At 41.1% G+C, this 72,089-nt stretch overlaps 1 protein-coding gene and 2 pseudogenes across 1 annotated transcript; 1 reads left to right on the top strand and 2 right to left on the bottom strand.

The window, feature by feature from the left end:
• Positions 1-30,710: 30,710 nt before the first annotated feature.
• On the bottom strand, positions 30,711-67,440 carry LOC130590785 (SKP1-like protein 21; annotated as a pseudogene).
• LOC125494060 (small nucleolar RNA R71) lies at positions 36,396-36,494 on the bottom strand (annotated as a pseudogene).
• A 3,729-nt stretch (positions 67,441-71,169) lies between the features above and the next one.
• On the top strand, positions 71,170-71,535 carry LOC125494038 (uncharacterized). The gene has a single exon (XM_048637533.1). It carries the CDS (start codon positions 71,170-71,172, stop codon positions 71,533-71,535), a length of 366 nt encoding a protein of 121 aa, XP_048493490.1.
• The last annotated feature ends 554 nt before the right edge of the window (positions 71,536-72,089 follow it).

Below are 72,089 nucleotides of genomic sequence, written 5' to 3'. Positions count from 1 at the left end.
TTCTTCAATTTCTTATCTCTGACTTTTGTAGTAGTGAAATTGTGAAAATTGTCTTTTATGAAAATTCAGTTTATCAGTTCTCAATTTTCTGTTCTCATAAACAATTATTTTCAACTCAATTTAGTTCAATTCAATTTAATTGATCAGTTCAGATATTTTAATCTGAAACCAATCTGATTCAACTTGATATAATTCGAATAGTACCTACACCCGACATCTGATATAATCCGAATTCGCCACAATCCGATATTGAAAGATCCGAAATCTGAGTTGCCAGAAAAAGACTATCCGAAATCAAAATAATATCAACCCGTAACAATCGTCTATACAATAAGATCCGTCAATGTAAATGGGTGAATTTAACATGTTTTTTTTAACCTTACATTGTTAAATTTTTAATAACAAAAATAGTAGATTATTATTGGAATTTTAATATCTAGAATAATCTATTGTTTATTTGTGGACCTTGTGAGTGTGTCGCTATGAAATATTATATGACAATAAATACATGGCTTTAGAGACAACTAACTAAATTTGATGCTAAAAAAATTGGCTTTAGAGACAACTAAATTCATGTGACGTTAAATATATCGCTTTAGAGACAACTAACTACAGTTGATGCTGAAAAAATGGCTTTAGAGACAACTAAATTAATGTGACGCTAAATACATGGCTTTAGAGACAACTAACTACAGTTGATGCCGAAAAAAATGGCTTTAGAGACAACTAAAGTCATGTGACGCTAAATACATAGCTTTACAGACAACTAACTATAGTTGATGCTAAAAAAATGGTTTTAGAGAGAATTAAATTCATGTGATGCTAAAAATATGAATTTAGAGACAACCAATATTCATGTGATGCTAAAAACATGGTTTCAGAGGCAACCAACATTCGTTTGATGCTGAAATGTATCTTTAGAGGCGCCAGAATATACTTGACACTAAAAACCATATAATTAGAGGCAACTATGTTTATGTGATGGTAAAAGGGGGTTTTAGAGGCAAGTTTGATCATTGTCCCTTGGTGATAAGATCTTTTATGAATGAATCAAAAAGAAAAACTTTTAGATTCTTCAGGATGTGGTGCAGAGCTGATCAGTTTCATGACATAGTCACCCATAGTTGGTAACACTCCACTTAAGACACCAAGATGTATCAAATTGTGGGGAAAATGATGATTCTGAAACAAGAGCTTAAGAGGTTAAATGCTTCCCAATTTGGGGATGTTTCTGTGCAGAATGTGACTAAATACAACAAGATAATCTCAATGTAACAAGCTTTGCATAATAGGAAGGGATTTGATACTTAGAGCACAGAAAAAGGAAGCTAGGGAGGAGTATATTCTGGCTCACAAGAACTACACTCTTTTTTTGAGTAAAAAAGCTAAAATTAGGTGGCTTAATGAAGGAGATGACAAGAGCAAGCTTTTTCATCAGAGTGTGAAGCTTTTATGAATTTATAACATGATTAATGTAATAAGAAAAGAGGATGGTACTTGGGCTAGTAATTCTACTAAAGTGGCAAGTGCTTTCTTGGATTTTTACCATGGGATGTTGTGAAGTGAAGGTTCATTGAGGAAGGTGGAGATTGCAATTATAGCTAAAGGTATAATTCTTGATGAGATGCAAAAACAGGCTTTGTCTCTTGAGTTTAGTGCACATGAAATAAAAGATGCTGTATTTTCTATACATGATGACAAGTCTCCAGGGATGGATGGGTACTCAAGTTATTTTGTTATAAAAAACCTTGGGACATAATAGGAAGGGAGGTTGTGGTTGCAGTGCAGGATTTCTTTAGGAGTGGAAAAATTCTTAAGGAAATCAATGTTACAGCCATAACTTCTATTCTTAAAATTAAATCTTCTGCTTCAGTGGGTGACTTTAGACCCATAGCCTGCTATCCAATTTTGTGTAAAATCATTACAAAGCTGACATATACTAGGCTGAGTAGTGTTTTACTTGGTGTTTTTTCTCAAACACAAGGGGCCTTCATTACACGTAGAAATATTATAAGCAATATATTACTCTACCAGGACTTAGTGAAGCAGTTTCGGAGGAAAAATAATCAAGTCAAAGGACTATTAATGAAAGTAGACTTAAAAAAGCCCATGACTCGGGTGAATGAAGCTTTCTGCATAATTAGTTGGAGGCTTTGCATTTCCCTAAACATTTTATAAAGTGTGGAGTGTATCACAACCCCTAAGTTTACACTTTCTATAAATTAGAGTACATAAGGTTTCTTTTGCTACAAATTAAGAGGGGGCTGAGACAGGGAGATCTCCAGCCACCATTGCTTTTTGTTCTTTTCATAGTGAAAAAAGCCCATATGATGCGGTCAAAATCGGGCTTGCTAATGCGATTTTGGTCCGCATCCGATGGGCTCGCAGCAGATCCCGATTATTTACTAATCGGTCCAAAACCGGAATAGTAAATTATTTACTGATGCAGTTTTAGCTTAAAACTGCATCAGATTATGCAAACAATTATGTGAAAAAAAGTGCAGACCTGCAGATGCAGGTCTGCACTCTTGTGCCGAACGTAAATATGCAGATGCAAAATTTTTTGAAGTTTGTGTACCACAAAGGTACACATATATATATAAAAAAACAAAAAAGTATATATGCATATATATACAGTAACAATACATACGAAAATTACATAAACTAAAAAATAACTAAATAACAATACATTTGAAAATGAACGAAATTTTTTTTAAAAAATATAACTAAAAAACATAAATTACATAAACTGAACGAAAATTATAAAAAAACGAACTTGATCTAACTAAAGATATAAATTACAGAAAATGAACGAAAATTACAAAAAAAAAAAATAAACAAAAGAAAAAATTATAAATTACAGAAAATGAAAGAAAATTACGAAAAAAAGCTAAAGAAAAAAAAAAAAATAACAAAACTAAGATCTTAGAAACGAAAAACAAAAAAAAAAACCTTTATGGATTCGACTTTCGTTTCGTCCTCGATTCATCTTCGTCTTCAATGACGTTCGTCTTCGATCCATGAAGACAATGTCGTTCGTCTTCGATCCATGAAGACAACGACGAGGATTCGTGAAGATAATGACGTTCGTCTTCGATTCGATGATGAAGGCGGTGTTCGTTGAGGGTGTCGTGGGTTTGAGAGGGAGGAGGGAAGAGGAGATAGAGGGGGAGAGGATTAGATCTGACTGTTGAGTGAGGAGAGAGAGGGGACGCCGTGGGTGGAGTGAGGAGAGAGGATTAGGGTTGAGTTGAGTGAGGAGAGAGGATTATGGTTGAGCTAAGTGACGTTGGTTGGGGTTATGATGAAAGTAAATGGGCCACATGAGGTTTCGATTTTTTTTTGAAAAAATAAGAAAATTTGATGCGGTCCTAAGATCCGGATCAGATTTTAAAAAAACCACATCAAATTTTCTTCCCAGCTTTCTTCCCTATTTTTTTAATTGATTTTCTGATGCGGTTTTGTAAAATTCGCATATGTTACTAAGTGATAGATGTGGTTTTTTACACTAGTGTTTGCATGGAGTACTTAACTAGGATCCTAGCATATATTGGAGATTTGGATGAGTTTAAGTACTTCACTGGATGTAGTAGGTTGAAGGTGAACCATTTGAGCTTTGCAGATGATCTACTTTTGTTCAGTAAAGGAGAAGCTCAATCAGCCTATCTCCTTTTGCAAGGGCTCAAGCAGTTTTCTGAATCCTCTGGATTGCAAGCCAACAAGCACAAGTTTTCCATCTACTCTACCGCTATGGAAGAGAATGAAGCTGCAAGAGTTGAGCAATTTTCTTCATTAGAGATCATCTTCCCTTCAGGTTTCTTGGGGTACCTATAATTCAAAACACTTAAAGGTTGCTAATTGTGATATGATTACACTAGTGGAAAAATGAAGAAGGGCTGCGCTAAAAAAGGCATGTAGGGCTGCGCTTTTTGACAGCAGCCCTTTCAGTAGCAGCCCTTCACTTTTTAAGTAGGGCTGCGCTAGAAAAGCGCAGCCCTTAAGCTAGAAGGGCTGCGCTAGTTAGGAAAAAGCGCAGCCCTTCTAGCCCAGAAGGGCTGCGCTAGTTAAGAAAAAGCGCAGCCCTTCTGGGCTAAAGGGCTGCGCTTTTTCCTAACTAGCGCAGCCCTTCCTACCAAAAAAAAAATAAAAAAAAAAATTTTTTTTTGTCATTTTTTTACTCATAATCTCACATTTTCTGAAATTAAACAGAAGAGAAGAGAACGAAACGAAAATACTAAACCCAAAACAATAAAAAGAATGAAACGAAAATGAAAAAAAGGAACAAAAACTAATATACAAAGAGAAGTATACAATAAGTATACAAGAACATTAATCAAACAAAGATGAAAATACAAGAAATTATATAGAAAGAGAAGTATACAAGAACATTAATCAAAATAAACAAAGAGAAGCATACAAGAATAACATTAATCAAAATAAACAAAGAGAAGTATACAAGAACATTAATCAAAACAAAGAGAAGTATACAAGAACATTAATACATATAAACAAAGAGAAGTATACAAGAACATTAATCAAAACATATAAACAAAGAGAAGTATACAAGAACATTATAGATCTGAAAATACAAGAACTACAACCTAATAATGTTTAAATACATAAAACAAAACCCAAATACATAATTTAAGGAAAAAAAAATTTCGGAAAAACTTAAAATGGCTATTTGGAGGCTTAAACGAACTCGGATGGCTTAAAAAGCCTAAATCACGCATAGCGGTGAGTTTGACTCGTTGGCTCGTTCCGCTTCCGAAAAGGTATCACAATAGGCAATCGGACTCCGTCGCCATGTTTAGTGCAAATCATTTCAAGGTTTTTGTCGCAAATGTTTATGGGAGATTTTGAGAGAGAAGAGAGATGAGAGAGAAGAGAGTAGAGAAGGAGGAAAGGAATAATGAGGGACGTAGAGAGGAGAGAGAATGAGGGATAATATATTTGACGAATCCCCGCTCAATATTTCAAAGCCCGCGATTCCGAAATTTCAAATTTTTTCAGGAAGGGCTGCGCTTTTTTAAAAAAGCGCAGCCCTACTAAGCAGAAGGGCTGCGCTTTTTAAAAAAGCGCAGCCCTTCACTTAGTAGGGCTGCGCTTTTTTAAAAGCGCACCCTTCTTACCTACAGAAGGGCTGCGCTTATTTAAAAAAGCGCAGCCCTACTAGTGAAGGGCTGCGCTTTTTTAAATAAGCGCAGCCCTTCTGCTTAGTAGGGCTGCGCTTTTTTAAATAAGCGCAGCCCTTCACTAGTAGGGCTGCGCTTTTACGAAAAGCGCAGCCCTTCCTGCGCAGCCCTTTATGTTTTTTCCCCTAGTGTTATTGATAAGATGACTACAAAATTAGATCATGGAGTACTAGGAATGTGGCTTATCCTGGAAGAGCTTAGTTAATAAACTCAGTTTTACTTAGTGTCCATAGTTATTGGGCACAAATCTTCCTTCTTCCTGGTGTTGTAATGAGAAAGATTAATTCCATTTGCAGAAATTACCTATGATCTAGTACAACTACTGGAGATAAAAGTGGGAATGGTAAGAGGGATAACATGTGTAGAAATAAGAAAGAAGGTGTTTGGGGTACAGAAACATTATTACATGGAATATTAATTGAACTAAATAAGCATGTATGAAAAATACGAGAATCAAGCAAGTAATTTATTTGGCGTATTTTTCATATTTTATTACAACTTTATTACTTAAGTAATTTAACTCTTAAAACGTTAAAATATAAGAATAGAACCTATTATAAGTCTCAGAACTTATACCAAAGAGTAATATAACGGGCTAAAATCATGTATAAAATAGAGAATATCAATGGAATAAAGATGTTGTTGGGAAGTTTATTTGGCATATAGGCTGTCAGAAGGATGATTTGTGGGTTAAGAAGGTTCATGCTGTCTATGAGAAGCACAGATCTTGGTAGGATTATCAAGGCACACCAGGAACTAGTTGGGTAATAAAATAACTTTGCAAGATAAAAAAATGAGCTCATTGAGGTTGGTATGTCCAATTGGAGTATGAATCATAAGTACTCTATCAAAAATGTGTATAATCTTGTAATGGAGGATAGAATAACTGTAAATTGGACATAAGGGGTTTGGAATAGAATGAATATCCCCAAACATAAATTTATCATATGGCTAAGGGTTTTAGAATAGACTGAGAACTAAGGACAAACTGTTCTTATGTAATGTTAGTCTAGACAACTTGTGTTGTTTATGTGGAAGTGCAGAGGAGACACATGAGCACCTTTTCTTTGAATGTGAGTTCATCAAACAACTAAGAACTAAGTTCCTTGAATGGATTGGTGTGTATTTCTGGCAAACAATCTTCTTTAGTGGATAAATTGGGCCAGGAGAACATATATAGGGACAGAAATCGATGAGAAAGCAAGTTATGTATGCTGTACTTTTTGCAGCAGTGTACCAAATCTGGCTGATAAGAAATAAAGCTTTATGGCAGTCCAAAGTCAGTAAAATAGGAATTGTGTAATAAATAATACAAAATGTATAGTAAAGCATAGAATTCAATTTTTTTCTTCTTATAGAATGAAAGAGATTGTGAATGGATAGAAAGATTATAAAGTATTGTATAAGGGTCCTGGCCTATTGTGGCCTGTTGTGTTTTTCTGTCCTTCAATTAAGGGTGTAGGATGTTTGTTGTTTTTTTGGAGAAGAAATATACTTACTTACTTACCAAAAAAAAGTTTTGTAAATAATAAAATAAATACGCAGTACTCACATAAAAAAAATACTTAATTGAAAAAGAACAGAAAATATATATTGTCGTACATAATAACATATACTCCCTCTGTTTTTTTAATCTTTCTTACTTTCATGTGCACATCTCCCAATGCACATTTTTAAACTTAAATTTCTTTCATTGTATATTAGTAAAAATTATAATGATTGAATATTAATAATGTACTAATTGAGACGAATCAAACACGACCCCACATGACTATATTTTTTCTTATAAATTGAAAAAAATTGAGAAGATTCTATCTAAATATGAATAGTGTCAAGATTCTAACTGAGAATGATAAAAAAAACAGAGGGAGTACTATCAAGCAACTAGCAAATAAAATAAATGCAATGCAACACACATGACTATATTAAAACTAAGATATAATTTTTTTTTAAATTGAAAAACACGAAACAAATTAAACACATAACTAAACTGAGAAGGCTATAAATTATTTCGCTTTCGCTGGGCACTCCGATAAAAGAGAAAAGTAAATTACATGTAAGAGGCCCTGCAAATAAGATTATTAAACGTGGTAGACTAATTCCACCAATAATACAAGTAACTATACATATAACATATCCTTAAGCGTACGTGTGTGCTCGCCCTCAAGATCCCGATCCTCGGGATCACTTTTATTCTGTTCCTTTCTCTCATTATATAACTCATCCTCGGTAGTGTGTTCTCTACCTGTGCTCTCATCTGTATGCACATCCGCCATCTATCTGAAATTATAGAAATATACGCATTAATATATGAAGCTCCATAAAAAAATGGAGTGTGGAATTCATCGAGGTGCCCCACTGCCGTCACGCTCAACCTTTTCACCTTCGTCTTCGAACTGGAGTAGAGCAGAGTGGGGGGATTCAACGGGGTGAGGAGGAGGGGGATTCAACGAGGGGTGGGGGAGGGATGTGGAATTCGTTAGGGGTGGGGGAAGGGAGTGTAGAATTCATCGAGGGAGGGGGTGCAGAATTTGATGGGGTTGGGCGAGGGGGAGGGGTGGCGACGGGGTAGGGGTAGGGGTGGGAATTCGACGGGGGTGCGACGGGGTAGGGGAAGGGGCTGCCACGGGGTGGTGTGGGGTGGGGAGCTGTTGGGGTACCGGCTGTCAGGGGTGGTGGGCGGGTGGGGGAGGGGGGTTTGAGTTAGGGTTAGAAGTTAGAGGTTCGGGGTTTAATTAGGGGTTATTTTAGGGTTTAGGGTTAAAACTAACGGTTAATTAGGGTTAATAGTAACTGCGGTTAATGCCGTTAGTCATTAGGGGTATCTGAGTGTATTAGTTTGTGACTTAGAGATACCCCGTGTATTTTGAAAACTTGGGGAGTACCAGGTGAATTTTCTGAAAACTCGGGGGTACTTGGTGAATAAACCGAAAAAAAAAATTAACATTGGCACTAAGAGGGGCCTCTTCACTAGGAAGGGCAGCAGAGGGGCAGGGGGAATGCATCAAGGGGGGCGGGGATTGTGCAGGGGAGGGGTGTGTAGGGGAGGGGTGTGCACGGGGTTGGGGGTTTGTGTAGGGTAGGGGATGGTTGGGTATGAGAGGGGTGTGCAGGGGATTGGGCGAGGTAGGTAGGTAGAGAATACCTAGGGGAGCAAGACAACTCTCTCTAAGGAACTCGGCAAAATAACCCCGTAACTTCGGGAGACGGGGTGCCCCCTCACAAAGGGGTCTGTGCAGGGTAGGGGAAGGCTAGGTAGGGGAAGGGTGGGGTGTGCAAGGGAGGGGAGGCATGTGTAGGGGAGGGGTGTGCAGGGGCTTAGGGGGGGCCTATGTGTAGGACAGAGGAGGGCTGACAGGGGCTTGGGGGTGTTGGCAGGGGATGACAGGGGTTCATCTAACTCCCTTTTCTTTAAGTCTTTTTTGTTTCAACAATTTCATTTACATGAAAATTTATGCACAAAAACGTAATATGTAGTTTTGTTCTCCTGATATTGGCATATGCAACAAAATGTTAGAGTTAGATCAACGAAAATATAGAAAATGCCGTGAATCGGCTAAAATCAGCCTAAAATCACATTTCATTCCCGAAATTCAACCAACAACAAATGCAAGCCTAAAAATCTAAATAATAGTTACAATATACCTCAAATTATCAGGTTCATAAAGAATTGGGGGTTAAATAACTCGAGAAATACGAATTGGATGCGAATCGGCCAAAATAGGCCTAAAATCACATTTACGATTCCGAAATTCAACCAAAAACAAAAGGAAGCTTCAATATCTGCACACTAGTTGCAATATACCTCATATTATCATGTTCCAAAAGAATTTGGGGTTAAGTTACTCGAGAAGTACGGATTGGACACGAATCTACTAAAATAGACGTAAAATCACATTTCGGTTCCCGAAATTCAACCAACAAAATGCAAGTCTAAATATCTACACAGAAGTGACATTATACCTCATATCACTAGTGAAAAAAGCCTATCCGATCCAGTCAAAACCGCACTTACCGATCTTGTTTTGGTCCTAAACCGGATCAGTTAATCATCTATTGATCCTGTTTTGGGTGAAAATCGGAGTAGTTAAGCAAGTTGACCACTCTAAAAACCATTTTGTTTTTCATTTTTTCATTTTTAATCGATATAAAAACAATAGTATATATAAATACTCATTTTATTACACTTAATTGAGCATCAATAATTAGATACATAAAAAAAATTAATTATAATTCCAACATCATAATCAACCATTATAATTGCACTTGATGAAGATGTTGCTGCAGCCTGCATCCAGACTCAAATAACCCAGTAGAATCAGGTTGATCCTAGGCTCAAATTGCTCAAAGTAAGCGGGGATGGACAACCCAAGAAACAAAGAAACACCAACTAATCCTATGTTCCGGAAACTAAATGTTTTGAGTATACTACAATAACTGCATAATTAAGAGACCGAGAGCTACAACGAGGGCCCAAATGAAGCATAACGCAAAAACAGCAAGTGCTTGTGGAATGGAAGCAAGAGTACCGCCCACTTCTCAATCTATCCTCCCATCGCCTTATAAGTCAGCTTCAGTGAGAGTCTGTAGCAATGATGTACCCAATATCTGAATATGTGAACCACCAAAGAAGAACAAGTGCACGTAATTATTGTTTCGGTATTTGAAACAGTTACTGACCCAAGGGGTGTCCGACAAAAATAGGGGATATCCGGGAGTGATGATCTGCAAAAACACAAACGTGAGCTACCATCGAGGTGGTTGTGAGGAAACCCCCTCCGACACTTAAGTCAGCTAGTGTCCGATAGGAATGTAGAGAAAGAAAGCTTTAGAGAGAGATAAAAGCTATTTTTAGTATGAGAGAGAATGTACCTGCAGGAATAATACTGTTTGGCTATTTATAGGCGTACTATTCATCTGATAGGGTAAGTAATCCTTTGACACATGTGTGGCTGTAATGAATCTGTCAGAGGGAAGATTCTCTTTGTTTTGTCCTCTTTGGTGGCCGCAACGGCAGTCCCGGTCTTTAAGTGTAGGATACTTGTTTTTCTTCTTGTGAGTTCGCATCTCAGACTTGTGCTATCGACCATTATATATGCCGGCTAGAAAACTTGGGTAGTACCCATACAGCTAGCCCCCATCATCTCTGGCGGTCGTGACCGTCATGGATGTTTATTCTGATGACGTGGACCAATTTTGCATGTCCTTTAATCAAGCCTTTGATGTTGCCACGTGTTGACATGGGGTGAATTGTTGATTTCAAAAAGTGTAATCATTGCCAATTCTGGAATCCAGTTCGTTTCTTTCTTTATTTTTATTAGGGTATGTTGTGTAGTTGACACTTGTCACTAATCTGCAGAAGCAGTTGATGCGTTTTTCAATCTTTACCGCTTGTTGTGGTATTTAAAAGCGAAATTCTTTTTCTTTTCATTTTTTTCCAACTTCTTCTCCTTCCTTCATACTTTTTCTCTGGTTTTCTTGTTTTCTTGTGAACTTCAAACTCGTTACTTTGTGGTTAAAGAACACTTCTTTCACCCCAATCTTTTTAAAAAACGTTGCTTTCCTACCTTTCCTTCCTTTTCATCGGAGGAATTATTGCAATTTTTGGTTTTTCTTCTGGTTTTACTTTGGGGTTTCTTCGACCCTGCTTCGACATTTTCTCTGGTGAAGTTCTTGTTTGTGGAGCACTTTGGGTACTTTTCGAGACTTAACTTCACATTTTCCGGCGAACTCTCTCTCAGGTACCCCTTTTTTATAAGTCTTTAGTTTCTTGTTACTGTTTCCTTCCTTAGGATCATGTCGGACCAGTCAGATAGTCAAAATTCCTTGGGTAATAATTTTATGACGGAGAGTGAGCTCTCCTCCCCTTCCCTTGATGGCGGATAAAGTTCGTCAGTTTCTAGCCCTAGGGATGAGAAAACTCGTCTTTTGGCTGACCTCCCCCTTACGGCCGACATGGCCAAAGAACTTAGGTAGAAGTTTCTTAACGACCACTCTACTCCTGAACAAGAAAATTTAACTTCCCAATATCTGTCCGCTAGAATGATCGGTGATAATCAAACCCTTAGAGAGTTGAGGCATAAAATTTTGGCCCGTAGGACCCTTAGAAATCCTCCTCCTGATGATGTTCTCGGCCTATTTCAGCCTTTGAGGGAACATGCCTGGTTAGATAGTTTAGCCGATGCCGGGGTTGTAACGGACGCTAGTATTTATGACCGTCTTACCCACGACTCAGCCCCTTCTCATCCTCCTCCTATTGTTGATTTAGGTTCTGATAACGACTCTATGGCCAGCATGGATGAGATTGATGCCACCCCCTCTACCTCTGACCGGGATTCGGCTTCCCGTCCAAATGAGATTGCTATAGGCGAAAGTTCCAGTATGGCTTAGAGCCCATTCCGGACCGTGATGATGTTCTCCATTCCGGGATATGGCTACCCATATACTATAGCTCTGGTCCTAAGAACACCGTCATCTGCAAAGGCTGGCAGGCGGCCGCTCTGGAGCTGAAGTACTGCGAGGTAGCGAAGAAATTTTATGGATTTCCACCTGAGTATAATCTGGTAATCCCGACTGAGGGATCAAAAGTAGTCGACTGTCCGGCAGGGCACATAGCTGTGTATGCCCACCATTTCGAGTTTGGGTTGCTTCCCACTGGACTTGGTTCTGGTGAAGATTTTGCAGGCTTTCAATGTCTGCCTTGCCCAACTCACTCCCCTTGCCGTGAGGAATATAATCGCGTATGTCTGGGTTTGCCGCTACTTGGGCTTTCCCGAGACTTTCAATCTTTTCCGCCGCCTCCACTGGCTGAGACGGAATGATTCCGCCGAAAAGGCTGGTGGTCTCTAATGACGGGCAAGGACAAAATGACCGTTTACCCCAAGATGAGTGGGCTGAAGGGTTGGTAGGAAGCTTTCTACTGGCTCAGGGTCCTAGACAACTTCCCTCTCAGCCGGCATTTCACCAAGCCACCCTAGGATGGAAGACGTGCCTTCTTATGGTTTGTCCGAGGCCGAGCAAGAAGCCTTTGACTACTTTGAGTCAGAAGAAGCGGCCGTTGAGGATGACAAGACTGAGACACGAGTTCCTTGCACCTGGCTTCCCCATGTCAAATACATTCTCGGCAATGAGCCTTTGTCCGCTCTTTTCCTAGGTCATACTCACCCAGAATGTGTGTAACATGTCTCCTAGTCCGACATAGTCCTTTGGAATTGTGCAATTGTTTTGTTTGTTTTTTTTCATTGGTATTCATCTGTTTTGATTTGCTTCTTTTTTCATGTGACGTCAGCTTGGATCTTGAGGAGCTTGGTTTAGACGACCGTTTGCGGCCAATGTCAAAGACTCCTGATGAGCCCATCTTTGATTATGATATTGTTCACAGGATGACAGGTGGTCCGCGAGGCGCTGACAGGAATTTCGGTCGCGGTGGACGCATGGCTGGCAGAACAGTTCGCCGTGCCGGGCGAACACAAGGACGGGCTCCCGACCGAGGGGAGCAACTCCGTCTCATCCCGATTAACAGGGGCGGTGGCAGTACAAGCCGCAGACGTCCCCGGGAGCCTGAAGCCGAGGGCCCTCAGAAGCGTCAATCTGTAGAGGTTAACTCTACATAGGTGGCCGCCACTTATATCCAGGTCTCAACGACCTCGCCCATCCGGGAGGCTACTCCTGCTATTTCTGAGTCGTCTCCTCCACATGCCAATAGTTTGGGGACCACACCGGGGCTGGCTCTTCCATGCGCCAGAGGATCTATGATATTTTCAGTGTTCCGAGTTTCCTCTCGGACCTTGTTCCGAGTTTCCTCTCGGACCTTGGTCCGAGAATTTATTCCCATGTCCAAGAGTGGATAGAGACAAAGGATGTCCCTTTTGTGCCGCTGTGAAGGCCACTCTTGCTCACCCTCCAACAAATCCCGGCAATCAGTTCCGGCCATCTTTGGACGTGAGGGAGGATGAGTCTCTCTTTGCGGACATTCCCGCAAACGGCGGCACTTAAGGGTACCGCCTGCTCAAAGGGCTCCAGCTGCCGATCAACCATCCTGCAGACAAGCTGGTGGCGCCTGCTGCTCAGCTAGCTCATGACTTAGCTGTGGTACGCATCAATACATTATTTCAACCTTTTTTTTGTCTTCTTTTGCAGGCGGGCAACTCTGTTGTGGAGCTGATTACTCAATACATTGAGTATTAGTGTGCGACTGAGAGTGCCCAGGTGACCGTCAAGGACATGGAGGCTTACCGCGACGATGCTCTGTCTCAAGTCAATTAGCTGCAGGCTGATCTGAAAGCTGAGAAAATGGCTAGATCAGAGGCAGACAAGGAGCTGGCGGACCTACGCCTAAAAGGCCAGGAGCTGATGGAGGTCAGGGCCAAGAACGGGGCCTTGGAGCTTGCCTTGAAGATGGCCAAGGATGAGACAGCTGCTGCTGTGGAGGTTGCCAAGGCTGCGGCAGGCCGTGTTGCTTTGGCCGGTTTCAAGAAGTGCGAGGAGTTTATCGGGCTGCTGGGAGAGCAGTACGACGGCGGATGGGTGGCCGCTAAGAGATGTGTCTGCCATTCCCATCCAAATTTTGACTGGGAGCAAATGGAGGCCGCTTTTAGCGAGGGTGTTCATCTGCGTCCTCTAGCGGATGAACCTTTCATCCGCTCTGAAGAGGTCATTGCTAACATCCTCCCTGTTACTGAAAATGGAGTGCCTCCCTCCTGAAGAGTTTGGTGGTCATCTTCAACATCCTCTATAGCTTCAAACAGTCTGTAACAGCTGTTTTAGTTCCCAGCCTATTGATGGCATGTAAACATTTTTACTCAAATTTCGCTACTAAATTTATAAGTGCCTTGTTTTAAGTGGCTGCCTATTTTTGTTTGTAGTTGGCCACCATGCCAGTAATTTATGATTTATCTTCTTTTGCTTGCGAGTTATGCCGAGTCTGTCAACAATTACTGTATTATTGCAATTTTTATTATCAAAGGCCTATTATATGGCGCTAGCTGTATTTGCCTGTTATATGGCTGTTAGCTTTATTTGCCTATTATATGGCAGCTAGCTTTATTTGCCTGTTATATGGCTGCTATCTTTATTTGCCTATTATATGGCTGCTAGCTTTATTTGCCTGTCATATGGCCACTAGCTTTATTTGCCTGTTATATGGTTGTAATTGCTTTGGGCCTATTATATGGCCTGACTTGTTTTAGGCCTGTTATATGGCCGTTGCCTTTCTGAGCCTGTTATATGGTTGTTATCGCGTTTATGGCCTGTCATTTGGCCTTGCTTGTTCTAGGCCTGTTATATGGCCGTGAGTGTGCTTTGAGCCTGTTTTCTTGGTAAGGCCTGTTATATGGCCGCTGTCATTCTTTTGAGCCTGTCCTTTGGCTAAGGCTTGTTATATGGCCATTATTAAGCGAGTAACATCTAAAGAAAAACTTTTTACGAAATGCTAGCAGAAGTTATATTATTCATGTAATTCTAAAAGAGGCTCTCGGCCCATTTCATTCTGCTAATTAAACATAGTATTTCTTCAAAACATCGGCATTCCAGCAGTTTCTAAGTTCTTTTCCATCCATCCCCTTAAGGATAAAGGAAACGGGACCAATCCTCTTAGCAATGACATATGGACCTTCCCAATTAGCGGTTAACTTTCCCTCAGCACGCGCTTTACCAGTGGCGGCCGTTCTCCGCAAGACTAGGTCGCCTTCTCCCAACGGCCTTTATGGGACCTTTTTGTTATAAGCCTTGTTGATCATGTCCTTGTATACTGCTTCCTTCAACTCTGCCCTCAGTCTTATCTTGGGCAAGAAGTCCAGGTTTTCCCTTAATGGCTTATCATTCTTCTCTAAGATTTGATGTTTAATCCGGTAGGAGGGTAGCTTTACTTCCACTGGCAATAGTGCTTCTAAGCCAAAGGCTAAATTGAAGGGACTTTCCCGTGTTGCCTCTTTTTCTGTTGTTCTGTTTACCCATAGGATAGTTGGCACCATCTCGGCCTATTTTCCCTTAAACTCATCCAATTTCTTCTTCAGAGCGTTCAAAATCTTCTTGTTAGCGGCCTTTGCTTGGCCGTTACTCTTTGGATGACATACCGTTGAATAGGCAAATTTGACCCGGAAGTCCACGAGGAAAGCTTATATTGGTCGACTATCAAATTGAACCCCATGATCGAACACGATTGCTGCTAGGATGCCAAATCTAGTCATGATGTTCTGCCAGATGAACTTCTTTATCTAATTTGCTTTTATCTTTGCTGTCGGCTCTACTTCTATCCATATTGTAAAATAGTCAATTCCCACAATAAGGAAGCACCTGCCTCCCGTTGTAGTGGTGAATGGACCCAAGATGTCCATTTCCATTGAGCAAATGGTATCGGGCAGAGAATTGGCTGCAGGTCATTTGCAGGTCTGTTTATGACAGGAGCAAATTTCTGGCATTTATCACATTTTTTTACATAGGCTTGTGCGTCCCCTAGCATGCGGGGCCAATAGAATCCAGCTCTCAGCGCCTTCAATGCCAATGCCTTTCCCCCAATGTGATTTCCGCAGATTCTTTCATGTATCTGTTCCATTATTTTCAAGGCCTCCGTAGCCGTTGCACATTTTAATAACGGCAAGCTAAAGGATTTCTTGTATAGCTCATTCTGGTATATCACGTACCAATTTGCTTGCTTTCGCAGCTTCCTAGCGGACATCGGATCGGTCGGGAGCACTCCCGTCAGCTTGTACTCCACTAGCTCCGTGAACCATTCTCCTTGCTGATTTATGCTGTTTACCGCGACTACTTTCGAGCGACGCTTTTTTCTCTCAGGACGTCATTAACTATCATCCCTTCGACACTGAAAGAGTCTGAACTGGCGAGTTTTGATTGTGCGTCCGCTTTTGTATTCTCGACCCTTAGGATAGCCTCTACCTCCAATTGCTCCATCTGAGCTATTATTTCTCTGGCTTTTTCTACGTATTTTATCATATTGGCCTCCCTAGCCTCAAATTCTCCTCTTAATTGGCCGCTGACCAACCGTGAGTCTATTTTCAAGCGAACATCTTTAGCCTCGACCGCTATGCACATTCTCAGTTCGGCAATGGTTGCTTCGTATTCTGACTCACTATTTGATGTCGGGAATGCAAATTTAGTCGCATATTCAAATATGTTTCCTTGTGGGCTTGTTATTACGATCTCGACACCTGCTGCACTTGCCGCCGAAGATCCATCAACTTCGAGCAACCATGATTCTTTCTTCTCCGTCCTTTCTGCTTCATATTCATACGCTTTTGTTATGAAGTCCGCTAGCGCCTGGGCCTTAATGGCCGCTCGCGGCCTATACTATATATATCATATTATGACAGCTCAACAGCCCATTTCAGCAAACGTCCCGAGGTGTCCATCTTTTGCAAGGCCTTTTCCAGCGGTTGATTTATTAATACATGGATCGGGTGACAGTCAAAATAGGGCCTAAGCTTTCTGGCCGCTATGACGACTACCAAGGCCATTTTCTCGATCATCTGGTAACGGCCTTCAGGGCCGTTAAGGATGTGACTAATTAACAAAGTAAATGTGGTGTTGCGACTTTTCTTTTTCTACTAACAATACAACCGCTATGGTTTTAGGTGAGGCCGAGATGTATAATTGTAGTGTATCTCCGGTCTCGGGTTTTGATATTGTCGGCAGCCTCGTTAGATGTTCTTTGACGGCTAGGAAGGCTTTACTATGCTCTTCTCCCCATTCTAACTTCTTGTTACCCCTGAATAGCGTAAAGAATGGCAAAGCCTTGTCGGCTGATTTTGAGATGAACCTTGTGAAAGCGGCCATTCTTCCAGTCAACCGCTGGATGTCTTTGACCCCTTTTGGTTCTGGCAGATCCATGATTACCTGGACCTTGTCCGGGTTCGCATCAATGCCCCTTTTGCTAACCATGAACCCTAAGAATTTTCCCGCTCTCACCCCAAAGACACACTTCTTTGGGTTTAACTTCATTTTGTATTTTCTCAGCGTGTTGAATGTCTCCTCTAAGTCGGTCAAGGGCTTGCGGTCAGTTTTACTTTTCACTACGGAGTCGTCCACATACACTTCTATATTGCGCCCCTTCTGATCCACGAAGACCTTGTCGACCAACTTTTGATAAGTTGCGCCAGCATTTCTCAGGCCGAAAGGCATTGCTTTGTAATTGTATACTCCTCCATCCGTAATGAATGTTGTTTTCTTCCAGTCCTCTTTCAGCAGTCTAATCTGATGATATCCTGAGAATGCCTCCATAAAACTCAGTAAGGCGTGCCCGCTAGTAGAGTGTACTAGTTGGTCTTTCCTTTGCAAAGGGTAGCAGTCTTTTGGGCATGCTCTATTCAAATTTGTGAAATCAATGCACATTGGCCATTCTAAGTTGGCCTTTTTCACCATCACCACGTTAGCCAGCCATTCCGGGTAATCGCATGGCTCAATGAAATCAGCCGCCATCAATTTATCCACCACTTCCTTGATTGCTTTATTCTTCTTGGCCGAAAAAGCTCCCCACTTCAGATTTACAGGGTGGACTGCACTATCGACGTTTAGACGATGGACCATCAGGGCCGGGTCTATTCCCGGCATCTCATCCGCCGAGAATGCAAAGACGTCAGCATTTTCTTGAAGGAGAGATACTAGGTTGACCCTGACCTCTAGGTCCATGTCCATCCTGACAGCGATCGCTCTAGCAGGATCACTGGCTAGCATTTCTTGCTTGGTTTCACCACCTGGCTTTGGTCTCGGCTCATGATCTGGTCGGGACCCTAGCTCTTCCATTGGGACCGCCTTAGCTTTCTGGACTGTTTCCACTTCATCTGTTTCATCATTTTCTCTTTCTCCAGCTTGGGCTTGTCTCTGAGCTCTTCTTTGCTTTCTTGATGGTCGGTCAAGATTTTCTACTGGAAATCTCCTGGCTGGTTGTTTTAGCGCCGTCAAATAGCATGACCTCGCCATCTCCTGGTTACCCTTCAACCTTGACGTAATCCCACCATTGGAAACATACAGCATTGTCAACTGATAAGTTGAAATGACTCCCTGGACGTCATGAATAAAAGGTCATCCTATAATGGCGTTGTACGCCCCCGGGACGTCCACCACTAGGAATTCCACCATGACGTCTCTGGCTGCCTCATTCTCTCCAATTCTTACTGGGAGAAAAATTAACCCTTCCGGTACTACCAATGATCCAGCGAACCCAATGATAAGGTATCTAACTGGCTTAGATACTCCCGGCCAATCATAAGTTTTGCAAATGTTGATAGATATAGGATGTTTGTAGATCTTCAGAGTGACTACTAACGGATCGTCGTGAGGATAAGCGATATGTTTAGCGTCCTCCAAGGTGAATGACATTGCTAGCGGCTTCTTCCATGGCAGACTTTCGTTGAAGTTAACATGATGCCTGAATTCTTCTAGGTTGGCCTTTGCTCCACTCACGTTTCCTCCATGAATGGGACCGCCACTAATAACATGGATTTCGCTGATCTGAGACTAGACATTCCGGTTTGCTGGTTTCACTAGTTCTCCTTCTTTGGTCTGAGCCTTATCCTAGCTGAAATAACCACTTCTTACCAAATCCTCTAGATTATCCTTAAGATGCCGGCAGACCTCGGTCAGATGGTCGTGATCCACATGGAAATCACACCATTTACTCTTGTCCTTATTCTTGTGGAACATCTGCTTCGGACGCTGTCATTTATCATTGCCCTTGTTCATCAAATAGATATGGCTTCTAGAGGTGGTGAGTTGAATGTACGCGTCGAATTTCTCTTTGTGTTCACCCATTTCCCGACCACTTTTCTCGCGGTCTCTCCTGTCACGGTCATATCTTTCGTTCTCCCTTTCGCAGTCGCTTCCTCTTTTGACCACATTTGATTCTTGTCTTCTTTCATCTCGGCCACGGTCATTCTCGCGACCCTTCTCTTTTCTCTGCTTATCCTCCTTTTCTTCTCTGGCTCGCAATTGCTCACTGCCCTATCAAATTCTTCTCCCCTGATACAGTCATTGGCCTTGCCAAGGACTTGCCACAGGGATGTGTAAGACTTCCGGCCTAGGTAGTTCCGGAATGGCGACCCTTCCTTGAGTCCAGTCATCAAGGCCAACACGGCCACATCTTGCTGCAATCTTGGTATTGAGACCGCTTCGACATTGAAACGGCCAATATAGTCTCTCAAGCTTTCATTTTCGCCTTGCTTAACAAATAGCAATTCTCCGATAGTGCGCTGACGACGTCTGTTATTCACAAAGTGCGTACTGAAAGTAGATGATAGCTGAGAAAAACTAGAGATGCTACCTGGCTTAAGACATTTGAACCATGTCTGAGCTATCCCGGTTAGCATGGATGGAAAGACCTTACACCAGATGGCGTCCATCTGCGTGTATAAGAACATGTGATAGGCCACCAAGTGATCATCAGGATCAGATGTGCCATCGTACTTGGAGGATGGCATCTTGATTCTTGTCATCAGATGGTTTAGTATCTCTGAGGTGAAGGGAGAGAGTTTTGGCTTGATGAGAAGGTGACCCCCTGCCGAATAATTACTAGCACCATTGGTGTTGTACTCACGACGGGAGTAACCTTGCGTCTCCTCCTCAGAATGATAAAGTTCTTCTGTCTCCAGTATTGCTTCTTTGTAATCTGACTGATCAATCCTCTTCTCCAGCTCTCGTCCCTCCTGATTCAGGGAGCGCATCTTCCGGAGCGGAGTACCGTCAGCGTTCCTACCGGTCATGACCAGTGGTCGATTACTGGTTCCTCCAGTCTGTTGAGTAGGCGGGGTATTTTGTTGAGGACTACCTGTTAACATCTGAATGATGGATGCCATAGTTTGAATTTGCTCAGGAGAAAATTGACTCAGTTGAGCCAAGTTGAATGGTACGTTACTGTTTGGGGTCTGCTCCTCATTCACTGGTGTTCGGTAGTGGAACTGTGGGTTCCCTATTGCCCTAGTAATGGCAGGATGAGAGGATGTCTGACCGACATTGAGTTTTTGTGGACCTTGACCAACGTTGTTGTTTGCATCACCCATGACTGTTACTTGAAAGGATAGGAAGCCCCCTCCTTCTAGCGCCAAATTGTTTCGGTATTTGAAACGATTACGGACCCAAGGGGTGTCCGACAGTAATAGGTGATATCCGGGAGTGATGATTTGCAAAAAGACAAACGTGAGCTACCCTCGGGGTGGTTGTGAGGAAACCTCCTCCGACGCTCAAGTCAGCTAGAGTCCGATAGGAATATAGATAGAGAAAGCTTTAGAGAGAGAGATAAGCTATTTTTAGTATGAGAGAGAATGTACCTGCAGGAATAGTACTATTTGGCTATTTATAGGCGTACTATTCATCTGATAGGGTAAGTAATCCTTTGACACGTGTATGGTTGTAATGAATCTGTTAGAGGGAAGATTCTCTTTGTTTTGTCCTCTTTGGTGGTCGCGATGGCAGTCCCGGTCTTTAAATGGAGGATACTTGTTTTGCTTCTTGTGAGTTCGCGTCTCAGACTTGTGCTATCGACCATTATATATGCCCGCTAGCAAACTTGGGCATACAATTGTTATTTAAAATAAGGAGGTAATTTTTAGCCTGCAGCCTATGACCTACCTTATCTACAATTGCGTCAACAACATCATCTGAGAGTATCAACTATGATTCATACAATAGTGCCAAAACCATCTACTTCAACTAGGGGTGCTTATCGAGCGAGCCGAGCCCGAATAGCACTGGGCTCGGCTCGAGCTCGTTTATAATTTCCCAGGCTCGGCTCGGCTCGTGAGCTCGCCGAGCTTGGGAGAGCCGAGCTCGAGCTCGGCTCGTGATGGAAATTTGGGGCTCGAGCTCGGCTCGCGAGCTCGCTTAGGCTCGGCTCGCGAGCTCGCTTAGGCTCGGCTCGCGAGCTCGCTTAGGCTCGGCTCGCGAGCTCGCTTAGGCTCGGCTCGCGAGCTCGTTTAGGCTCGACTAATGAGCTCGGCTTGGCTCGAAGTAGGTGAGCTTGTTCACTCACCCATCATATGCTTTTATAACTTGATTTCCCTCTTAGCATTGCTAAGATTTCAATGTGGGACTTCATGGTTTGTTAAAGAAAAACAAACTCACTATCCCCATTTCAATGTGGAACTTTATGTTTTGTTTAAAATAAACAAACTCATTCTACATATGCTTATATAACTTGGAATCCCTCTTAGCATTGCTAAAATTTCAATGTGGGACTCCATGTTTTGTTAAGAAAACAAACTCATTATACCCTTGTTTTGTTTACATATGCTTTTATAACTTGGAATCCCTCCTAGCATTGTTAAAATTTCAATGTGGGACTCCATGTTTTGCTAAAGAAAAAATTATCAAATATTTTAAGGATTAAATAATCAACTATTTAAAATTATACTTCATTCCCTCTATGAAGAAAATAAAGTATAGTTTTTGTTTCCCAACCAAGGAGATACAAAATTAAACTTTAAGTTGAAGTAAGGAATAGTAGCTATTTATAAAGAAAATAAGGTTGATCCTTGTTTTCTTAACCAATGTGGGACTTTAGTGCCTAGTGGAGTAGAGGTGAAGTTGGATCACAAATTAAAATATATAATTTGTAATCTAAATTAAAATATAAATTAGTATTAAATTTTTTTAATATAAAATATTTTTTTTAATAAGAATATTTTTTTTAATAAAAATAATAAACGAGCTGCTCACGAGCTTTACGAGCCGAGCTTTGCCTAGCTCGGCTCGGCTCGTTTAAGTCTCGAGCCGAGCCCGAGCTCGAGCCGAGCTTCAACGAGCCGAGCTTTGACCGAGCTTTGACCGAGCCGAGCCCGAGCTGCTCGCGAGCTTGTCAGGCTCATTATCACCCCTAACTTCAACTGCATTCAAGTAGAAGATATGAAAAGATTGGATAGGAAAATAGGTAACAATATTACAAATGCTATGTAATATAGGTTCTCACAGTTTCATGAGTACTCACCTACTAACGCTCAATAAACCCCGTTTATCTGAGATCATACAATCTAAATGCAACTGTAGATAATAAATAATTTTAGTTTAGTGCAGATGGATGTTGTGGGATGACCACTGAAAACTGTTCGTTTATACTTCCTAGAGTACTTGCAAAAGGGTAGAATGAACAATTAACGAGGAAAAAGAAAGTGGAAAGGGCATATGTGCACAATGCGCTTATGAAAGTGAAATGAGGGATTGAGTTGATTTAAGTGGGCATATGATCCTTCCACTTTTTCTATCCTCTATAACTTGCATGTTGCTTCCAACCATTAAGAAACGAAGGCAGTAAGAAAATCAAGTAGTAATATGGTTAATTATTTATTCAATTACAAACTGAGGTACGTACAATCGATCTTCTGTTCTACAGGTGCATTTGGATGGAACACTCCCAGTGACCGAACAAACTCACCTACGTCAACAACACCATTGCGCTTCACGTCAAATTGAAGGATTTATGTCCTCGACTTAAATGCAATTACTAATATATAATGGATCGTATTATAGAGATAATAAGTTCGTTATATTGGGTCGTCTATACGTCTTGCTAGAGGAAGCTATAGAACTTCGGATTAGTAAATAAATAAACCCGAAGCCCAATGTAACGGATCCTACAAGGTCACACATTAAACTTGGATCAACAAAAGAAACCTAGAGCCCAAGAGGGCCCTAGGGTGGCCGGCCAAGAGAGGAGAAAAGGAGAGAATCTGACATAAATACTTTTATATATTTGGGTTAGGCAGAAAAGAAAATAGTCAGTTTATTCTCTTATTATTTTCTCTCTCCTATTCTCTCTCTTCATAAAAGTCACGTTTAAACTCCAAAAACAAGAAAGAAGTTTTCTTCCTTTCCAACTACCACTGGTGGAGTGTTGATCTGGGTTGGTGGACTAAGTAGAGGAATCGCATCTGAGATTCTCAATCCGGATTATTCAAGCTTTGTGGAAATCACGCTACAAAGGTTATTTCTAAACTTGTATGTGATCCTTAATTGTATATGCATGTGATCCTGATTTAAGTGCTTATGAATTTGATTCATGAAATTCCGCTTTATAGTACTTATATATTCCTACAGTGGTATCAGTTTTAGCCTCTTGCATATAGATTTTTGGTCATAAAGTTTAGTTTATGTATGATTAATTTTAATTTGATTAAGGGGAGGAATTAAATTATGGATTGAATAATTAATTGAAATTTGTTAAAAGGAGTTTTAATTACTTTCTTTCTCAATATTTGATAGCCGAAATTCTTCACCTCCTAAACCCTAATTTTCGAAATTTATAAAATTCTGATTTTAGATCTCTAAATTTCGAAAATTCATGTTATTAATAAAATTTTCATGCTTAAAATCGTTTATGTATGAAGATAGATTCATGTAAAAGGTGTTTTATATGAATTAATGATTAATTATATGAATAATCTGAAAATTAATTAAAATAGAGATTTTAAAATTTAATTTTCTGTATTAAGCATAAAGAGTTATGTTTAATTTGATCAAGATCACTAAGTTAATTTTACAATAAGTTGTAATTTTACTTTCCTTCAATATTAAAATAAAAAAATAAAATAAAAAGGGGAGAAAATTTGAAGGAAGAAAGAAAAGGAACAGCCAAGGGTGGCTGCTCCGTGGTCGATGGTCTGCCGGCGTGAAGTCGGGGAGGGAGTCGCAGACGCCGGCGAGTAGTCGCGTCAGCGAGGGAGGACGTGGCGGCAGGCGACGCACGTTAGACGTGCGAGCAGTGCTGTTAGCCGCGTTTTCGGTAGTTCATAGGCTGGCGCTGGTGGTCTTTCTGCCGGCGTCGGCTCACGGTCTCCAAAACCGGCGAGTTTCCGGTGAAGTCGTCGACAGGAGTGGCCTGCAATGGTTGCCGGAACTTTTGGCGGTGAAACTTGCGTGAAAGCAGTCTTGTGCTGTGTTTCACGGTTTTTCAAAGTTTTAAAATAAAAATAAAAAAAAAATTTTTTTTTTTGATAAAAGAACGTGACTAAAAGACTGGGCAGCAACAATTTTTTTTCATTTTATCTTTTGGAAGTTTTATTTTGAAAACAGATTTTGAGAAAGATAAGTAAATTTCAATTATGTTAATTATTGACTTGGTCATAAATTTCAATCCATAATCTGATTAATCTAATTAAAATTAATTAGGCTAGTTTTAAGGGATAAAATCTTTAGGTGATTAGTTATTACTTAAAATTTTATCTTCTTGCTTTAATTAAGAATATTTGATATTTTAATTGATTGGCAAGTATAATATGTGATATTATTATGTGGCTTTTATATATGATATATTTGCTATGTATGACTAGTATGGCCCAAATTAAGATAGAAAATACGATCTGCGTATCGTGATGTATTCTTGTAATTTTAAATACGATCTGCGTATCGTTAAGTATTTTTGTAATTTATTTAATTTAGTTATTATGTAAATTATTTTGATACTTATGTAATCCAAAGAAGAGTCCATCAAGAGAAGGCCCATGGAAAAGGTGGATGGAGATCCATGAAGAGTCCAAGAAGGAGCCATTGATGCTTAGTTCTTAGGATTAGGGGCCATACTAGATCATTTTATTTTCGCATTTTATTATTCTTTAAAATGCTTAAGTTTATTGTATGTTGGTTGTTGATGCGCTAGAGTTCACTAATTCATAACAACATAATAAACTTAGGCCCCGTAAATATTAAGGTTTGCTTTTCCAAACATAAAGTACTTATAAAACCCTTAATTAATAGTAATAGGTCATGCCTCCGCAGGGTGTTATCATTAATTTTGGGATATAAGGTAAAATTGCGAATTTTACAACTTAGTTTGGTTGTCCTTAACAAAATTATCAAAAGCGTTTTGAATTTTGAAGCAAGAGATAGTTAAACATGCGATGTTTATCCATCTAAACAAGAGTTATAAAGTGTTATAATTAGTAAAAGAGTTTACTTACCTTGATAATGTAACGTTATGATAAGGCCTCCGTCTGCTAGTGTTACATGTTGATAGGATCTTGTAAAACACTTATTCATAGGGGACTTTAATTTTGAATAGGTGGTCAACCTAGAAACCTTTACATGTTTTAGGTTGCTTTATAAACATAAAATTGAACTTTGCCTTATTTTTCTGTCTGTAGATATCATGTCTAATAACAACAACAACAACTCCGGTTTCAACATTCGTCCTTTTCTGGAAAAGGACAGACTGAATGGTGAAAATTTCCTTAATTGGGAAAGGACCTTAAGACTCGTTCTGAGGTTTGAGGGTCGAGAGGACGTCTTAGATACCCCGCTTCCTGTAATAACTGATGAATCAACTGACGCTGAAAAACGTCGTGCAAAACAGGCTAGTGATAAGTCTATACCAATCACTTGTTTGATGGTAGCAGCCATGGAGCCGAACCTCCAAAAGAGGTTCGAAACCAAGGATGCCTACACGATCATGCAAGAGCTGCGGGCCATGTTTAAAACTCAGGCCCGAGTTGAGCGGTATGAGACTAACAGGGAGATCCTTGAATGTCACTTGAAGCCGGGTCAAGCTGTTGGCCCCCATGTGTTCGAAATGATGGGTCTTTTCGAAAACATGGAAAGACTTGGGTTCCCTTATAGGCTCGAGTTGGCTACTGACATCATTCTCCACTCACTACCTGAAAGTTTTAATCAGTTCAGAATGACCTACAATATGAATGAGTCTGAAAAGACTTTGCAAGAGCTGCATGGATTGTTGGTCAATGCTGAAAGGAACATCCCTAAGGTTGAACCAAAGAAAGAGGTTCTGTTGGTTCAAAAGGGAAAGGGTTTCAAAAAGAAATGGGCAGGAAAGAAGGACAAAGGCAAGCAAGTTGCCACTGTCGCTGAAAAACCTAAGCCAACCGCCAAGCCAAGGTTGCTGCGGAAAGCAAGTGCTTCCACTGTCACAAGATTGGACACTGGAAGAGGAACTGCCCGATATACTTGGAGGAAATAAAGAAGTCTGGGGCTTCTACTTCAGGTATATATGTTATAGAAATCAATTTGACTTCTACTTCTTTATGGGTATTTGATACCGGTTGTGGTTCTCACATAGTTAATGATGTGCAGGGACTAAAAAGAAGTAGGAAGTTGGCAAAAGGCGAGGTAGAGCTACGCGTTGGAAATGGAGCACGAGTTGCTGCACTTGCCGTCGGGAGCTATAGTCTACACTTGCCATCTGGGCTTATTTTAGAATTAAATAATTGTTATTTCGTTCCTACAATAACTAAGAACATAATTTCGGTTTCAGTTTTGGATTCTGAAGGTTTTTGCTTTGAAATAAAGAACAAATGTTGTTCCATTTCTTACAATAATATGTTCTATGCCAGAGCTAATTTGATAAATGGTTTATATGTGCTTGATAAATCATTACAAGTCTATAACATAGATAGCAAGAAAAAGAAATCAAATGATTCTAACCTAACCTATATTTGGCATTGCCGAATGGGTCATATAAACCAAAAGCGCATTCACAAGTTACAAAAGGACGGTATAATTCCATCATTTGATTTCGAATCATTTGATGTATGTGAATCATGCTTAATGGGTAAGATGACAAAATCACCATTTACTGGAAAAGGTGAAAGGGCCAGCGATCTTTTAGGACTCATACATACAGATGTATGTGGTCCTATGAGCACAAAGGCAAGGGGAGGGTTTAATTACTTCATCACCTTCACTGATGATTTGAGTAGATATGGCTATATTTACTTAATGAAACATAAGTCGGAATCTTTTGATAGATTCAAAGAGTTCCAAAATGAAGTACAGAATCAACTTGGTAAGACAATAAAAGCACTACGATCCGATCGTGGTGGTGAATATTTGAGCCAAGAGTTTGATGATCATCTAAAGGATTGTGGAATTCTTTCACAATTAACTCCCCAGGAACACCACAGTTAAATGGTGTATCTGAAAGGAGGAATCGAACATTACTAGATATGGTTCGATCTATGATGAGTCTTGCTGATCTCCGATTTCTTTTTGGGGATACGCTCTCGAAACTGCTGCACACACACTAAATAGGAGCCCGTCAAAGGCTGTAGAAAAGACTCCATATGAGTTATGGAATGGAAAACCTCCAAACTTGTCTTTTCTAAAATCTGGGGATGCGAGGTCTATGTAAAGCGGTTACTATCAGACAAACTCGCACCCAAGTCAGATAAATGTCTCTTTGTGGGATATCCAAAAGAGACAAGGGGTTATTACTTCTATAACCGTCAAGAGAACAAAGTGTTTGTTGCTCGTGATGGTGTCTTTCTTGAAAAGGAATTTGTTTCTAGAAAGACAAGTGGGAGTAAAATAACACTCGAAGAAATTCGAGATGAGCAACAACTGGACGTGGCTCACACCATGTCAGAGACGGCCCAACAAGACGAAAGTCATGTTGAGGAGATAACGTATTCAACGCATGAACCTCCTACCGTCCCATTCGAAGTTGAATCAAGCGAAAATCTTCAAACTGTTGAAGAGAACGTTTCTCTTGATGCTCAGACCCCGCGTAGGTCTAGTAGACCAAGGATTCCAAACAAAAGGTTGGTTGATTTCCTAATGACTAGATTCTGAAATTATGATTTTGGAAAATTCAGAACCTACTACCTACAAACAAGCTTTGACGAGCCCAGACTCTGAGAAATGGCTTGAGGCCATGAAATCCGAGTTAGACTCCATGTCTGAGAATAAAGTTTGGACACTAGTTGACTTGCCTGCTGGGGTTAACCCTATTGGATGCAAGTGGGTGTTCAAATTGAAAACAGACAAAGATGGAAATGTCTATGTCTACAAAGCAAGACTGGTTGCAAAAGGATTCAGACAAGTTCATGGTATAGACTATGATGAGACCTTTTCTCCAGTAGCAATGCTTAAATCAATTCGGATACTTTTAGCGATTGCTGCATTTTTCGATTACGAAATTTGGCAGATGGATGTCAAAACCGCATTCTTGAATGGGTTCTTGAATGAGGATGTGTACATGACACAACCTGAAGGTTTTGAAGATCCAGAAAATCCTAAAAGGGTTTGCAAGCTTCAGAGTCCATTTATGGATTGAAGCAGGCATCTCGGAGCTGGAATCTTCGGTTTGATGAGGCAATCAAACAATTTGGTTTCATCAAAAGCGAAGAGAGTCTTGTGTTTACAAGAAGTTTAGTGGGAGCAGCTTAGTCTTCTTGGTTCTGTATGTAGATGACATACTAATCATGGGAAAGACATACCAATGCTTGAGTCAGTCAAGGAATGGTTAAAGAGTTGTTTCTCTATGAAGGACCTTGGAGAAGCTGAGTACATACTGGGAATTAAAATCCATAGAGATAGGTCTCGAAGGATGATTGGGCTGAGTCAAGAAACTTATATTGATAAGGTTCTTACAAGGTTCAACATGGAAAACTCGAAGAGAGGTTTCGTTCCCATGTCACATGGCATATCGCTTAGCAAGAGTCAGTGCCCGACTGAGCCTGATGAGTTAAAGCGAATGAGTAGCATTCCTTATGCTTCGGCTATAGGGTCATTATGTATGCCATGATAAGTACTCGACCTGATGTTGCATATGCCTTGAGCATGTGTAGCAGGTTCCAAGCAAATCCAGGAGAAGCACACTGGACTGCAGCTAAGAGCATCCTTAAGTACTTAAGGAGGACTAAAGGCATGTTCTTAGTATATGGGGGACAAAGTGAGTTGGTTGTTGAAGGTTACACGGATGCAAGCTTCCAAACCGACAGAGATGACTACCGCTCTCAGTCAGGGTATGTCTTTCGTCTGAATGGAGGAGCAGTGAGCTGGAAGAGCTCAAGCAAAGAAACACTGTAGCAGACTCTACGACAGAATCAGAATATTTAGCAGCAGTTGAAGCAGCTAAGGAAGCAGTTTGGATAAAAAAATTCTTGACAGAGCTGGATATCGTACCTAGTGTTTTGGAAGGAATTGAGTTGTTTTGTGACAACAATGTGCTATTGCGCAAGCAAAAGAGCCAAGGTCACATAACAAGTCCAAGCATGTGATGAGGAAGTATCACCTCATTCGAGAGATAGTTGACAGGAAGGATGTCAGAATCTGCAAAGTTCATACGGATGAGAACGTGGCTGATCCGCTAACTAAACCGCTACCTCAACCCAAGCATGAGTGTCACGCTAGGGTATAGGCTTGAAGCAAATGTTAGGTGGCTTTAGATTGTACTAGGTTTAGAGAAACTTATTACAATGTAAAGACATGGTTTTGCTATTTATGTTTATAATATAAATTTTGTCTTATTTAATTTTGGTTTGGTATTAAATAAAATGTCCAAAATATATCTTGAATTCTATGGTTTTGTCAAATATGTGATTTGATGAATGAAACACCATAAGTGAACAGAATTCATAGAATATTAAAGTTCCTAATCTAAGTCATTAAACTGGACATAAATGACTTATTAAAGGGATTAGCATATAAGATTGATTGATAGCGCCGTTTCATGGGCTATGGAAACATAGAGATGTTTAATCAATCATATGGACATGTATAGTTGATACATAGTCGAACTTGACCTACTTAGAAGTTTTATAACTTCGAAATTATATTAGTAGATTCCTGAGACATGAGTAGAACATTACTTAGCCCAATGATTAGTATAGCTTTGATACTGTCAAACGTCATGCCGTAAAAGGGGACTATAAAGGCAGCATTCAGGTTGTGCTAAAAGTTGAGTGGGAGTATTGGTTACTACAAGATTGGAAAAGTCCTCCTATATGAGATAGGATAGGTGTCTTGGCCCCTTGAAGAGTGAAAAATTGAAAATGCATGGCCGTGCTCAAATGGATCATTCGATGATCATTTGTTTGACAATTTGAACTCGGATTTCAAGGAATAATTTGAAAGCTAGTATGGATGATATAGAAATATGATCATACTATCAAATTAAGACATTAAGAGACTTGAGGAATAAAAAACATTGCACACTCGTCTCGGACAAGTGGGAGATTGAAGGATTTATGTCCTCGACTTAAATGCAATTACTAATATATAATGGATCGTATTATAGAGATAATAAGTTCGTTATATTGGGTCGTCTATACGTCTTGCTAGAGAAACTATAGAACTTCGGATTAGTAAATAAATAAACCCGAAGCCCAATGTAACGGATCCTACAAGGTCACACATTAAACTTGGATCAACAAAAGAAACCTAGAGCCCAAGAGGGCCCTAGGGTGGCCGGCCAAGAGAGGAGAAAAGGAGAGAATCTGACCTAAATACTTTTATATATTTGGGTTAGGCAGAAAAGAAAACAGTCAGTTTATTCTCTTATTATTTTCTCTCTCCTATTCTCTCTCTTCAAAAGTCACGTTTAAACTCCAAAAACAAGAAAGAAGTTTTCTTCCTTTCCAACTAGCATTGGTGGAGTGTTGATCCGGGTTGGTGGACTAAGTAGAGGAATCGCATCTGAGATTCTCAGTCCGGATTATTCAAGCTTTGTGGAAATCACGCTACAAAGGTTATTTCTAAACTTGTATGTGATCCTTAATTGTATATGCATGTGATCCTGATTTAAGTGCTTATGAATTTGATTCATGAAATTCCGCTTTATAGTACTTATATATTCCTACACAAATACAGTCGGTTCAAAAGTCTGATTCGAGGATAATCAACCATGTTTCACGAAGGCTCCAACTTCTCCTCCCAAAACAATCAAATCTGCATTAACATAATAGACAAATTAAAGAGGCCATGTTAAGCACACACAACATTGCAAAGCATCAGAAACCTTAGTAAGATCATCATGCAAATAGAACACCTCACGTATCTCCTTCGGAGTTTTGCCTTCAATCATTTGTGCCAGAGCACGACTTGTTAATCCTGATGTGTCTATTTTATATAGAATTTTACCCCCGTCCCTCATGAGTTATTGATTTTAATTGCGCTCTTCGGAGCCCTTTTTGTGTAGTAATGTGTGTCTTGTAGTGCGTCTGTGTGTTTCATACTGATTATTGTAGAAATAACCATATTTTGGTGCATTAACTATTCCTTGATACCACTACATGAGACAAGAAGTCGTGACGTTTCAAAAACTCACATTGGGCTAAAATCTGGCAACCACCTGACCGGGCGAAATCCGCCCCGGCTAGTCGGGCGTCTTTTACTTAGCTAGAAATCATAAGCGAAGGTCCAGGAGAAATTTGCTCCCGCGCCCGACCAGGCGAAATCCGCCCGGGTCGGTCGGGCGAGACTCACTTAGCACAAATCCAAGCAACCTCCACTTGCGAGTCCGACCAGGCGAAATCCGCCCGGGTCGGTCGGTCGAGGCGGAGAATATCATGAGAATGCTGCTAAACGGCGCCCGGTCAGGCGCGATGAAGAAACATTTGACCTGACGACCGCCCGAGGCGGTCGGGCGAGACGATCTTTGGGCTGTTTCGAACGCGTGTTGCGCTAGATTTGTGAGACATATATATACTTATTTTCTTTGAGTTAAAAACTACGCTTTTTATTATTAGAGAATAAACTACTACTTTTTAGAGAGTTATTAGAGTACTCCATTGTTGAACATCGATTCCTACTGCTTTGATTTCTTCAAGTAAAGACTAAGTTTTCTTAATCTCTTCTTTTCCTTCATTATTATTATGTCTTCAACTTGTTCATTATTTGCTTTGTTATTTCAATCTTGAGTGTGTAGTTTTATAATCTAGGTGTAACAGCCCGATTCCTGAGTTGCTAGGTAAATATACTTAAGATTCACTAATCACAATCAATGCTTAATAAGCCTCGAATAAAATATTTACTCATAGTGGAAACATAACCTAGAAAACGATCTTGGGCCTGTGGGTCATTGGCCCACAAAACAAAATCCTTTATATAAGACTTCAATTACACCAATATCTCGACTAATATTCCCAAATATTATACACAACGAAAAAAATCAGAAACTATTCCTTAATTGACTATCTAAAATGCAAACTCACTCCATAATCCACGACGACATCTTTATCTTGCTTCACTTCAAAATTCTGAGCTCTAAACACCAAACCTGCAACAATGTTTGACTCTGCCACCCACCAAGTGACAGGCCACATAAATGACAACACTATCAGCAAAGCTGAGTACACACTGTGTAATCGAAAATACAAGTTTAGGTGTATTTTGAAAACTAACACATAGTTATAATAACAGATAATCACATTTAACTCAGTTATTATAGTTTCACAAAATCAAATCGTTTGGCATGAACGCGAGTGGAGAGGGGTACCACGCAGTACCAGCTGTCTCCAAACTATTGAGGGTCGTCACCCCACCTTTTATTGTTCTGCTTGCAAGACTTAACCGGACATGTCCTATAACGCCAGGAATTCGCCCTTCCTGGAAGGCAACAATTAGGGACTCTACCCACCCCTAAACTCGGGGTGCATGTCATGCCTCACTTTCATATTTATAAAATAAGATATTTAATGATTCTACTTGAATCCTCAATACTCATAACATAACACCATATTCGACCTTATCTGGTCTTAACTCATATCCGAATCATTTCCTCATTATCATGCGAAATCATATTTTAAGAAACATAGTATTTTCGAATAATTCCAATAATACAATCTCCTTCATAATTCCGAATGATACTCCATTCGTTCCTAGTCATCCTCCAATAATCACCTCATAACAATAACAATAATCAACAACCAATCTTTACTAATATTCTAATTATCTTCTTCTAACGCAACCATTATGCTAATCAAACTGAATCCCGCAAATAGAAATTAATGAAGTCATTCCCATAACTCATAACTCGCTTCATACATATCAACTCCAACTACAATAATTATAACAGTCTCCCAATTCTAAGATTATGACTTCCCTCGCATCATCAACAACGACTATCCAATAAGAACTATACAACAACAACACAACAAACAACAATAATACCACCTCCACCAACAATAATAACACCAACACCAATAACACGACATTAAGCACAATAGCAGAACAACACAACCACAATATATCAGCACAACCAACAACAGAAACCACCACCGACTATGTTCATAACAAACCTAAGTAAATCATAATCCCAAATTCATCACTGCAACTTCGTGAATCATAATAACAAGATGAACCATATTTTTCTACTGAATACTTTGGATATATATACTTAAACTGTAAACCACATGATACTAGCTCTGGACACATCATCGTAACCTTTTTAATCATATCCAAACTAATTCATCTTCCAAACTAGTAAACTATTTAACTATAACCCACCACAAACATCACCACAACAACAGAACAACAACATAATAAATCTACAACAACCATCACAACTACTCCACAATAGCCATCACAACTACAACACAACCATAACAAGGCGCAACAACAACAATAGGCAACAACTTCACAGCAACTCCACCACAACCACAATGACAGAACAACAATAACCCAACAACATACTACAACAGAACAAGCAACAACAACACAATAGCAACTCAAACAACTTCACCACAACCACCACAAAACTCCACAACAAAATAACATAACAACTCCACCTCATCATCACAATACTCCACAAGTCCATGTACAAACACATTCCATTAAGAATCATAATCGTAATTACTTTGTGTATAAGTGTTGTTTAGGTCAAATAAAACATCTCTAATGAACCTTAGCATGCTATATCCATGTTACAAACTCAATATACACATAATAAAATACACATCATAAGTAAATTCATTTCATAAACATGATTACACAGAAAGAAACAATCACCTAACTATAGGTATGGAAATCTCTAGGTTAAAACCAAACTAAGTGTGTACCTTAACTAAGGATGCTTAAAGCCACGAAATTCCTTAATCCACTTGGTTAACTACTCCTAAATCTTCCCCTAAATGTATAAAATTCTAAAGATTAGTTTCAACAAGCTTATAGATATGAAAAACTAAGCTTAAATACAAGAGGTGTAATCTGTTGAACTTATAACAACTTATGTGATCTTTCAGCAAGGTTTTCTATATGAGTTTATGGTCTAAAGATTGGAAACAAAGCTTGAACTACTTTGTATGGATGTCTAGAAGAGTTCTATGTAAAGAAAACTGGGTGTCCAAGAGGAAGAAATAATAGCAGAGAGACGAAAATCCAGAACAGGCTTTTATAGTCTGTTCTGGTGGTACCCCCAAGGGTGGGAAACCTATTCTGGGCAAGGTCGGTTTCTTGGAGTTTTTGGGTGATTCTTGCTTGAGGTGTTAGCCTTAGGTGTTGGCTTTCATGAATACAAAGGTCTTTGAAAGATCGACAATTAAGTAGCTGCTAAGCAGCTTTCTTTGAGCATAGGTCTGAGCTGTAATTTCAGCTGGCCAGTTTTTACTATGTAAGCAATTTACCCTATTGAGCCACATAATTCTTGGGCATAATTGACCATTTTAACCTTAAGACATCCCAAGCTTTTCATATATCAAGTTTGGTTAGGTTCTGAGTTCGGATTCAACCCCAAAAGTCTCTTTAACTGGAAGTTCATCGTTACCCGATAAAACAATCTCCAAACGATTTTCATAATCTTAATGTTTAAGGCTCTCAAGGACTTTCTAACTTATATATTGGTTTCCAAAGCCTTCTTAGCCAATAAGAATGATGGTTCTTATCCTCTTTGACCTTTCTTAACCATCAAGAAAGATAGTGCCTTATCCACAAGCTTTCTCAACCACTAAGAATGTTAGTGTTTATCCACAACCTTTCTTAACCACTAAGAATGATAGTACTTATCCACAACCTTTCTTAACCGCTAAGAATGATAGTACTTATCCACAAGCTTTCTTAACCATTAAGAATGATAATGTTTGTCCACAAGCTTTCTTAACCATTAAGAATGATGATGCTTATCCACAAGCTTTCTTAACCATTAAGAATGATGATGCTTATCCACAAGCTTTCTTAACCATTAAGAATGATGGTCTTATCCACTTTTAGCTTTTAAATAAAGGTTCTTAAAAACAACGCTATTACACTAGGGTTAAGTTTAATACATGAATTCCTTCATTAATCCCAAGTTTATATAATCAATTGTTCTTGTTTGATTGGATTGTTCTTATGTTCATTATCATACTAGGGATAGATGATTTTTATTTGACTCCTTATATATTGGTTTCAATGGGAATTGAATCTAGATGGATTTGTTGATTCAATCAATAGTATGAATATCTCTATGGGAATAAGTAGATAGGATTACTAGGAATTTAATTGTGATGTTGTGCTTAATGTCTCTTTCTTGCATGATTCCATGGGAATAGGTTTCATTGCTTGTTTAGAGTAGCCATTGGTACTCGGGAGAGATCTTTGGTAGTTTTAGGGTGCATTACTCCTCTTGAATAAATCCTTGATTATGTTTATTGGGATGGAAATTATTCATGTATTGGTCATGCTAGTGGGGATACTTAATTCTAGATGCCTTTATTGATTGATTATCCTTGTGTGTCTTTAGTAGTAGTCATAGTTTAGTGTTATTATTAATTCAACACCCTTTTCATCATTGTTTGTCACTTGTTTAGTTAAATTGAGTCAAGATACCTAGTGTTTGATACTGTTTCTCCCTGTGGATTCGACCCTGACTTGCCCTGCTATATAGTTGGGAGGTTAGTTAGGAAATTACTTTTGTTAGGTGCGCGACATGCCTATTAAATTTTGGCTCCGTTGCCGGGGACAAATGGTATTAGATTAGTTTATCTTTGATTTATTTAGCTAAACTTTCTTTGTTCGATCATTGTCACTCTATTTGTTGTTTGATCTCTTTTCTTTCAGTCTTTTTGTTGCATGCGCACTCGTAGCAAGGGTTCACAAGATCTAATTACTCTTGATCGCGAGATCGAGGCTACATCAAGGAGATTAGGAGGTCGAAGAAGAAACAACAACAAGAATCAACAATGGGAGACGAAGCACCACCAAAGTCTCTACGGGAATATGCTATGCCCGATGAGACCACCACCACCATTACTCGACCAACAACCACTGCCACACATTTCGAGCTCAAGCCACATTCATCCAGTTTATCTCACAGGACTCATATGCGGGAACACCAAAGAGAGCCCTACTGATCATTTGGCTAATTTCTTAGAAAAATGCAATACTTTGAAATTAATAAACGTTTCTGATGATTTAATTCGGTATTGTGCTTTTCCTTTTTCTCTAAGGGACGAAGCAAAGGAATGGTTTAAAGAAGAAGAAGTGAGGAAGATTGCCACATGGCCAGAACTGAAAAAGGCTTTTCTTTACAAGTTCTTCCCTCCTATGAGAACTTCCAAGTTCAGAAATGAGATATCTGGTTTTCAATAGCATGAATCGGAGTCCCTATAGGCAGAGATACAAGGCTTTGCAAAGGAAGTGTCCACACCATGGCATTCCTGAGTGGTTACTGATTCAAACCTTTTACAATGGTCTGAAGCATGAAGTTCGAAGTTCTATTGATGCCGCATCTGGCGGTACTTTCATGGCAAAAACTCCAGAAGCTGCGAAGACATTGTTGGATGATATGGCTGCCAACAATTACTTGAATGACTGGAGTGTGTCTCGTGGAGCCCCTAAAAAGGGAGGTAAGTATGAGGTTGATGCTATTGCTACTTTAACTAACACTGTGCAAGTTTTGGCAGCTAAAGTTGATCAGTTGAGTAGCGGACAGTAGCACCTGTTTGTGAGATTTGTGAAGTGCAAGGTCACTCCTTGAATCGAGTGTCAATAAATACATGGGAGCGGGAACTGAGCAAGTCAATGCCCTCCTAAACACAAACACAAGGCCACAAAACAACCCATACTCAAACACATATAACCCAGGTTGGAAAAATCACCCAAATTTCTCTTACAAAAATAACCAACCTCAACCTCCACACACCAACTACTCCCAGCCACCTGGTTTCCAACAAAGCCACCATTTAACCCTTCATCATCATCCTCTCGACCCAACCTTGAGACTATCATGGAGAATTTAGCTTCCTCTCAGGCAAAGCAAGTTGAATACCAAGCCAAGCAGAATGTTCTTCAACAACTCTCTCCAACAAATCACTGCTCATAATAAATTGATGGAGAGTCAGATGACCCAACTAGCCCAACAAATAAGCCACCTCTCTAAACCTTCAGGCCAACTTCCTGGGCAAACTGAACCAAATCCTAAGGGGCATATCAATGCCATTTCATTGAGGAGCGGTAAAGAACTGCAAGAGCCTACAAGGAGGGTAACTGAGCAAAAGACATGCACAAGAGGTTATAGAGTTGAGTCGGGAAGTTCAAGAGAAGATGGGTTTGGAAGATGAAGTTAAGATGACTAAGAAAGAGGAACCCACTGTCACTCCTATGGAACCATACAAGCCACCTGTTCCTTCCCTCAAAGATTGGCACAGGCAAAACTTGAAAAGAAATATGGGAAGTTCCTTGACATCTTGAAGAAGCTACACATCAACATCCCTTTCTTGGATGCCATATCTGAGATGCCTTCCTACACTAAGTTTTTGAAAGACATGCTCTCTAACAAACGAAAAATTGAAGATAGTGTCACTGTTTCACTAACAGCTGAGTGTAGTGCTATTTTGCAGAATAAGCTTCCAGAAAAGCTAGGAGATCCGGGCAGCTATTCTATTCCTGTCAAGCTTGGAGATATTGCTATCAAGAATGCTTTGTGTGATCTTGGGGCTAGTGTTAGTCTCATGCCTTTATCTATCTGCAAGCAACTCAACATGGGCGAACTAAAACCCACACGCATCTCTCTACAACTAGCTGACAGGACAGTGAAGTTTCCACTTGGTATCCTTGAAGATGTTCCTCTTCGAGTGGGTAAATTTTTTATTCCCTGTGATTTTGTCGTCATGGAGATGAAAGAAGATGCACAAGTTCCCATCCTTCTTGGGAGACCCTTTTTGGCCACTGCTGGAGCCATTATTGACATGAAAAGGGTAAGATCACCTTTGAAGTAGGTGATGAGAAGATGGAGTACACACTCACAAACTCCATGACTTCTCCTTCTATGGGAGAAACTGTTTATAGAGTGGATGCTCTTGATGAGGTGATAGAAGCCACGACTTTCAATTTGCAACTTAATGATTCACTACAAACGGTCTTGATGGGTAGTGCTGATGAGGAAGATTGGGAACTAAGGAATACAAGAGACTTCTAGAGGAGACACGAGCCATTGAATCTAAAAGCCTCTCAGGAGTTGTTGCATTCAGAGGAAACTAAGGAGAGTACTACGCCTCCTAAGGTAGAACTAAAACCTCTCCCTCTACTTTGAAATAGTATTCATGGGTCCCAATGATACTACCCTTTATTGTTAATGCTGAGCTTGATGACATTCAAATTGAAAAATTGCTGTTATTTTAAGGAAATATAAGAATGTCATTGGGTACACCATTGATGATATTAAGGGTATTAATCCCTCTTTTGCATGCACAAAATCATTCTTGAGGACGAATATGCTTCTTCTATAGAATCTCAACAAGGACTTAATCTAAATATGATGGAAGTAGTCAAGAAAGAGGTTCTTAATATGCAGGTATAATCTACCCTATCTCAGATAGTAAGTGGGTTAGCCCTGTTCAAGTAGTCCCTAAGAAAGGAGGTATGACCGTTGTCAAGAATGATAAGGGTGAGCAAGTTCCCACTAGAACTGTGACAGGGTGGCGCATGTGTATTGATTATAGAAGACTGAATGAGGCCACTCAAAAAGATCATTTTCCCCTCCCCTTCATTGTTCAGATGTTGGAAAGATTGGCAAAACATTCCTTTTTCTGTTGGTTGGATGGTACTGTGTTTTTTCCAAATTCCTATTCATCCAAGTGACCAGGAAAAGACTACTTACATGTCCTTATGGCACCTTTGCATATCGAAGGATGCATTTGGATATGTAATGCTCCTGCCACTTTTCAGCGTTGCATGATGGCAATTTTTCCAGTTTATTGAGAACTCTATGGAAGTTTTATGGATGACTTCTCGTCTATGGAACATCTTTTGAATTTGCTTGCTAATTTACAAAAGGTGCTCCATAGATGCAAGAAGTTAATTTGATTCTCAACTGGGAAAAATGTCATTTTATGGTGCAACAAGGAGTCGTTCTGGGTCATATTGTTTCTCATCGGGGCATTGAAGTCGACAAAGCAAAATAGAGGTCATTGAGCGTTTACCACCTCCTAACTCTGTCAAAGGAGTAAGGAGTTTCTTGGTCATGCGGGATTCTACCGCCGCTTCATAAAAGATTTTTCAAAATTGCTCGACCTCTAACTGAGCTTTTAGGCAAAGATGTCCCTTTGTGTTTACTGATGCTTGTAGTGAGGCTTTTCACAGGTTAAAAGTGGCTCTTATTTCTGCTCCTATAATTCAATCGCCTGACTAGAATCTCCCTTTCGAGATTATTAGCGATGCTAGTGACTATGCAGTGGGAGCAGTATTAGGTCAGAGGGAGGATGGTAAACTTCATGCCATCTACTATACAAGTAAGACTCTTACCCCGGCCCAGATGAACTATGCCACAACTGAGAAGGAGCTATTAGTAGTGGTGTATGCAATGGAGAAATTTTGGTCTTATCTGGTGGGGTTGAAGGTGATAATTCACACTGATCATGCGGCTCTTAAATATTTGATGAGCAAGAAGGATGATAAGCCCCGTTTGATTCGGTGGATCTTGTTGTTACAAGAGTTTGACTTGGAGATTCGAGACAAGAAGGGTGCTGAGAATGTTGTTGCAGATCACGTTTCTCGAATTGTTATGGATGCTGAGGGTGATGCGGCTCTACCAATTGATGATTCTTTTCCTGATAAGCAGCTTCTAGCTTTAGCCACTACAGAGATCCCATGGTATGCTGACATAGCCAACTACTTGGCTAGTGATACTATTCCTCATGGTTATTCATCGCAACAAAAAAAGAAATTCTTTAAAGATGTGAGGACGTACTTTTAGGATGATCGTTTTTTGTACAAGTCTTGTGCGGATGGGGTGATTAGAAGGTGTATTCCTGGAAATGAGGTATCTCCTATTATATCTCATTGTCATGATTTACCTTGTGGAGGCCATGCTAGTACTAATAAAACTGCAGCGAAAATTCTTCAATGTGGTTTTCATTGGCCTACTTTGTTCAAAGATGTTCATCAAAGGACGGGTAATCTTTCCCGTCGGAATGAGATGCCTCTCAACACTATTCTTGAAGTGGAGATATTTGATGTGTGGGGTGTACATTTCATGGGTCCGTTCCATTCCTCTTATGGGAACAAGTATATTCTGGTTGCTATGGACTATGTCTCCAAATGGGTGGAGGCTCTTGCTTCTCCCACTAATGATGCTCGTGTGGTTAGTAAATTCTTCAAGAAAACTATCTTTCCTCGTTTTGGCATTCCACGGGTTTTGATTAGTGATGGAGGTAAGCATTTTCTGGAGAATAAATTTGAAGCCATGCTTAAGAAATATGGTGTGCATCACAGAGTGGGACTTTCATATTACCCACAAACTAGTGGCCAAGTGGAGGTTTCCAACCGTGAGATCAAAATTATTCTGGAAAAGACGGTTGCGAGAACGCGAAAAGATTGGGCTGCTACACTTGATGATGCATTATGGGCTTACAGGACGGCGTTCAAGACCCCTATAGGTACCACTCCATATCGTCTTGTTTATGGGAAAGCATGTCGTCTCCCTGTCGAGTTAGAGCATCGTGCATTTTGGGCTATTAAGAGCCTCAATTTTAACTCTCAAACGGTGGGTGAGAAGAGACTCCTTCAACTTACTGAGCTGGATGAGCTTCTCCTTGATGCTTATGAGAGCTCTGGACTGTACAAGGAGAAAACTAAGAGATGGCATGACAAAGGCATTGTGCGAAGAGAGTTCAAGGAAGGAGATCTGGTTCTTCTTTTTAATTCTCGTCAAAAGCTATTCCCTGGTAAACTTCGTTCACGGTGGTCCGGTCCATTCAAGGTTTGTAAGGTTTTTCCTTATGGTTCAGTGGAGCTTTGGAACCGTCAAGATGGCACTTTCAAGGTCAATGGCCACAGATTAAAGCATTACCGAGCTGGAGATATTATTGTTGAGAGAGTTGACATCATACTCTGCATCCCTTCATCGAAGTGATAATTGAGGAGGTCGAGCTAATGACCTTAAAAACTAGCGCTTATTGGGAGGCAACCCAATTTCCGAATTCTTCATCTTTTCTGGTTTTATTTTGATTTTTTTTTTAATTATTTTGGATTTTATTTTTTTCTGGAGTGTTTTGGAGTGCAAACTTCTCATGTGTGGAGCACCACTGCAGGAATATGGGAACAAGGGCCTAAACCTCGAAATAGCGACGAAAAAAACGCTCACTAGGCACCGCCCGGGTCAGTCGAGCAAAATATGCCCGGGCGGACCTGCAAGAACATTTCAGCTGGGGCAACAATTTCACAAAACGGAAAAATTTTGGAGGACAAAAATTCCACCCGGGCGGGTCGGGCGAAAACCGCCCGGTTGGGCGCGCAAACAAATTTCAGTAGGGGACAAATCAGAAAACGCGAAAAAAAAAACCAAGGAAGAATTTCCGCCTGGGCGATCGGGCGAAATCCGCCCGGTCGGGAGCGATGCAGCGACATATTTTTTTTTTAACCCACGAATTCCTTCTATTCTTTCACTCTCTTTCAAACCCTCCATCTAACTTCATCTTCTTCCTCTCTCACCCTCTCAAAACCCTAACCCCAAATTATCTCCTTCCTCACCATCTACACTCCCAATTTCCTCCATAATTTTTAGTCTTTCACTCATCCTCACCAAATTCCCCATCCCAATTACCATCTTTTTCCCCCTCACTCTCTCTCCTCTTCCTTCATCTTCTCACTCCTCCTTCTTGGGTTTTCTTGAGTAAAGGTTATCACCTTCTCTAATAGCGGCTCGACGTGATACACATGGCACTAACACCCCTGCAATTGAGGTAGATCCTACCTTCCCCCATGTAATTTTTAAAGATGAGGCTCAAAAGGTATGGTTCCAAAAACTTAAACATCGTTTGGTTGCACCGACCCGATTCGTTCATCATGACCTCTTGCATGCTTTGGGTGTCGCTGAAATTACGCGCACATTGTTTGTTGGAATTGGAATAGAACACTTCCTCACCATGTACCATGACACCTATGCCGACCTCACCCTCGAATTTCTAAGTTCCTTAGAAATTCGCAAACATTCTCAATACGACCATGTCATGCATTTTCGAATTGCCAATGTGGATAGGAGATTGACCATTCGCCAATTTGCTCAAATTTTTGTTATGACTGTTAGGGGGAAAAGGAAGAAACCCGAAACCTTCTTGTTAGGCCAACTTTCGCAAGGTCTAACTTGTGTTAGACCACCAAACTGCCAACACCTGCAAATCAAGTCTGTTCATCATCCCAACATTCGCTTCTTTTTGAAAATCTTTGGGAGTACTATTTTTGGGAGATGGGAACCCAACACCTCGAGGACTGAGGAACTCAGTGCTCTTGGCACTTATGTATGGCCCGCCACCATGACCACGCAGTTCGATCTCGCGTAGGCCTTTATGCACCATTTGCATAAGATTTCCACGACTTACCCCACCTTCGAGGAGGACGGCAGTGTCCGTTCCTCTATACCTATTATTATTGGGGGATTAGTCACCCATATAGCGTGTCATTTTGGCTATGTTGAGAACCGGGCCAATGTTGTTCCTAGGGCTACTTACCTCGACCTTGACCACTTCCTCTGCGCTCGGTACATTGTCCCTAGCGGTAGGCATTATAGGTGGATGATTGCCACTCGGCAATCTATACTCCTCCCCCACCCCGCCTTAGTCCAGCTACCCATAGAGGATGCCCATTCTACTGAGCCCCCGACCTACCTTCTCCCTGTTGGAGATGAGGCACACCCCCCTCAGACTGGTCCCGTCCCTGAGCCCCCCATATTTACCGTAGGCGTGAGGCCGCCCCTTCCATTCCCTCCTCTTCTACCATCCCCTCCTCCTCTTCCCAACCCCCTCCCCCTACTGCTGACTTTGAGGGGATGATGAGTGTTCTGCAGCGTATGGAACTAAATATGACTACTAACACTCAGGCTCTTGAGCGCATAGAGCGCCGCGTGGACACCATCTACGCTGACCAGCGCCTTGCTATGTTTCCTATGTATGATGATTATTGCAGGCTTGGTACGATCGCTCATGCTGGTCCCCACCCCAGTTGGTACACATGGAACCCCGCATATGGTGGTGCTGGAGGGAGTGGCGCAGGCACCGGTACTCAAGATGCTTATGAGACCGCTGATGGTGATCCTGATTCTATGGCCGACTGAGGGCTGTGCTCCGTCCCTTCTCCTTGCTGCAATGCGGACATTGCCAAGTTCAGCTTAGGGGAGGATTTCTACTGTACATATGGTATCTTCTAATACTCCTTAGGTAGTTTACAGCTTTCATAGTTCAGTTTGGCATAGATTTTCTTTGGTGTTTTTTGTGTGTTTTGTGTGTTTTTCCTTTCTTTCTTTTTCTTTTGGTTTGTTTTTGTTTACATTGTGTGTGTGATGTGTGAAGCCTACTGAAAAATCAAAGTCAAAGTTGAATAAGTTGTTTCCTTGTGCCCCATACTATCATAATGTTGTTTTGACTTTGGATTGTTGATGGACACGAAACAATGATTGATCACCAAGGCATGGCATAACTGTACTTAGATCTATGATAAGAATCAAGATTGTGGCACTCTATATGTCCTGCAAGCATGTTTAGGCTTAACCGTGAGCTTATGTGCCTTAACATTATGTTTTTCTTGTGTGTATGCCCACTTCATGAGGGATGCTAGAACTTGTGTTTTCTCTCTATTGATGCATTAGCTATACAATGTCTGAACAAAGATGATTATGACTCACGTAGGAAATTGCACTAAAAGACCAAATAACCTTCCTTGCATTCATTTTCCCTAGTTAACCACTCTGAGTTGAGCATGTTTCTTTTGACAACCACATTATGAGCTCCTCATTTTTCCAAAAAATACGTCCCTTTACCGTTGGCAGTGAAGTATTTAGGTATTTTTGGTTGACTAACTTGTGGATTGTGAAATTGGTTTTTGGTATGAATGAAAAAGAAAGAAAGAAGGAGAACGAATATGATTGATTACATGAGCAAAAAAATTCTTCTCTATCCTCATTAGCTAGTAGCTAAATTAGCACTAGTGGAAAAATAAGGAAGGGTTGCGCTAAAAAAGACCCTTAGGGCTGCGCTTTTTGACAGCAGCACTTCACTTTTAAGTAAGCCTGCGCTTTTTAGGTAAAAGTGCAGCCCTTCAAGCTTAGAAGGGTTGCGCTTTTACCTAAAAAGCGCAGCCCTTCCTACCAAAAAAAAAATTTTTTTTGACATTTTTTTACTCATATATTAATCTCACATTTTCTGAATTTTAATATTTGCAGTAAACTTTAAAGTTAACCATCCAAATCCAAAAGGGGAATAGGAAATGTGGTCAGGAAAACTAAAACAGGATATCAAAAAATGTTATCACATAGAGAATTCTTCAATGCAACTAAACCCAAAACAACAAAAAAAGAACGAAACAAAAATGAAAAAAATGAACAAAAACTAATATACAGAAGAGAAGAAATTATAGATCTGAAAATACAAGAACATTAATCAAAACGAAGATTAAGAAATTATAGATCTGAAAAGTCAAAAACTGCCTCCAAACATTGACCTAATAATGTTTAAATACTTAAAACAAAACCCTAATACATAACTAAGGAAATAAAAAAAATCGGAAATACTTAAAATGTCTATTTCGAGCCTTAAACGAACTCGGATGGCTTAAAAAGCCCATACATCACAACGTAGCAGTGAGTTTAACTCGTTGGCCTATTCCGCTTCCGAAAAGGTATCACAATAGGTAATCGGACTCCGTCGGCATGATTAGTGCAAATCATTTATGGCTTTTTGTCGTGTTTCTAGGAGTTTTTGAGAGAGAAGAGAGGATGAGAGAGAAGGAGGAAAGGGAGGAGGGACGTGAGAGAGGAGAGAGAAGGAGGAAATGGGAGGAGGGACGTGAGAGAGGAGAGAGAAGGAGGGATAATATATTTGAAGCCCGCGAATTTAACATTTCAAATTTTCTTAAGAAGGGCTACGCTTTTCTTCAAAAGCGCAGCCCTACATAACAGAAGGGCTGCGCTTTTGAAGAAAAGCGCAGCCCTACTAAGTGAAGGGCTATGCTTTTCTTCAAAAGCGCAGCCATTCTGTTATGTAGGGCTGCACTTTTGAAGAAAAGCGTAGCCCTTCCTGTGCAGCCCTTCCTTTTTTTTTCCCCAATGTAGAGAACTTCTGAAAATAAGACAAGGCTTCCAAGAAAAAAAAAGTATGAAAATCAAAATGAAAAAAAATGATAGGAGAAAATAGATCTCATTGTGAATAATGTCAAATTGGAAGTCCTTGCTTGGATTATGTGAAAGGTTAAAGGGGATGAATTGAAAGAGAAATGGGTTATAGTTGTGTCACAGTCTAATACATCGCTTGGGGTGTTTCGTGCAAAAGTTGTAGTAATACTTCACTTCCTTGAGCACCACATTCCCAAATATTTGCCACACCTACTACCCTAAGCCCCGTTACAACCTTAATTGAGTCATATGATTTGTTTGCGTGTATAACTACCTGATGTGGAGAGATGATACAAGCCTATGGACTAACTTGGTGAAGCGGAGCAATTGAGTGTTATATATCACCCTTCAAACACACGAGTATGAGAGTAGGGACTGGTACTAGGGATGGATAGAAGCAGTCATTTTAACTGCTTGGAGAGTGCTTTAGAAATGAGTGGAGAGTCCCCTAGTGAGATCCTTCTCATTGATTTGTAGCGAATAATTAGTGGCCTCTCTTGATTCTTATCCCTGATTGGTGCTTTTTGTCGAACTTTACCGATTATGATTTGTGGTGTGTTTGGATTCGATCTATCGTCATTTCAAAAAATTTATGATGGGGTGAAACCACTATAAATGCCTTGAACTCTTGATTTTCTGACCGGTTTTGCTTAGGGACAAGCAAAAGTCTAACTTGGGGGTGTTTGATGTGTCTATATTATATAGAATTTTACCCCCGTCCCTCATGATTTATTGATGTTAATTGCACTCTTCGGAGCCCTTTTTGTGTACTAATGTGTCTCTTGTAGTGCGTTTGTGTTTTCAAAGGTCCAGGAGAAATTTGCTCTCGCGCCCGACCGGGCGAAATCCGCCACGGTCGGTCGGGCGAGACTCACTTAGCACAATTTCAGAGATTTAAGAAGCCAAGCAACCTCCACTTGCGGGCCCGACCGGGCAAAATCCGCCAGGGTTGGTCGGGCGAGGCTAAGAATATCATGAGAATGCTGCTGAAAAGCGCCCGGTCAGGCGCGACGAAGAAACATTTGACCTGACGACTGCCCGGTCGCGCGAGACGATCTTTGGGCTGTTTCAAGCCCGTGTTGCGCCAGATTCATGAGACATATATATACTTATTTTCTTAAAGTTAAAAACTACGATTTTTATTATTAGAGAATACACGCACTATTACTTTTTAGAGAGTTATTAGAGTACTCCATTGTTGAACATCGATTCCTACTGCTTTGATTTCTTCAAGTAAAGACTAAGTTTTCTTTATCTCTTCTTTTCCTTCATTATTATTACGTCTTTCAATTTGTTTATTATTTGCTTTGTTATTTCAATCATGAGTGAGTAGTCTTATAATCTAGGGTTAAGTTAAACCCTAGCGATGATTAATACATGAATTCCTCCATTAATCCCAAGTTTATATGATTAATTGTTCTTGTTTGATTGGATTGTTCTTATGTTCATTATCATACTAGGGATAGATGATTTTGATTTGACTCCTTACATCTTGTTTTTAATGGGAATTGAATCTAGATGGATTTGTTGATTCAATCAATAGTATGAATATCTCTACGGGAATAAGTAGATAGGATTACTAGGAATTTAATTGTGATACTGTGCTTAATGTCTCTTTCTTGCATGATTCCATGGGAATAGGTTTGATTGCTTGTTTAGAGTAGCCATTGGTACTCGGGAGAGATCTTTGGTAGTTTTAGGGTGCATTACTCCTCTTGAATCCTTGATTATGTTTATTGGGATGGAAATTATTCATGTATTAGTCATGCTAGTGGGGATATTTAGTTCTAGATGCCTTTATTGATTGATTATACCTTGTGTGTCTTTAGTAGTAGTCATAGTTTAGTGTTATTATTAGTTCAACACCCTTTTCATCATTGTTTGTCACTTGTTTAGTTAGATTGAGTCAAGATACCTAGTGTTTGATACTGTTTGTCCCTGCGGATTCGACCCTAACTTGCCCAGCTACATAGTTAGGAGGTTAGTTAGGAAATTACTTTTGTTAGGTGCGCGACACGCCTATCAAGTCCAACCAAGGGCTTCAATTGCAGGCTATCAGAAGCAGATGCCAACTCATAGAGAACCTTTTGTATCCAGTCGGATGAATTCTCATAAAAGGATTTTCGTTCCTATGGAAATAAAACCATATGTTAGGTTCTAGATTTGCTTAGCATCTGTGAAAGTAAAGAACCTAGTGTATGGGTATGACCCAAGTCCGCTGACGGACATTCTTCATGATCGACAACACAGGTGCAAGATGTAAACTCATAATAAGGAAGTTGATTCTCCTTCAACTTGAGACCGGGACTGCCGTCGTGGCTCACGTTTGTTCTTGTGCAGATCACCACTCCCGGATAACCCTCATTAATGACGGACACTTTTTGAGTCTGCCACCGTTTCACAACCGAAATAACTTGGCTCTAGAAGGAGGGGACTTCCCATCTTTGTGAATGCTAACATGGAAAGAGCAAGCAATTCCAGACGTGGTCCACAAGGATTCGAAACCGGACAAGGGTCTACTGAACCACCTATTACCGTACCCATTGGTGCACCTTAGTTCTCAACTAGAGGGACCGGAAACAACAACGAGCATCAAACTCATGAGAACAATGTATCTCAAGTCAGCACTGGTGGTGGATCATTCAACCTGAATCAACTCAGTCAATTCTCCCCTAAGCAGCTACAAACTGTAGCGTCTTTTTCCAAATGTTGCGAGCCGGTAGTCAGCCTAACAACATCCCTACTCCTAATGCTAGGGGTGGCCGAGTTCGTAGGTGGATGATAACTATGACTGGTCGCAATGCTGAAAGTACCCCGCTAAAGAGAATGCAGACCTTTTTCTCACGAGGGACGCCAGATGGAAAGGCAAATTGAAGACCCATAATATGAAGAAGATATCGTAGAAACTGAAGAACATGACAACTCAGAGGATGATATTCAAAGTCGTCCCCACCGTGATCACAGCACCAATGGTGGTAGTAACTATTCGGCGGGCGGACACTTGCTAATCAAGCCCATACTCTCCCCATTCGTACCAGATATACTAAATCACCCAATGTCAAGAATCAAAATGCTATCATGTAAATATGACCGCAGCTTAGACCCCAACGATCATATCGCGACATATGAAGGACACATGTTCTTGTACACCCAAGTGGATGCCATCTGGTGCAAGGTGTTCCCATCTACTATGACCGGAATTGCTCAGACATGGTTCAAGAGCTTGAAGTCGGGTATTATATCTACTTTCTCCCAATTATCTTCTACATTCAACACTCATTTTCTAAGCAATACGCGTCGCGAGCGCACTACGGGTGAAGTGCTCACTACTAAGCAAGGAGAAACATAAAGTCTTTGCGACTTCATTGGCTGATTTAATGTGGAAGTGGTCTCTATCCCGCAGCTCCAGCAGGATGTGGCGGTCTTAGCCTTGATGACAGGGATAAGAGAGGGATGAACCTTCAAAAGTTACCTGGCCGTAAAATATTCACGTCTCTAGAGCCTGTGCTAGGAAAGGCGAATGACTTCATCAGGGGTGAGGAGTTTGATAAGGCCACGAGCAGTCAGCACCGCGAGTTTGAAAAGAGGAAAGAAGAAAAATAGAAAAAAAGAGAAGGGTCGCGAGAGTGATCGCGACCAAGATGAAAGAAGGTAGTAATCCAATGTGGTCAAAACAGGTAATGACCGTGAAAGACGTGACCGTGATAGAAGCGACCGCGCGAAGTGTGGTCGGGAAAGGGGTGAACACAAGGAGAAATTTGAGGCGTACACTCAGCTGACCACCTCCAGGAGTCAGATATATTTGATGAATAAAGATAGCGACAAGTGGCAGCGGCTGAAGCAAATGTTCCATAAAAACCGCGACAGGACCAAGTGGTGTGATTTCCATTGGGATCACGAGCATTTGACCGAAGATTGTCGGCATCTGAAGGAAAACCTGGAAGATTTGGTGAGAAGAGGGTATTTCAGCCAGTATAAAGCTCAAACTCAGAACGGAAACTTGTTCAAGCCAGCCAACTAGAATGTTCAGTCACGGATAAGTGAGATCCATGTGATTAGTGGTGGTCCAATGCATGGAGGTAGTGTGAATGGAGCAAAGGCAAGCCTAAAGGAATTCAAGCACCAGGTTAACTTTAATAAAAGCATGCAGTGCAGGAGACCGCCAACAATGCCAGCTATGTCCTTCATTGTAGAAGACGCGGAGCATGTTGTTTACCCCCACGATGACCCTCTGGTGGTCACGTTAAAAGTATCAAATTGTCTAATCCATATAATTTTGGTCGATAGAGGAAGTTCTGCAAACATACTGTATTTATCAACCTTTTGAGAAGTCGATGATCGATCGGGAGCACTTCAAGCCTGTCCGATACCAAGTGATAGGGTTCACGGGAGCATCTGTGACCCCTGAAGGCCTCATAACCCTGTCGGTCCGAGTTGGAGACAATAACGAGGCTCGGGATGTAATTACGGAGTTCTTAATAGTTGATGTGCCGGCAGCTTATAATGCAATTATTAGGCGCCCCTTTATTCATGACGTCCAAGGAGTTGTATGTACATATCATCTAACTATGTGGTATGTCTTGAACTTCGGGACGACAGCAAAGCTAAGAGGAAATCAAGAAGGGGCAAAGTCATGCTACTTAACATCACTTAAGCAACCGGCAAGAAGAATGCCAGTGGAAGAAGAAAATCCCCCAACAAAAAGCAAAGGCGGGCATAGAGGAAAGCTTTAGCAAATGAAGCAGAGTCCGGTAAGGAAGACATGATGGAAGTTTCAATGAAAGAATTGGAGTCTAGGCCCGATGATGCGCTAAGACCCAAATCGAACGGAGAAACAAAGCAGGAGATGCTAGTGGAGGATCCGGCAAGAACAGTTGCTATTGGAACAGACATGGACCAAAAATTCAGGGTCAACCTGGTGACTCTCATAAGAGAAAACGGTAACATCTTCGCGTTGTCGGCGGATGAGATGCCGGGAATTGATCCGACTATGATGGTACATCGCATGAATGTAGACAACACTGTCTGCCCTATTAAAGAAAAGAAGAGGAACTTCTCCGCTGAAAAGAACAAAGCCGTTAAAGAGGAATTTGATAAGCTGCTGGCAGCAAACTTCATTAAGCCATGTGATTACCAAGAGTGGTTAGCCAATGTGGTCATGGTAAAAAAAGCTAGCAGCCAATGGAGAACGTGCGTGGATTTCACGGACTTTAACAGAGCTTCTCCGAAAGATTATTATCCATTACCGAGAAAAGACCAGCTGGTAGATTCTACTAGCGGTCATGTACTTCTAAGCTTTATGGATGCATTTTCATGCTATCATCAGATAAGCTTGCTGAGGCCGATAGAAAGAAGATGACATTCATCACAGTTTGTGGCGTGTACAATTATAAGGCGATGCCATTTTGACTCCGCAATACTGGGGCAACGTATCATAAATTGGTAGATAATGTATTTGTGGATTAGAGGGGGAGAAACATCGAAGCGTATGTTGACGACTCCATCGTCAAGAGTAAAACTGACCGTGAACACGTGGATGATTTGGCATAAACCTCAGAACATTAAGAAAGTACTAGATGAAACTTAACCCCAAAAAGTGCGTCTTTGGGGTAAGAGCAGGAAAGTTCCTAGGCTTTTGTTATGGCTGAATTTTTTGACAGGATGACATTGACGCAATGACATGATGACTCGATGACATGATGCCATCTAACATGATGACGAAGTAACTATGACTTAAAGACATAGCGAAGAACGAGATATTGGAGTCGAGCATTAAGTGGTAACGGTTTAGCTAAATAAGGAAGGAGTGTAATGAGGCGTAAATTCAGCCGTTGAGGAGCAGGGATCATGACGTTGGAGCGTGAATGAGGAAGATCTCCCATGATTGAAGGACCGAAATTAATGTAATAATTAGTGAACTTATTATGTATTCGTTGAGAAAAAGCTAAGAAAAGAAAAAGGCATACAAAAGATAGTAGAGGATTATCAGTCATTTTTTACGCAACATTATCGGAAGAATACTTGAGAGAAAAATACTTTTGTAACGTCAGTCACTCACTAAGAGAGACAGTGAACCATAGAAGATTGGTCGATCTCCATCCACCCGCGGTTTTTACCCATCTACATTGGGGTTTTCCGCGTCACCATTTGTGTGTTCATCCCTTTGATCCCCATTGCATTCGTTTGTTGTATTGTCTAAAACATAATCTGGTTAAATCATCCTAAACTTTAATTTCGTCGCAAGTGATGAATTTTAGCATAAACAATTTGGCGCCCACCGTGGGCCATAACCAGACCATCTACTGTTCAAAATCCATCAAATGGGAGAAACACCTAAGCTCGAGGAAATGCAGAGACAATATGAACAGATGAGAGTAGAAATGCTCGAAATGAAGCAAGCCAATGAGCGGCTAGCTACCGACTTCACAACGTCGCAGCAGAGAATCCAGAAATTGCATGAAGAATTAGAGTCGTCCAAAGCTTCGAAGGTCCGACGTCGCGCTAATCTGAACGACATCCCTTTCATGGGGAACCTTTCTGAGTTAGATAGTGAGGAGCCTAAAAAAGACGAAGAGCCCGAGGATGAAGAGCCCTTAAATAATGAAGAGAACGACCAAGGAGAAGGAGAAGCGAATCTTATGGCAAAGCGCATGGTCCAGATCGAAAAGCAGAATAAGCGCTTAATGAAGCCCATGTCCCAGCTCCCCGGGGCTCCGACGCCAAGCATCGTGGAGCGCACCCAGACGGTTATGTAGAGTCACCATTTGTCGAAAGGATCGCGAGGGTTGTGCTTCCCAAAAAGCTCAATTTGCCTACCCTCGCTGCCAATTATGATGGTTCAACCGATCCAGGCGAGCATGTCGCCCAATAAAAGCAGCGGATGTGGCACGCGTCAATTCCTTGGCATTTGGTAGAGGCCTGCATATGCAAGTCTTTTGGAGCCACGCTCACCGGTCCCGCTCTCAAATGGCTCGGATCCCTCGGGTCAGGGAGCATTGGCAATTTTTTCACTCTAGTCAATAAGTTCTATGAGAAGTTCGAAGGCAGTCGTAGCCTGGAATAGCAGACGAGCGACATATATGGCGTCGTCCAAGGGCCTAAAGAATCTGTTCGCGATTATTATAATCGCTTTAATAAAGAAATGATTAACATTAAAGATCTCGATACTAAGACTGCTATTGAATGTTTCAGGAAAGGGTTAATCTTGCGATCAAAGTTATACAACCGTCTGACAAAGTATCCGTGCCAGACGTTCGAGGAAGTCAAGTCGCGAGCACTAGCGCAGATGAGACTGGAGGAGGGCGATGCCATCCTTAACACTATATCAACGCGACAAGCACGAGAGACCCCTGCTGACCGGAAGGCTTTCGTCCCCACGAAGGATAATTGGCGAAGCCACCCATATGGTCGCTCAAATCAGGTAAACAATGTTACTGACGTTGTTGAGAATGCAGGTAGTGACGCAAGGACGGAGTCGCCGACCTTCCCAGATCTAGACTCTTATGAATTTTCAGTCGATGTCGGAGGCGTCGTAAATGCCTTGTCCAAAATCGGAGCACCCGTCCGTTGGCCAAAAAAGAGCGATCGACCGGAAGCGCAAAAAGATCAAACAAGATGGTGTCAGTTCCATCATGACCATGGCCATAAGACAGAAGAATGCATTGCGTTGCGACGAGAGGTTGCATTCATGCTTAATAAGGGGCACCTTCAAAAGACCTCTTAAGCGACAAAGGTAAAGCGTTTTTTGGGAGAAATACCGCGCATTCTGATCCTCATGCGTCGCACACACACGTAAAGGTAATCAATGTTATATCTGGTGGGTCTGATGTATGTGGACTAACGTATTCCACAGCCAAAAGGCTAGCAAGAGAGGGCACTCCCTCGTCCGCCGTTTTTAAATCTTGCAGGTCAGCGGAGGAACGCAAGCTTGAAGCAATGGCAATAACCTTTGATGACGACGACGTCTGCGACGTAGAGCATCACGATGGACTAGTCATATCCCTGACTGTCAGTAATTGCTTGTTGAAGCGGGTGTTAGTCGATGGGAGCAACTCAGCCAACATTATATTCAAAAGCGCCCTCGAAGGTATGGGTTTATGCGATAAAGATATTACTAAAAAATCTATAGTTTTGGTAGGATTCACTGGATAGGCGCAACATACTGTCGGAGAGGTCACATTGCCAATGTTAGCCAAAGGCGTCAACCTGCCAACCAGATTCAACGTTTTAGATTGCCCGTCTGCGTATAACATCATTCTCGGCACTCCATGGATACACAAGATGAAGGTCGTCCCCTCAACTTATCATCAGACGCTGAAGTTTCCAACCAAGTGGGGCGTCCAGGAAATAAAGCGCGAGCAGAAATCTGCAAGAAAATGTTATAGTTCGTCGCTCAAACCCCCAAATGCGTCCATCTAGCAATTAAAGGATGGGTCAGAGCCCGACGCGCCCAGCGAGCAAGACGTTGATGAAGTGATTCTCGATCCATCCATCCCCGATCGTGTCGTCCGAATCGGAGCGACGTTGTCGCAAGAAATACGAGGTCAGTTAGTTTTTTTTTTGAAAGCTAACCAAGATTGTTTTGCTTGGTCCCATGAGGATATGACAGGAATCAGTCCTGACGTCATCACGCATAAGCTCAACGTAGACCCCTGTCACAAGCCCGTAAAGCATAAAAGACGCAAATTCGCACCTGAAAGGAATCAAGTCATCAATGCAAGGTTCAAAAGCTGGTCGACACCGGAAGGATCCGTGAGGTAAAGTATCCAGATTGGTTAGCCAATGTCGTGGTGGTCAGCAAAAAGAACGGGAAGTGGAGAGTCTGCATCGACTTCACAGATTTGAATAAAGCGTGTCCCAAGGATCCATTCCCTCTCTCTCATATAGATGCGACGGCAGGTCACGAGCTTTTAACGTTCATGGATGCATATTCCGGGTACAACCAAATATTGATGCATCCGGACGATCAGGAAAAGACCGCGTTTGTCTCTGATAAAGGTATATATTGTTATAAGCTTATGCCTTTTGGTTTGAAAAATGCAGGTGCCACATATCAGCGATTGGTCAACCAAATGTTTAAAGACCAACTGGGCACATTTGGAGTATCTGCAGGAAAGTTCTCAGGGTACGTTGTTACGCAACGAGGAATTGAAGACAGCCCGGATCATTAACATTCAATCTCCACGAAGCGTCGAGGTGCAAAAGTTGACCGGTCGTCTAGCCGCACTGAATCGTTTCATATCCCGGTCGTCAGAAAAATGCCATCTATTTTATGACGTCCTAAGAAAGAATAAGGGCTTCGACTGGTCGCAACAACACGAAGACGCGCTGCAGAAACTTAAAAGCAACTTAGCGTCACCGTCATTGCTGTCGAAGCCAAACATCGGAGAGACGTTGCAGCTTTATCTCGCGGTAAGCAACGTGTCCATCAGTGCCGTCCTGACGCGGGAAGCAGAAAGCCAACAGCTACCAATCTACTATGTTAGTAAGTCTCTGCTAGACACGGAGACCAGGTATTCTTCATTAGCGAAGCTCATTTTAGCTATAGTCGTAGCTGTTAAAAAGCTTAGGCACTATTTTGAAACACATACTGTTATCGTTATGACTAACTATCCTATCAAGTCTGTCTTGCGACACCCCGAATTGACAGGACGCATGAGCAAGTGGGCAATAGCACTCATTGCGTACGGCATCCAGTTTCATCCAAGAACAGCTATCAAGTCACAAGCTTTGCAGATTTTGTGGCAGACTTTAGCCCAGAGCTAGAAAAGCTTGCGGACGACAAAGTCGTAAAGATTAATCAAGTAAACGACGATTCTTTGATATTATTTGTTGATGGATCTTCCAATTTTCGTGGTGCAGAGGCATTGTGCTAAAGTCGCCACAAGGGGTAAGATAGTACGAGCCATTTGCTGTGAATTTAGAGCGACGAATAACGAAACCGAATACGAGGCGCTCATAGCAGGAATGACGTTTGCAGAAGACATGGGAGCAAAAGCATTGAAAGTCTTCAGCGATTCACTACTAATAGTCAGCCAAGTCAAAGGCGAATTCGCGGCAAAAGACTCTAAAATGGTCATGTACTTAGAAATAGCTCAGCGTAAAAGTAAAGTGTTTAATTCATTTGACATTTTGCATATACCAAGGGACCAGAATACGCAGGCAGATGCATTGGCCAATCTTGGATCGTCTTTAAGGCATATTTCGTTTACTTCCGTCCCTATAATTTATCTGGCAAATCTTGCTGTCACTAGGAATGCTGGGGATGCTGTCGCGATGACGGCCAAACGGCTTCAAGACAACCACAAAGTTGTTAATAACATCGGTAACCTTGCAGCTGCGAGCGACCCTGACGCCGAGGAGGTAAGTGTCAGTTGGACAAAACCGCTTTATGATTTTCTTGCTAATGACGTAATTCCAACAGATAAGGCAGAGGCACACAGAATTCAGTTTAAAGCGTCGCGATACATACTCATTCAAGGAGTACTGTTCAAAAAATCTGCCGCAGGCCCCTACCTAAGTTGTTTGAAAAGGATCAGTGGGGGCAAGTCCTGAAGGACATGCATGAAGGCACTTATGGAAATCATTCAGGAGGACGCAGCTTATCCAACAGAGTGTTGCGCATGGGATACTATTGGCCAACAATGAAGAAAGACGCGATAAGGTATGTCGCCAAGGTGCGATAGTTGTCAACGACATGCAGGTATGACGCATAAACCTTGTGAGATTTTGCATCCTACTTTAACACCTTGGCCTTTCATGAAATGGGGCATGGACATAGTTGGCAAGTTACCTCCAGCCCCAGGCAGAAGGTCTTTATGTTGGCACTAACTGACTACTTTTCTAAGTGGATTGAAGCAGGTTCTTTTCAACAGGTACGCGACAAGGAAGTGATTTCTTTTATATATACTAACATTATTTGCAGGTTTGGTGTTCCGTCCGAGATAGTATGCGACAATGGGTCGCAATTCATTAGCAACGAGACAAGACGTTTCTGCGACGAATGGAGCATAACGTTGTTAACGTCAACACCAAGATATCCGCAAGCTAATGGACAGGCTGAGTCCAGTAACAAGACGGTCATTGACTCTTTGAAGAAACAACTCATAGCCAAGAAGGGTAAATGGGCGGAGGCGTTGCCTTCCATCTTATGGGCTAATCGCACGACACCGCGCACTGCGACTGGACAAACACCGTTCTCACTAGTATATGGTTGTGAGGTTGTCCTGCCTTCAGAAGTGAGCGTCCCGACTGCAAGATGTAGTCTAGCGACAGAGCGATAGAACTGCGATGAACTTGTGAACGACCTAGACACCATTGAAGAGTTGCGCGACCAGCATTGGTACGCATGGCGGCCCAGCACAATAGTCGCAAGGAATTTAATAAAAACGTCCAAGCCAAGTCCTTCGTCGAAGGTGATTGGGTCCTAAGAAATGTATTTTAGAACACACAAGAGGCTAACGCTGGTAAGCTAGGACAGAAATAGGAAGGACCATACCAAATAGGCAACGGAGCCTACCAATTGGTCCGACGTGACAGAAGTTCTGTGCCACGTAGCTAGAATGCCACACACCTCAAACGATACTTCTTTTAAGCTAAGTAATAAGTTTTGTTTTCCCTTCGTTATGCAAAAAAAAAATATATATATATATATACGATAACGCTATTGTATCTGTGTCGCTAGCCGCTAGCGACCATAGTGTTCTCTCACTGGGTATTGTTGAATTTCAGGAAAGTTGTTCCCGTCCGTCTCGTTAACGTTCCGACAATTTTTTACAAGACAACAGGCAGACTTGCATTTTACTACCACATAAAGTCTTTTGGTCCACTATTGCTCCAGCTGACGCTACAACAGGGGCATAGTCATTTTAAAGATATAACTGCTTACGACATTTCATCTATCTCTCTCACAAACACACGTAAGTATATATGTATTTCCTATGTGTATTCTAAACTCATTTAATCCAAACGTTACGTCTGAACGACCAAAGATGGTTTTCACTAAGTTAAAATGTTACGTCTGAACGACCAAAGATGGCTTACTAAGCGCCTGACCATCCTCTAGAAACGTCAGAATAACGACCGAGACACATGCACAAGACATAAAGTAAGAACATAAGATTAACTTTGTTAAAATTCAAAAGCATCGAAGTAATGGTCACCTCCATAGGTGACTCAAAGTTTGAAACGATAAAAGTTATGGTCACCTCTATAGGTGACCCAAAAGTACAATACATAGAATCACTCCCTCGAGTGACCCAGAACAAAGTTTGATTAATAGTTCAAGTGAAAGGGGCGTAATATAAAGAGATTAAAAGTTAAATGTCAAGGGCCTCCTCAGCTTCCTTCTCCTCTGACGCAACAGCTGGCAAGGCAGTGGCTGGAGCTTCCTTCTCAGTTTCAAGGTCAGGCACATCTGACGCTATGAACCCAGCACAGGACGGGGCGTTCTCATCAACTTTTGATGAAGCGTCCGCCGTCGCAGCCAGGTCTTCCTCGTCCATCAAATCCTTCATGGACCCCATGTGCTTGAGGAATAGGAGAATGTCCTTCTGTGGCGTCCACGACGCCGTCTTTTTCATTAGGAACTGGTACATTAGCTTAGCCCTGACTCTGGTCGTCACTTCAGCCTCAAGCATATCCAACTCATTCGTCTGTGCGTCAACGCTCGCCTGGAGCGTCGTGATTTCCTGACGCAAAGATTCTTCCAGCTTAGTCGCCTTCTGCCTAATCTCTTCCAGCTCCTCTCCATTCTCCTTTAGGGTTTTTCCCATATCCTCCATAGCCTTCTTGCAAGACTCCACTTCAACGCCTTTGGACTTCGCTTCCGACTCCGCCTTCTCCATTCTCTGCTTCATGGTCAGATGACCCTTCAGCAGAGACGAAATCTCCCTCTAAGCCATTAAGAAATGTTGAGAAGACTGCGTAGAAAAACGAGGATGCGTGTCATTTAGAAGACATAAGTCATTGTCGTAGTAGCATAGTGTCTCAAGGAAAAAAAAAAACAAAAATAAAGCGAGTGTCTATACCTGGAATAGGAGTTCTAGCCCATCTGACATCATGCGGGGAGATGTGTCTTGATCCTTTCCATTGCGCTGGGAAAAAGGAACCTGTCAGCCTCAGGCCATATGGACCTCTCCAACGACATGAAGTCGTTAGGAACGGTCACTGTGTAGGAAGGCCCGCTCTTGTCTGGAGGGTCCAGGAAGTCAGTTTTGCACGTCTTAGACGGACGCATGCTGTCATCGTCCAAGTGGACGACGACCGCCGTGTCCTTCTTTGTCGACGCTGACGACAGGGACGCAGCGTTAGTAGACGACTCCCTCTTACGTTTGCGCAGCATCTCAGCTAACGCTTGCCCGTCCAGACTCCCCCTAGGACGCGATTGAGATGAACCTGTCCAGTAGTGTTTGGGTCATTAGCGTGGAACCCTTCCTGGTAACGTCCTACCAAAAAAAAAATCAGAGAGGATAGATAGACTAACCAGATGCCATAGATGAACAACTGACTTGAGAAGCAAAAAAAATTCTTCTGAACTGCCTGTCTTCTTCTGGAACTTTCAAAAATTTGTCACAAAGACCCTGAGACTCGTCACGATGCGACAGTAGTTTAGGGTTAAGACCTGCAGTAGAAACGATGTAAGAGTAGTGTTAACGACATGACATGAACTTAAAAAGACTGAAAATAAACACACCTTCGGTATTCCAGCCGTTAACCAAAGATGTCCCAGCTTCCCCTAGCGACGACCTCTTCACAAACACAAACCTGTTTTTCCAACCTCTGTCATTCGACTGGATTCCCCCGACCAGAGGTTCTAACCTCGCCTTTGCATGTAGGGCTATTCTATTTTTTGCTTTGACCCTAATTTCATAGTGTAACAGTAGGTCGTTGAGGGTGAAGGCTTCTTCCCACGACGCCGTCACCCTGTCGATGACACTCAAAATCCGCCAGACCTGGGGCATAATTTGCCCAGGACTGATCCGGTAAATTTGCATCAGGTCCCTTGCTAAGGGGGTGAAGGGAAGTCTTAGACCTATTTTGAAAGGGTACTCGTAGAGCACCACCCATTTGGGGGGATATGACTCTGGTGGTTCGTCAAACTCAGCATTCCTAATGACAATACTTTCGGGCAAATTCCATAAGTCTAAAAACCTTAATAAGTCCTCCTCTGACATCGTTGACAGTTCATCTTCATACTCTACCCTTTGTTCTACGACTTTCTCTTTCCCTCTCGATTTTTCTTGGTTTTTTACGAATGTTCTAATACTGCGTCTGCTAGGAGCCATAAGTGCAAGGAAGAAAAGAAATACGAATTAAAGAATTGATGAGCGGAGAAGTGTGAGAATTACCTTAAATCACTGATCGGTTTTCCGACGGAGAGAATAAGCAGAATTATGGAAACTACCTTACTAAAAGAGAGAGAAAGATTTGGAGGAGTTGAAATAAAAGTTAGAATCCCTAACCGCCCAAGATATTTATGCCATCAAGAGCAACCATGACATTGTGCCAACGGTTAGAATTAAAACGACTATTTTAAAAGAAAACTACTTTTTGTGTTTTGAGACCATTGGGCTGCCAAATATAACCGCCTAAACGGATCTTCCTTCTTTCCTTGTGTCTCCTTGGGAAATTTTTTCTATAATTGACAAAAGCGAGATTGATATATTGATAACTTAGAAGGAATTTCATTTGATTTATTGATTTCTCTCAACAATTGTCTCATGGATTTTGTGTTACCCCGATTCAACAATTGGGGCAAACTGTTATGGCTGAATTTTTTGACAAGATGACATTAACGCAATGACATGATGACTCGATGACATGATGTCATATGAGATGATGACGAAGTAACTATGACTTAAAGACGTAGCGAAGAATGAGAGATTGGAGCAGAGCATTAAGTGCTAAATAAGGAAGGAGTGTAATGAGGCGTAAATTCAGCCGTTGAGGAGCAGGGATCATGACGTTGGAGCGTGAATGAGGAAGATCTCCCATGATTGAAGGACCAAAATTAATGTAATAATTAGTGAATTTATTATGTATTCGTTGAGAAAAAGACAAGAAAAGAAAAAGGCATATAAAAGAGAGTAGAGGATTATTAGTCATTTTTTACGCAACATTATCGGAAGAATACTTGAGATAAAAATACTTTTGTAACGTCAGTCACTCACTAAGAGAGACAGTGAGCCATAGTAGATTGGTGGATCTCCATCCACCCACGGTTTTTACCCATCTTCATTGGGGTTTTCCGCGTCACCATTTTTGTGTGTTCATCCCCTTTTATCCCCATTGCATTCGTTTGTTGCATTGTCTTAAACATAATCTGGTTAAATCGTCCCAAACTTTAATTTCGTCGTAAGTGATAAAATTTAGCATAAACAGCTTTCTCATGAGCAAGAGAGGCATTGATGCAAATTTAGATAAAATTCAAGCCATTATCAACCTATCTGAGCCAAAGAGAGTTAAGGTTATTCAAAGGTTAACAAGGAGGATGGCGGCCCTTACTCGATTCATTTCAAAATCAGCAGATAGACCTTTGCCTTTCTTTGCATTGTTAAGAGGAAACAAGAAGTTCGAGTGGCGAGAAGAGCAAAGTAAGGCGATCCTGGCAGTGAAAGAACACTTGAAGAGCCTGCCCACCATCACAAGGTCAGAAAACAGAGACGTATTGCAACTGTATATCTCGGCTTCGCCAAGAATGGTCGCGGCCGTGTTATTAGTGGAAAAGGAGAAGAGGCAACAACTAATATACTTCATTAGCCACATCCTTAACAGTCTTGAATTCGTTATCAGTTGGTGGAAAAAATGGCTTTGGCTGTGATAATCGCCGCCAAGAAGCTCAAACCATACATTGACTGCCATCCCATCCAAGTTTAACCAATCAGGCGCTGGAAAAGGCCTTACAGAAGATGGATAGTGGGCTGCATGCTGAAATGGGCCGTCGAACTATCCAAGTATGATATATAATACAAGCCCAACACTGCCATCAAAGCACAGGCCCTGGCAAATTTTTTTGTGGAAGCCTCGCATAATGAGGAGGAAGCAGAGCAAAAGGAAAGTTGATTGCTGGAAGTTAATGGATCCTCCGCTATTAGCAGATCTGGGGCAGGCATAGTGATGACTAGCCCTAAAGGGAATTCATATAAGTACGCCATCAAGTTTGCCTTCCTAGCATCGAACAATGAAGCAGAATACGAAGCAGCAATTGCTGGGTTAAGAATGTGTTTGGTGGCGGGTACTAAAATATACTCTTAAAGACGGATTCGCAGTTGGTCAGCGGTCAGTTGAGGGAAGAATTTGAAGTCCAAGAGGCCAACATGGTGAAGTATGTGGAGAAGGCCAAGGAACTTATTGCCGAGTTAAGCCATTTTGAGATCCAGGCGATACCGCGGGATGAGAACAAAAGGCGTACGCCCTATCTAAGTTAGCCAGTTCTGACTCATTTAGCATACCAAAAACTGTCACGATATATATACTAAAAGAGAAGAGCATCACGGAGCACATTCTGACCGTCAACAGCATAAACCAACAGGGGGAGTGGTTTAGTAAGCTGGTAGCGCACAAGCTGACGGGAGCACTTCCCAATTGCAACAAGAAGGTTTGGGAAAGGTCGTTGTATGTAAACGACCTAGTGCTGCGAAGAACAGCGGGCACTGGTAAAGCGCATGCTGAAGGGAAACTAACCACTAATTGGGAAGGTCCCTACGCCATTGCCAAAAGCTTGCTCCCGGTTCATTCATTATCAGGGCATGGACATAATAGAAATTTTTGGAATGGTAGTGTTTCGAAGAATGAGTATGTTTGAATGGTAGAATGTAAATGGGCCAAGAGCCGCTTTTGACTACATGAATAATATAAACTTCTGCTAGCGTTCCACAAAAAAGTGTTTTCATTTTGTATTTATTTGTATGCTAACGGCCACATAACAGGCCTAAGAACACATAGCCAAAAAACAGGCTCGAAGTATGACAACGGCCATATAACAGGCCCAATATAGATAAGGTCATATGACAGGTCCGAACGCAAAATAACATCCACATAACAGGCTTAGTGCAAATAGCCATATAACAGGTTTAGACGTTAATGCCCACATAACAGGCCCAGAACAATAACGGCCATATAACAAGCCAAAGAAGTTAACGGCCATATAACAGGCCAAGGAAGTTAACGACCATATGACAGGCCAAAGAAATTAACGGCCAGATAACAGGCCTTGGACAATAATAAGACATACAAATGGTAAGCATCCTAAAATTGCAACAATTGCTAACGGACTCACAATGTAAATTGCAAAAACAAAAGGAACTGAATCATAAATTACTGGCATGCCGGCCAACTACAAGCAAAAACGCGGGCAGCCATTTAAAAAAAGCACTTATGAACTCAGTAGCAAAAACCCGCAGTTAGAAAATGTTTACATGTTGTCATAGGCTGAATATTGAAAAAACTAAAAACTAAAAACTATTGGAATCTACAGAGGAGCCTGACCGCTAAAAATCTTCAAGAGGAAGGCGCTTCTTCATCTTCAACAACGGGTAAAATGTTGGCGATAACCTCCTCAGAACAGATGTAAGGCTCATCAGCGAGAGGACGCAAATGAGCACCCTCAGCAAAAGCAATCTCCATCTGCTCCTAGTCAAAAGACGAATGGGAATGGTAGACGCACCTCTTCGCGGCCACCCACCGCCATATCTCTCACCAAGGAGCCCAACATACTCCTCTAATTTCTTACACGCAACTAGGGCAAGACAGCCAACCTCAGCCTTTGCATTCTTTACAGCAACAGCCATCTCGTCCTTCGCAGCCTTCAACGCAAGCTCTAGTTGCTCTTTCTTTTTCTCGGCCTCCTCCAGCTCCTTAGCTTTCAAGCGCAGTTCCGCCAACTACTTGCCGGCCTCAGACTTGGCCCCCTTCTTAGCTTTTAAATCAGTTTGTAGCTGGTTGGCTTAAGAAACAGCAGCATTGCGAGCAGCCTTCATATCATTGACAACCAGCTCAGCGCTCTCGGCGACGCGCTGATACTCAACGTACTACGCTACCTGCTTTACAACAGAGTTATTGGCCTGCAAAAGAGAATGAGAGGAAAAAAAATTTAAAAAAAAAAAGAAGAAGAAAGAAGAAGTCACTTACCACTGCCAAGTCATAGGCCAACTGAGCCGCGGGCACCACCAACTTGTCAGTTAGACAGTCTATTGGCAGTTGGAGCCCCTTTAGAAGACGATACCCCTGAGTGCCGCCATTTGCAGGAATATTTGCCTAAAGGGACTCGTCCTCCCTCACGTCCCAATTTGGTCGATACAACTACCCAGGAGTAGTTGGGCGGCGAGAGAAGGCGGCTTTAACAGCGGCACACAGAGGTACCTTCTTCATCTCCATCTATCGCGGACTCGAGAATAAATTTCCGAATCGAGATCCGAGAGGAAACTCGGAGCGCTGAGAATCTCATAGATCCTCTGACACATGGAGGAGCCGGATCCAAATGTCTTCCCAATACTGCTCATAGCAGCATCAAAAGGAGACGTCCGAGGAATGATTGGAGTAGACTCCCGGACAGGAGAATTATCCGGAATTTCGAGGCCGGTAGCAGGCGCCTTTGTAGAAGTAACATCTACAGTTTGACGTTTCTAAGGACCCTAAACCTCAGGCTCCCGTTGATGCCTACGGTTGGTACTGCCACCGCCCTTGTTGACCGGGACTTGAACGACAGACCAAAAAGGAGTTTGCTTCCCCCGGCCAGGAGCACAACCTTGCGTCTGCCTATCGCAGCGTGCAGCACGACCAATTGTGCTGCCATCGCGACCGGCATTGCAGTCGACACCTCGCGGACCCCCTATGAGTCCGTGAACAGTGTCGTAGTCAAAGATGGGATCTTCAGGAGTTTTTGACATTGGTGTCAATTTTTTGTCTAAACCCAGCTCCTTGAGATCCAAACTGACGTCACCTGAAAAAGAAACAAGTCAAGATAGATCAGTGCCGGTAATGGAAACGACAAAATAATTAAACATTCACGAAGAACTATGTCAGACCTTCTGCGTGAGTTCGGCATAAGAAAAGAGAAAATAGAGGCTCGTTGCTGAAAATATACTTGGCATGAGGAAACCAAGTGCAGGGAATCCGCGTCTCAGACTCATCACCTTCCCCAACCTCTGGTTCAGACTCGAAATAATCAAAGGCCCCTTGCTCGGCCTCGGACAAATCATAGGAGGGCACATCCTCCATCCTCGGAAACATCTTTGTAAAATGCCGACGAAGAGGGAAGTCTGTCGGGCCCGTGCGCCAATAGAAGGCTCCCTGCCAACCTTTTAACCCGCTCATCTTCGGATAAACTGTCATTTTATCTTCGGCCGTCGTCAGGGACCACCAACCCTTCTCAGCATATCCCTTTTGTCGGAGCCAATTAAGCCGATGGAAGAGGTTAAGGGTCTCCGGAAAACCCAAGTAACGACAGACCCAAACATAAGCAATCAAATTCCTCATGGCCAGGGGAGTAAGCTGCGCAAGGCAGACACTGAAAGCCTTTAAAATCTTCACCAGAACAGGATCAAGGGGGAAGCGCAACCCGAATTCAAAGTGATGAGCGTAAACAGCTATGTGCCCTGCCGGACAATCGATTACCCTCGACCCCTCAGCCGCGAATACGAGCTTATAATCGGACGGGAGAGCATATAATTCCTTAGCTACTCCGCAGTAATCCAGCTCCAAAGCGGCTGCCGCCAGGTTTTACAGATAATGACGCTCTTGGGCCCGCGGTTGTAATCCAAGGAAACCACTTCCCAAAGTGAAGAACGTCATCCCGGTCAGGAATATGCTCTGGACAGGAAGAAGGTTGCATACTGGAACTCTCGCCTAGGGCAATCTCAGTCCGACGAGGGGACGGATCTCGGCCAAAGGTAGAAGGGACAGAGCCAGTCTCATCCATGCTGACAATGGAGTCGTTCTCGGAACCTAAATCAACAACAGGAGGATGAGAAGGGGAAGAATCACGAGCAAGTCAGTCAAAAATGCTAGCGTCTGCCACCACCCCAGCATCGGCTAAACTATCTAACCAAGCATGCTCCATCAGAGGTTAACATCGAGGCCGGGAGCGACATCAGGAGGAGGAATCCTCACGACCCTAAGGGGCCAAAATTTAATGTCGTAACTCCCTAAGTGTTTGATTATCTCCACTCATCCTAGCGGACAGATATTGGGTGGTTAGGTTTTCTTGCTCAGGAGTAGAGCTCTCGTTCAAATTTTTTGACCTAAGTTCTTTGGCCATGTCGGCCGTGAGGGAGAGGTCAGCTAAGAGAGTTGTATACCCATCCCTAGGGCTAGAAAAAAGGGAGGAAGGTTCACTTTCGGTCATAAAATTACCACCCAAGGAATTCTACTATCTGACCAGTCCGACATGATTCTAAGGAAGAAAAGTAGCGAAAAACCAAAGAGTTACAAAAGGGTTACCTGAGAGAAATTTCGTCGGAAAAGTTGAAGCGAACTCCCAAAAAGTACCAAATGCGCTCCACGAAAAACAGCAGGTGAAGCAAGAACTTGCTGGAAAAAATGTTGAGGTAAAGCCAGAAAACCCTCGAAGCAGGAAGAAAAGAACTGGAATTTGTGGAAATTTGTGAAAATCCTTCCAAGAAAGAGAAGGAAATGCAAGAAAGTAACCCTTTTGAGAAAGATTGAGGCGTAAAAAGTGTTTTTTAGTTACAAGATAGTAACTTGCAGTTCGCAGAAAAGTAAGAAAATCATAGAGAAAAGGTTTAAGGAAGAAGAAGAAATTGAATCAAAAATGGAAAGAAAAAAGAATTTCGTTTCTAAATATTAGAATGAATGGTGGGAATTAAAAAACGCATCAACTGCTACCACAGATCGATGCCAAGTGTCACTCGCACAACATACCCTAATAAAAAGGGGAAAAACGAGTGGGATTCCAGAATGAGTAATGATTATTACACTTTTCGAAATCCACAATTCACCGCATGTCAAGACGTGCCAACATCAAAGGCTTGATTAAAAGGCATGCAAAATTCGTCCACGTCATTAAAGCAAGCGATGGTGACGATCACGACTGCCAACGGTGCTGGGGGGCTAGTTGTATGGGTATGACCCAAGTCTGCTGACGGACATTCATCATGACCGACAGCACAGGTCCAGGATGCGAACTCATAAGAAGGAAGTTGATGCTCCTTCAACTTGAGACCAGGATTGCCGTCGTGGGCAACAAAGAGGACAAAAAAAATGGAATCTTCCCTCTAACAGATTCATTACAGCCATACATGTGTCAAAAGATTACATACCCTGTCAAGTGAATAGTACATCTATAAATAGCCGAACAATACTATTTCTTCGGGTACATTCTCTCTCATACTAAAAATAGCTTATCTCTCTCTCTAGACTTTCTCTCTCTATAATCTTTGTCGGACACTAGCTGACTTGAGCGTCGGAGGGGGTTTCCTCACAACCAACCCGAGGGTAGCTCACATTTGTTCTAGTGGAGATCACCACTCCCGGATAACCCTCATTACTGATGGACGCCTTCTTGAGTCCGCCACCGTTTCATAACTGGAACACCTAGAACAGGTGATTTCTTTGTAGAACTTGGAAACATATTCACTCTTTGGCTCTAAAGGACCTATCATAAATTATCATTCTTGTTTATCCAACATAAAACGTTAGAAACTGCTTAAAGTTCAAATATATTGGAGTGGGATAAAGCCACATCCATTAAAGAATAGGTCCAAACCTTATTAAAATGTCCTGGAACCTGATGGAAGCGACTCTAATCAAGAATTAAACTTAACATGGCAGGATTGACTCTTTGTGGAAGACAAATTGCATGACTCTTAGATATCCCTTTTCCTGCATGTATTTCATGACATATGACCGAGTAAAATATAGCAACCTCTTGTTCAACTTGTTAGTTGTATAGAACCATCAACTGTACGGAGCCAAAATGTATGACTTCATCATCTAAGCATATACCGGAGCAGGTAAACTGTCAAAGATCCCCATGAAACCCATCATGTGAAAAGACAAAAAGTTAGTAAGACAGACTTGCAAAAATGACAAACATTTCTATTAATGATAGGGGAAAGCGATCTAACTAGAGATATTTTAATCGAAACTTTTACCACCATAACACGTTTCAATATTGTTTTAGAAATCCTCATCCATCGGAAAAGGGAGGGGAACATGGCTTACAACTAATACTACCCTGAATTGTTATTCTTTATCTAGCATGTGAACGCGCCTAAGCAGCCTTCCTGTGTAAGGATGATGGAGCGTCACTCTGTACTACCTGTAATCATATGCTATTAACAAAAAAGAACTCGAGCTTATCACTACAGGTTCAAGTCATCTCACTCAACAGGAAGGCGGGGATCAGAAAATGTTTTCAGGTTGACTCTACGAATATATAAGTGCTTAAAATGGTGTCACTATATCAAGAAATATGTTTAACATACCACCCACTTTCATCTATACCCTTTTATGAATCTCTAGTCTATAACCATTTTCTACCTAAGGTCTCCTTGCCAAACACCTAGGTCTATGTCAAGTAGGTATCTAGATCATGCCTAAGCTTGTCCCTAGGCTATCACCAACGGTCTCCTTGCCATAGGCTCAGAGTAAATGAGCTTCCAGCAACTGAATGCTGAAATAATTCGATCAACCAACAATTTTCAAAAACTAAGAATTCAATTATAAATTTCTTAAAAAATATAATCAACATTCACATTATAATTTTTTTTATTGATATAATCAACATCCACAATGCAAATTTGCAGCCACACACAATTGCTTTGATGTTTCTCAACATAATTAGTTAAGGCTACACTGCAGTGACAGAGTTACATGGGATCATATGGAATCACGTGACCCCTCAAATTTTTTAAAAAAAAGTATTAAGGATTTTTCTTTAAAAAAAAATAAATCAGGGAAGCACAACAGGTCACGCATGCTATTCATGTCAATTTGTCTGCCACTTTTGGCCCACTTGCACACTTAATTTATGTTTATTAATTGCAGTGGTATACCAACTCTCAATTCTTATCAGATTTTGAATTAAATTAAAAATTAAAAATCATTTCATTTTTGAACACTATCACTTTCTCCCTCTTTTCATTCCTAACACAACTATCTTAATTCTCAAGCTAAAAAAAAAATTAATACCGCACTGCCCACACCGGCAGACCAGGCAGCCTTCACAACTTCACGTCCACGGTCGACGTCTCGACGAGTTCAGACTTCAGACGCCGCCATGCGAAATTATGTCGACCACTGTGTCGCACGCCTGCATGACGACGCATGCCAACTAGGCGACCTCGGACCACCGTCGCATCGCACTGCACTCCCGTAGTCCCGCACCGTCAGGCGGCATTGCTCCTCCGACCACTCGACCAGCCAGCAACCATCAGGTATTATTATTTATAGAGTTTAAATTTTAATTCTTTTACATTATTTATTTCCTAATTCTAAATTGTATATTTAAAATCTGATTTGGTTAATATTAATTATAATATTTGCATACATGTGTGAATTTTCGAATTTGTGAAGTGTGATGAGTGATTGATGCACTTTGTTAGTTTGTTGTTATGTTTTTTTGTGAATGTTGAATTTGTGAAATGTGAATTTGAATAAATTAGGTATTGTTAATTAATTTATAATTTTCTATGATGATTTAGTTTCTTTATGATGGCAATTTATTGATTGATTTTCATATAGTTTAATAGTTAGTTCATATTTGTTAATTTGTATTAAATAATGAATATAGGAAACGATGAGTGATACATCTAGATCTAAAAAATGAAATCTCAAGACAATTCATGTTCTTCAACGCCATCGGTAGATAGTGGTACTCCATCATCTAATGCTAGTGCATCTCCATCTTATGATTCTCCTCAAATTAACAAAAATGATATGAATTTGGGTGGTTCAAATACGGATATTGTGCCACTAGAGAATGAAGAGTTGGTTTATGATGTTGAACTTCTTCCTCATGACCCGGGAAAAAGAATAAACATAATTGATTATCCTCAAATCAACGTAATGCGATTAGGAGGGCATATATCCTTAAAAAACCTTGTCAACCAAAACTCATAACTTCCCTCAAAGATATCTTGGTGGGCCGTGTCCGCGTCCATTTGTTGCTTTTTGGTTTGATGAATGGGATTGGCTTGAATATAGTATCGAGAAAGACGCATCATTTTGTTTTGTTTGTTACTGTTTAAAGAATGATATTGAAGTTAATGTTGGATGAGATGCATTTGTAAATGGAGGATTTAGGTCATGGAATAAATCAGAAAGGTTTAAGACACATGTTGGAGGTGTAAAAAGTGCTCACAATCTTACTTATGAGAAATATATGCATTTGAAAGATAATAATAAAAATCAGTCATTGAAACTTTTGATGATGTAAGTGATGTGATTAAAAGTGAGCATAAAACTCGCTTGAGAGCTTCAGCTTCTTGTTTGTCTTATCTATTGCGGCAAGGGTTGGCTTTTCGTGGACATAGAGAAGATGAATAATCTCTTAATAGGGGAAATTTCATTGAGCTTTATATAGATGGTTAAAGTCACATAATGAAGTTGTTTTAAAGGTCAACTTTGAAAATGCTTCCCAAAATTTTCAATTGACATCTCCCATGATTCAAAAAGATATCATATACCGTTGTGCCAAAGAAACAACTAAGCGGATTATAGAGCAAATTGGTGATGATTACTTTGCTATCTTGGCCGATGAATTCAGTGATGTATCCCAAAAGGAATAATTAGCTCTTTGTTTGCGTTATGTTGAAAAGAAAACGGGAAAGGTAGTAGAGCGATTACTTGGACTTGTTCATGTTGGGGATACCACCGCTTTGTCTCTTAGAAGTGCAATTATATCTTTTCTTGTTTATCATTCATTAAGTCCCAAGATTCGAGGGTAATGTTATGATGGGGCTAGTAACATGAAGGATGAGATAAATGGCCTTAAGACTTTGATTATGGATGATACTCCAAATGCATATTATGTTCATTGTTTTGCTCATCAACTTCAATTAACTCTTGTTGCGGTTGCTAAAAAGAATAATGAGTGTGGTTGGCTTTTAGATACACTTGGAACCTTGCCGAATGTGGTTGGAAATTCTTGTAAAAGAAGAGAGATGATTCGAGACATGCAAGCTCAAAATGTTTCTCGATCCTTAGAAATGGGTGAACTTGAAACAGGGTCGAGTTTAAATCAAGAACTTGGTTTGAAAAGACCTAGTGACACTCGTTGGGGTTCTCACTACAAAGCTCTAAAAAATGTCATGAACTTGTTTCCTACAATTTTCGATGTACTTGTGATGATTCGAAAGAATCGTTCAAATGCGGATGATATCAAAAACTCAAGGTGTTGTGTCCTACTAGAATTGTTTGATTTTGTTTTTATGGAACAATTAATGTCCACAATATTTGGGTACACTTGTGTAATGCTTTATAAAGAAAAGATTCAGACATTGTTAATGCCATGAGACATGTTTCTTTGACTAAAAACGTATTGCAAAAAATGAGGGATGGTGGATGGGAGATTCATTTGAGTAAGGTCACCTCCTTTTGCAATAAACATGCCATTGTTATTCCCAGCATGGAGGATAAATACATTCCTCAAGGAAGGTTAAGACGTTTTTTGAAGAAGTGACATATCTTCGTCATTTTTGGGTGGAAGTGTTCATAGGAGTAATTGATCTACAACTTCAAAAACTTAACAACCGTTTTGATGAGGTTAATATGGAGTTGCTTACATGGATGGCTTGCTTATGTCCTAAAGATGGATTATCTTCTTTCTACACGGAAAAGGTACTTAAACTTGCCATTCTTTATCCTTCCGAATTTACAACTAATGATTTAGATACTCTTGATTGTCAACTTGATATATTCATGGAAGTTATGCGAGATGATAGTGGTGACTTCCAAGATGTCAATGATCTTTCTTCCCTTTCAATGAAGTTTGTTGAAACAAATAGGAATGAAGCTTATCCACTTATGTTTTTGCTCATCAAGTTGATTCTTCTGGTTGCTACGGCAAGTGTGGAAAGAGTGTTTTCGGGAATGACTTACATAAGTCGCGAAATAGCATGGGTGATCAATTTTTAAATGATTTTTTGGTTACTTTTCTTGAGAAAAAAGTGTTTCCACAAGTTTCCAATGATGGTATTATTCATCGTTTTCGAAAAATGAAGACTTGTCGAATGCACTTGTAATTTTTTTATTTTTGTTTATGTAATTTTTTCTTAGTTTGGAATTAGACAAATGTGTATTTGCGTTGTAAAATTTTCAATATTGAATATCTTTTGTATTTTTTTTGTGACCCCTCGATTTTGAAATCATGGTTCCGCCACTGCTTACACAACACTTTGCGGAGAAGTTGTTACCAAAAGTGTTTGTGCATCAATCTTCACGGACTTAATAGGATTATATCGCTGCTGTAATCTGTAAGCTCCATCAAGCGTATCTGCCAACAGACAGATAGCTACCCACTATCTCGAAATGTTTGCAATGTAGTCCTAAAAGTTCGTCAAATACTGAACCCTAAGTTAAAGATCATTAAACCAAGCTTAATCCTACTAACTTCGTAAAGAAAAAAACAAAATTTGGCAAACAAATAGAAAATCAAAAACCTATCTGAAAAAAAAAACTTGGCCAATTCG

This window comes from Beta vulgaris, chromosome 3 (genome assembly GCF_026745355.1).
Source record: "Beta vulgaris subsp. vulgaris cultivar EL10 chromosome 3, EL10.2, whole genome shotgun sequence".
Lineage (NCBI taxonomy): Eukaryota > Viridiplantae > Streptophyta > Magnoliopsida > Caryophyllales > Amaranthaceae > Beta > Beta vulgaris.
The sequence above is the reverse complement of the archived record's forward strand: the minus strand, read 5'-3'. Positions and strand labels throughout refer to the sequence as shown.

Bases quoted from the DNA above. Each gene is read 5' to 3' on its own strand.
- LOC125494038 (XM_048637533.1), top strand. From the start codon at position 71,170: ATGGAGTTGCTTACATGGATGGCTTGCTTATGTCCTAAAGATGGATTA.